General features: G+C 43.9%; 3 protein-coding genes and 2 pseudogenes across 4 annotated transcripts; 3 read left to right on the top strand and 2 right to left on the bottom strand.

The window, feature by feature from the left end:
* Positions 1-3,304: 3,304 nt before the first annotated feature.
* LOC136493093 (uncharacterized) lies at positions 3,305-10,650 on the bottom strand. Its single transcript, XM_066489137.1, has 7 exons — positions 10,371-10,650; positions 9,094-9,233; positions 6,811-6,854; positions 6,107-6,711; positions 5,524-5,604; positions 5,020-5,083; positions 3,305-3,637 (listed from the first exon to the last, which is right to left on the bottom strand). Exons 1-7 carry the CDS (start codon positions 10,431-10,433, stop codon positions 3,480-3,482), a joined length of 1,155 nt encoding a protein of 384 aa, XP_066345234.1. The 5' UTR covers positions 10,434-10,650; the 3' UTR covers positions 3,305-3,479.
* Positions 10,651-11,262: 612 nt separating this feature from the next.
* On the top strand, positions 11,263-26,377 carry LOC136491943 (uncharacterized; annotated as a pseudogene).
* A 3,680-nt stretch (positions 26,378-30,057) lies between these two features.
* LOC136491944 (uncharacterized) lies at positions 30,058-34,217 on the top strand. The gene is made up of 6 exons (XM_066488135.1): positions 30,058-30,153; positions 31,694-32,323; positions 32,488-32,746; positions 32,837-33,010; positions 33,097-33,687; positions 33,787-34,217. Exons 1-6 carry the CDS (start codon positions 30,058-30,060, stop codon positions 34,215-34,217), a joined length of 2,181 nt encoding a protein of 726 aa, XP_066344232.1.
* A 7,690-nt stretch (positions 34,218-41,907) lies between these two features.
* On the top strand, positions 41,908-50,591 carry LOC136493094 (CRM-domain containing factor CFM2, chloroplastic-like). 2 transcript variants are annotated; one of them, XM_066489138.1, is made up of 12 exons: positions 41,912-42,661; positions 46,116-46,866; positions 46,955-47,085; positions 47,433-47,732; positions 47,814-47,967; positions 48,683-48,975; positions 49,059-49,190; positions 49,284-49,400; positions 49,506-49,610; positions 49,678-49,876; positions 49,956-50,086; positions 50,168-50,591. In XM_066489138.1, exons 1-12 carry the CDS (start codon positions 42,038-42,040, stop codon positions 50,357-50,359), a joined length of 3,129 nt encoding a protein of 1,042 aa, XP_066345235.1. In that variant the 5' UTR covers positions 41,912-42,037; the 3' UTR covers positions 50,360-50,591. The 2 variants fall into 2 exon arrangements, 1 of the variants encoding a protein (XP_066345235.1); XR_010768300.1 differs by lacking the exon at positions 50,168-50,591 and having other exon boundaries at positions 41,908-42,661; positions 49,730-49,876.
* A 16,871-nt stretch (positions 50,592-67,462) lies between these two features.
* LOC136491946 (uncharacterized) lies at positions 67,463-71,261 on the bottom strand (annotated as a pseudogene).
* Between the last annotated feature and the right edge of the window lie 578 nt (positions 71,262-71,839).

Consider the following 71,839-nt stretch of genomic DNA (forward strand, 5'->3'; position numbering starts at 1 on the left):
TGTGTGGCTGTAACATACACAATTGAGACAAAATATGGTTTTATCATATTTGGAAAATGCCTTGACCCTAAGGAATGCACGGGGCTGCTACTTCTTTTTGCGTTAAATCTTACCATTAAAGTTCTTTAAATGGCATTATTATATGACATCGAACTTGTTATGATTATGAAAATTCAATGTACTTCAGATGATAGAGCATCGCTATGATGCTAATGATAGGGCTGGATATCGAGCCAGCTCGGGTCGGCTTGGTCTAGCTCGAGCCAGCTCGTTAGGCTAACGAGTCAGCTCGGCTCGGCTCGTTAATATTACGAGCTAGAGGAGTAGCTCGGCTCGGCTCGGCTCGTTACCGAGCTCGAGCTGGCTCGTTTAGCTCATGAGCTACTATGAAAAAAATAGGATACACATGTTTATAATGTTTATGCTATATTAATTCTAGAAGGTGATGTCCACCATTATGCAACCATACATGATTAATACATATTAGGTTCATCAAAAGTATCAATCATGCAACATAGGTGGTCCATCCATAATTATATAGTTACATCATACTAACTAGTTGCTTGCCAAACTAGTTACTTGCTACCATAAACTTAGAAAAGTCCACATATTCAATGACAACATCGTCATCTTCTCCCTAGAAAATAATTCATAAAATCAACATTTAAGTACCATAATAATTATAAAATTAAAATTCATATGAAATAGCTCAAAATAAGAATTACATACCAATAGAATATGTGTACACTTCTAGGTCAGCATCATCATCTTCTGGATTCATGGTCGTGGGCTAATAGTCCTCAGCTCGTTTTAGCTCGTGAGCAGCTCGCAAGCTGGCTCGAGCTGGCTCGTTAAAATAGCGAACTAGACTTCTAGCTCAACTCGTGAAAAGGTTAAAACGAGCCGAGTCGAGCCGAGATGAGCCGACCACGAGTTGAGCGAGTTGGCAAGCCGCGAGTATTTTGTCTAGCCCTAGCTAATGATGATTCCTCCATAAGAGTTTATTATACACATAGACCTGAAGTAATGTAAGAATTAATCTAGAATATATATAGTAAGTTGCGAAAATCGCAAAACGCAATATAGAGGATACTTGGGAACAACATAATTGTATTCTCAAGTGAACATAAAGTCCTAGATATAAAATTGTGGCTAATCATAGTTGGCATTTGGGCAAAATTATTGTCTTATGTTGTTTATATCACTCCGTGAGAGCTAGCCATATAGTGCATCGACTTATATCCTCTGAGATGATACACATATCTTGTGATCTAGATGTACATGGTGCTTTATTTAAATAAAACATCATAATTAAATTTATCAGAATAGGAGATGCTCTCTTATGAGGAGCATCGAGTATTGATATGAATCCATAGAACGACAAATTTAACTCTACATCTATTGATCATGTTAGATAATGGTGACCATCAAAAGCGAGAGATCAAACTCTTTTCTGGCTATTATTCCATCAAGGTTCAAACCATAGATTTTCTGATTTTACGCTAAGGATAAATTTAAAATTGCTATGGTGATGTTGTATTAATTAATGCAAAATAAATTTGAAAACAAGATGAGTCTTGTAGTGTTAATAGTGTGAACCTCATATTTATGCTAACACTTTGGAGGTAGTCATCATAAAGATGTAGACCTCTAATAATATGGACATCATTTATATGTAAGTAGATGCCAAATAGTGTATGCAATTTTGTGTAAACACATTTTAAGGTAATCATCAAAAAGTTGATGTGATCTTAGTTAATCCGCAAACGAATTGGGTAAGCACGTTGAGATAGTCACTAAGTTATGGACTTAGTGTAGATCCCACAGTAGTAACTTGGTACTATCTTGTGTATGGCTAATAGAAATACGAATTAATGTTAGTGATCTTTGTGAAAAGATATAGACCATATGTTTTAATTTATGATATTGGGTACGCACGTTGAGAATAGTCACTGAGTTAGAACTCAGTCCTATAGTAGCAACTAATGTACCACCTTGTGGCCAACATCAAGGGTGTTCGTGCATTTCTGCACAAACTTATCCAATGCACGAACGGCTTTCCCGTCGGTCGCGTCTCTTGCCTCCGGGCATGCTGCTTGGGGCCACGGGAGCCCCCGGTGCTGTCTCGCCGGCTGTGGGCGGGCCCATCGGCCGCGGATCCCGTCTCCTGGCCCAGCGAGGAGCCGTCGCGGGGCCGAGCATAGGGGCCACGCGGGGCCGTCTGCCGCGGCAGGGTCCGGCCGCCGGACTAGGCAGCAGGGCTGCAGGCGCCTGGCCGCGCGGGAGCCGGCCGCGCGCGCAGAGGCCATCGCGGCGTGCGGGCTCGGAGCCGCGCGAGACCGCCAGTCACCGACTGTTGGCGCGGAGGACGCGCGGGGCCGTGGCGCAGGAGGCAGCGCGGGCTGCCTGCCTCGAGAGCGGGTGCAGAGGTCCGAGTCGCGTAGTTCGTGGCCGCGCGGCGCCTCCAGATTTACCATAGGCATGCGCCGGCGGGCGGGAGGCCAAGGGCTATCGCCGTTGCCGCTTCTCAGGTTCAGCCCGGACGCATCCACCACCAGGTGCGCTGAGCACTGGAGCCGGCTACAAACGCCGCCAGCGCGCAAGCACCGCCGTTGTCGCCAGGCAAACGCAGGCACGACCGCCGCCGCCGGGGCGCCAGACACTGGAGCCAGCCACCGTCTCCGACGTGAAGGGGCCCGGATTGGGTCCGTACAGACGCTAGCCACGCTGAAAAAATGTTGCACGGCTTGAATTCTCGGCGTGCGCCAGTCGGATCTGCGCCTCGTCGCACAGCACGCTCCTCTCCTCAAAGCACATTCTGGCCTCATTCGTTTTGCTAAAAAAAACAAACCGGAACACTGTTCCGATTAATTTATTATGAGAGAAAAATATTTTTCTAACTGAAAATAAACAAGCTAAAAAAGACGAATTATCTCTCTGCCGTCTGCCAGTCGTTATCTTCTCGCCACGTAGTACGTGCCTTTTGAAAAGTATCGGCGCCTTGTGACACAAAAAAAGAATTGAACGGAGCCTCCATTCCCAAACCAATCGTCAGTGAGTAAACCACGCGTACGGCGAATCCACCCATTTCGAAACCATAATAACAGTGGGCAGGCAGACCGTGAATGATTGAACCTGGGATTAACAGCTGACCGAGGTAGTGTTTAGTTCCCAAAATTTTGCAAATTTTTTTAAGATTTCCCGTCACATCGAATCTTATCTTTGGACGCATGCATTAAACATTAAATATAAATAAAAAAATAAAACTAATTACACAGTTTAGACAAAATTCACAAGACAAATCTTTTAAGCCTAATTAGACTATGATTGAACACTAATTATCAAATAACAACGAAAGTGCTACAATACCTTTTTCCAAAAAAAATCTCCACCTAAACAAGGCCAGAATAGACTTTACACGTGTCAACTACGGCACGAAACAACGCCATCGGCAACAAAAGGGTGGATTAAGACAGCCACTATGGATAATAATTGGATATACAATATCTGCTATCTAGCGTTCTTACACCAATATTTTCAGTTGCCAACAAATGTTCGTAGTCCCACACCATGTTGCTCATCTTTGCCGTTGTTTCGACTGAGGGCCAACCGCAAGGAGAATCTTCTTCCTCGGGCCCTGAGTAAAACAAAAAAAAAAGCATCCTTTACAATCATGTTCAAATATATGAAAGGTAATACAAACAATTCGCTCAGCAAAAAGGATTTTTTGAGAAATTGTTGAATGTCTAGAGGTAAGGTTAGAAAAGAATCAACTGGAGATGCACAAGGCACACTAGCATAGAAAACAGAAACACTATACAAAACATTGTTTTTTCATTGTATAAAACAGTGGTCTGTGTCAAACACGTTTGCACCTGAAGAATGTTGGTGCTTGCTGAATCATGTTTCCTGCTTTAAGGCAAGAAAACCAATCAACTGGAGAATAGTGGTGACTAGGACACAAAGGCCTGCTGATAGATTCATTACTGAGATGCACTTGGTAGATGTACACAACAAGAACAAGGACCTATTTTACTTTGGGAAGATACGATGCAGCTTGAGTTAATAACATCATGGGTGACAATTTTCAGAAAAAAAATTCTAATGCAGCCACTCTTCCCGACAGTAGTTGGAACAGTGGCTAAAAGTATAGACCCAGGTTGCATCTTTTTTTCCAATCTAGAGAGTTGAGACTTACTCCCTCCATTCCAAATTATGACGTTTTGGCTTTTCTATACATACATAGCTTTTGCTATGCACTTAGATATACACTATGTGTGGATATATAGTTAAAGTAATGTATCTACAAAGAACAAAACGTCTTATAATTTGGAACTGAGAGGGAGTATTAACCTAGGTTGTGCTTCAACACATTAATGTTTATTATTAGATGAACTTGCTAGAAGAGGTATTAAGGCCTCTTGTTTAGGAAGAGACTTAAGAATAGTTGTCTTCTGCCTACATTTTTAGCCATATATATTCTCGTGATGGATGTATATGACAGGCGTATGCTTGGAACAACAAAAGCATGCAACATAGTAACCCGTATTTAAGATGAGTTCTGAGCTCCATTTCTACTGAAAGCAAAAGAAAAAAAAAGAGCTAATGATTTACTTTGCTAATAGAAATATTATGATTCAACTTTTTGACAAAAACATGAACAAAGTGGCCTGTCAAATTCATGCGTCAGGTGAACTTCAGCTAGAATCTCTTACTCATAATATTTAATTCAATTTAATTACTAGCAGAAATAGTACTGGGTAGCCCAAAAACCACATAAACTCTAAAGTTTTCTGCACATATGGTCACATCTTTGCACACAATTTGGCAAGTCCACATTCTAATACGTTCATCATCTACGAATCTGTTGACTTGAGAAATTTAGCAGATGCACAAGTGTCCTTTTGAAAAAAAGAGGGGCGAGGGGACTATCATCCTAAGATTGTATTTGTTTTTTCCGCAGGGATGCTAATATGCTACCATAGTGTTAAACAAAAATTCAGTAAACTTCCAACCTACCATTGGTACCCCCCATGTCTTTGAGGTCGCTCTCCCCCATTTGCCTCAATGCAGCCATATCCACCTGCAAACAAGTAAATAGTATGAAAAAAAAGGTACTATTGTCATAATAATCACTCCATAAGTTATTCCTTATTGCTTTAAACATGAATGAATATATAATCTCATAAATTCAAATATATGCTTGAATGGGCTGAGAATGTCTGGATCTGGCATAAACTTTACAAAATCATTGGTAAGTCTTAGAATATCCCATATGAATATAGCAGAAAACATGAAGCCAAATCAGTGAATAGATACCATGCAAGAATAATTGTAGAAGGCAAAGAAAAAATCGCAAAGCGCCAACAAATTAACAAGCTTTCAGAAAACAATGATCTCTTCTAGGGAACACAAGTTCATAATTCCATGCAAAGGTACAAGAAAGAAAATGTAATGCATGATATTTACAAAGAAAAAATATTTAAACAGAATGAAACAAATAAAGAAGTAGTGAAAGATTACCTCCTCAGCCTGAAAGAGGACAAGATACTTCTCAAGACCCAACGAATTCAGCAATCCAGTAACTGTAAGCGGGGCTTCAGCCTGCAAAGTTGCAGAGCAATGTCATTAAGCTTCAAGTATGATTGTATGAACATCAGTATGGGAATGCATAACCATATCTAACTAGTAAAATTCCAAGACTACAGAAGTTGTTATTAATAATTCGGATGTGGAACCTAGATGCCTAGATAACCATGAGCAAACTTAACAAATGTTAAAAGGTTGCATCCTCTTCAAAGTGTTTCAATAAGTTATATCAGATGTATCAACGAATATTCATGCCTGAACAATGTTAACTTCAGAAAGTTGATGGTGTTCTAAATTCTAAGAAGTTTGTTCATACTACCAGCAAATAACCACACAAATGAGCAAATATACACCTGGGACCAACCCAAATAATAGCATTAAAAACAGGCAGATGTGATTTCAGAAAGAATTTGAAAATGCTGTGCACAAAAGAAAGGAATTTTGCTCCAAAATTCCCTTATGTTTCCTCAGAAGCATCAGTGAATTAGGGTCTATGAGAGGAAGTACAGATACAAACCATAACAGGGGCCTTAGGCAGAGCTGCACTAGATGGAGTGATTCCATTAGTTCTCTGTACTGTATCAACAGAAATGGTGGATTTGCCAGCATATGGTTGACTCCTTGACGTGTCAGGAGCATCTCTTGTAATGAAACTTTGAGGTCTTGAGGAACCGGCAGATCTAAGGGGTGGCATGGGCCTAATCTGATCATAAGCTATCGGTGGAGACACATCACTCCGAACACTTAAAATCCTTTCAGGTGATCTGTGCCTCAAACCATCGTCTGTCCATTTTGGGTAAGATTTTCTTGAAGAGTCCAACTTTAACAAATCATCCACACTTCTTGCATAAGGAACTCGACTTACAACAGAAGAGTGCCTTGACCCTAGGACATCCTCCCTCGAAGAATATCTGGACCTTAACTCTGGGGGCTCATCTCTCATCTCATAACTAGCCCTTGATTCTGCAGCATGGCCTCTAGAATCATATCTTGGTAACTTATGATTTCGGGAAAGCTTTTCACGGAGATCCATTCCATTCTGCTCTGCACCACCATTGCTCCTCTGTAACAAGCCTTTCCTCATGAGTTTCAGTCTCAGATCATCCTTGCCAACCAGACGATCTTCAAATATTTTGCACACCAATGCAACAGAGTAAGTAGTGCCAGATATCTTCAATTCAAGCCCTAGTGAATTGACAAGAAGTTAAGGTTTATCATCACCTGAACCATCATCTCCATGTGAGCTACTACTTTCTGTCGCTCGCCTGCAAAGTGAGAGTGGAACCACAGGGAAACCAATTACATTTTACAGAAGAAAAAGGCAAGGAGTGACCTGTTTGTAGTGACAGAATGTAACAAAATGAACACAGTAAATGGAACCACACATCCTATGATCTCAAAGGCAAGTGCTTCACAAATATATAAGATAAACTAAAATCAGGGAGCATGCAGTGCAGCACACAATTGAATAGAAGGACAACATTGGTGTGCATGTCCATATATATAGATACAACAACAAAGCCTTTAAGTCCCAAACAAGTTGGGGTAGGCTAGAGTTGAAACCCATCAGAAGCAATCAAGGTTCAGGCACGTGAATAGCTGTCTTCCAAGCACTCCTATCTAAGGCTAAGTCTTTGGGTATATTCCATCCTTTCAAGTCTCCTTTTATTGCCTCTACCCAAGTCAACTTCGGTCTTCCTCTGCCTCTCTTCACGTTACTATCCTGACTTAGGATTCCACTACGCACCGGTGCATCTGGAGGTCTCCGTTGCACATGTCCAAACCATCTCAACCGGTGTTGGACAAGCTTTTCTTCAATTGGCGCTACCCCTAATCTCTCACGTATATCATCGTTCCGAACTCGATCCCTTCTTGTATGACCGCAAATCCAACGCAACATACGCATTTCCGCGACACTTAGCTGTTGAACATGTCGTCTTTTCGTAGGCCAACATTCTGCACCATACAACATAGCAGGTCTAATCGCCGTCCTATAAAACTTGCCTTTTAGCTTCTGTGGTACCCTTTTGTCACATAGGACACCAGACGCTTGCCGCCACTTCATCCACCCTGCTTTGATTCTATGACTAACATCTTCATCAATATCCCCGTCCCTCTATAGCATTGATCCTAAATATCGAAAGGTATCCTTCCTAGGCACTACTTGACCTTCCAAACTAACATCTTCCTCCTCCCGAGTAGTATTGCCGAAGTCACATCTCATATACTCAGTTTTAGTTCTACTGAGTCTAAAACCTTTGGACTCCAAAGTCTCCCGCCATAACTCCAGTTTCTGATTCACTCCTGTCCGGCTTTCATCAACTAGCACTACATCGTCCGCGAAAAGCATACACCAAGGGATGTCCCCTTGTATGTCCCTTGTGACCTCATCCATCACTAAAGCAAACAAATAAGGGCTCAAAGCTGACCCTTGATGTAGTCCTATCCTAATCGAAAAGTCATCCGTGTCTCCATCACTTGTTCGAACTCTAGTCACAACATTGTTGTACATGTCCTTAATGAGTCCGACGTACTTCGTTGGGACTTTATGTTTGTCCAAAGCCCACCACATAACATTCCTTGGTATTTTATCATAAGCCTTCTCCAAGTCAATAAAAACCATGTGTAGGTCCTTCTTCTTCTCCCTATACCGCTCCATAACTTGTCTTACTAAGAAAATGGCTTCCATGGTTGACCTTCCGGGCATGAAACCAAATTGGTTCATAGAGACCCGCGTTATTGCTCTCAAGCGATGCTCGATAACTCTCTCCCATAGCTTCATAGTATAGCTCATCAACTTAATTCCCCGGTAATTCGTACAACTTTGAATATCCCCTTTATTCCATATATATAGATAAGCTAAGAATTTGCTAAGTTATAAACAAGAGAAGTAAAGATGATACCATAAATTAATACACATCTGCTTAAGGTTATCACAAATATGTGCATCAGAAATCAATTGTAAAATAGTTATTGTTAGTAATAGTGCCATAGAGGTAACCCTAATACATAGGCTACATGGCAGAGTGATGGAGTTGACACTAATGTATAAACTATGAAAAGCATTTAGTTTGGCGTGATTGAAACATTGTAATGAAGCTGAAGCCATGGCTCACAACTGGGAGCGAATTACCACGAAGGAACAAACTCTGTCCCTAATGATGTGGAAAGAATCCTTTGTATATTAGATCCTTTGTACTCCCTCCGTCCCAAAATAAGTGTCATTCTCGCTTTTCAAGGAGTCAAATGCTTTTAACTTTCACCAAATATATACAAAAAAATATTAATATTTACAGTACATAATTAGTATCATTAGATAGATCATTGAATCTATTTTCATAATAAACTTATTTGAAGATACAAATATTGCTAATATTTTTTACAAACTGAGTAGCACGAATACCATAGCAACACTTATTTTGGGACGGAGGGAGTATATTACAATGTAGTTCAAAACTTTGAAGCCTATACAAAGGATGGAAATAGCAGAACCAAGAAAGATACCTTTTGTTTCTCTGCTGGCTTTCATAAAAATCAGAATCAGACACATTACTTCCTAACCTATCCCTCACAGATCGCTTTTTCCCTGACGATGGCACTTCATCGTCGTCAATATAATCAGACATAGCCCTCCTTTTGACAACCTAAGGAGAATAAAATTAAAGTAATCTTGTAAAGAAGGTGATATCAGAATTCATCAAGGTTTGGGAAAGATTAAGATGCAAAAAACATGTATCCTTAAAACCTTAAAACCAATCTTGTATACTTTATCAAGTCCAAGATAGTTTCCAAACAAATCACTATAGAGAAAATTGAAGAAAAAACATGCATAATAAGCGTGAGTGGCTTCACTGCTAATAATTAAATCATACTAATAAGTACTGATATGGTGTGCATATATGTTCTTTAGACATTACAAATAACAGCATAAAAGATCTGAATGAAGAATGTGCAATTGTGCATACAAATGATTGGTAATCTTCGATATGACCAGCAGGTACAAGTAAACACTACTACAAAGGGTGTGCCCTAAACAAAACTTGCAAGAGAACATTCACTGTACAAGCTTCTATTGTTTCTCCCAATGTCACAAAAATTCTACTTTACAGTAATTCAAGTGCTACTTATCTCGTATACACATATTTAGCAACATAAAAGAATAAACCTAATCTGCATCAACAGATTCTGCCCCTCCACATTTAACTTTGCCATGCCCTCGTTACAATTCACAACCATTTCCAGTCCCTCTTATGTATCTTGAGTAGAAAAACAAATAATATCACTGCAGGAGATCCAGAGATTTCTCTACTATATACCACAACATTGGAACACCCATACAGGTACTTTTCGTGTTAGCTCGACCCCCCACCCCAACCACACTAGGTAGAAACTCAAAGCTACCAAGTGGGCAGACACACATAGATTAAGCCACCTTCACAAAATCACACCATCATCCCTTGATTTGAGGTACACAGCAAGATTGTACCCCCTGCAGTCAACAACCAAATCCAACTCCATGCAACCAACTTTTGACACGCCAAATCGTATAGGATCCCACCATATAGTACCTGATACCCCGCACTCTAGACCCAAACTAAGGTTAACCAATGCTATAAAGACCTCTACCAGATCATCGGCCCTGATCTCCCTTGCGGGAGAATCTGCTCTGATGCTAATCAATCAACATTCAAACCCTGAACGATGCCGTAGGCAAATCCGCAACGGAGAATGAGAACACGCTGGCCTTATAAGCACGGTTTGACCGAGGCAGGACGGCTCACCTGACCGCTGCGGCCGAGGGTGATGGTGACCTGGTGCCTCGAAGACGCCGATGAGGAGGCCATCTCCAGCGCCGCCGACGCACAGAGGACGGCTTCCGCCGGAACCTTAGAGAGGAGAGGGGAGCGGCGCGACCGGGACAGGGCCAAGGAACGGCTAGGGTTTCGGGGGAATTAAGATTGGGGGCGTGCGCTGAGACAGAGTTTACCGGCGCGGCGCTCGGGAGTCGGGACCGGGGAAGGGAGGGGCCGTGGGACTCGCTTTGGTGACGCTGCCCAGTGCCCGCCCACACAGACGCAGGCGCGTGCGGGCCTTTTTGCGCTTTCCACATTTCCAGATTTCGACCGCGTCTTTAATTTTTTTAATATATATATATATATATATATATATATATATATATATATATATATATATACTACCTGCAGCCGGCTATAATATAACTTATTATGTAACCACTTTGCGTTACGATAATTACTATGTTAATTTACGAGATTATAGTAACTCCTTACTAAATAGTTTACTATAACGTTATATTAAATATCCTCATATGTTATAATAACCCAACTATCGTAAATATATATTGACATTATCGTAAATTAGTATATAAAATTATCGTAAATGAAGGTGGCTACAGAATAACTTATTTTGTAACTGGCTACTGAATATACTCTCCCTATATAAACATTCATAACTATTTCATCCATAGTGCGACACCAAAGCCGCTCGCTCGCATGCATCCCCAGGTGCGACACCAACCTCGCTCCCTTGATTTCAAAAGGAAGGGAACAAACCGTGCGTCCCTCACGCTCTCTTCCCCTCCTGCTCCCCCGCGCAACATGCAAGGAAATCCATGGACAGCAAGACAAGTCCAATCATCAATCACGTAACAACCGGATGAGCGGTTCCACGGGAAAAAAATCAATCACCCTAAAAACGGAGGAGCAGTTCCACGGCATTAGCCCCACGATCACCGCGCGCCGCCAGTTACGCGATCGCGCCTTGACCCACGCCCTCGACGCCCTCGGTCCCTCGTCCATCGCCAGTCGCAGCTCTACCACAGTCCCTCATCATCTTGCCGTGCTGACCGCCTGCGCCACCACATCCTTGTTCCCAACGTGTCATGACTTGTGAATTGGCATCGAACCCCGCCGTCCAACCTAGCGCGTTTTCATTCCTCCGTGCATCGCCGGCATCGATTTGGCGGGAACGCTCGCAACGGCCACCATTCATCGGCGTTGGGCGGCCTCTGCTCCAAGGAGGGCGTCGTGGAGTCACCGTCTGCCGCCCCACACCCCGTGGCGTACCTGCAGAAGGCGTCAAGCTAGTCCCTCAAGCAGCTCATCACGCTCACCGCCAAGGAGGCGCACCTGCAGAAGGCGTCAAGCTAGTCCCTCAAGCAGCTCATCACGCTCACCACCAAGGAGGAGGACGTTGTCGTCGTGCATGCCGTCATCTCCCGGATGGAGTCCAACGCCAAGGCCAACGGCGGCAGCGTCGCGCCCGCTCTGGCCAAAGAGGTCGTGGAGAAGACTGTGCCTCCCGTGGTGGTCATCACGTCCCTCAACAAGTCCTACAGCCCCGCCGGGGCGCCATGGTGGACATCGGCGAGAACAACAGCAGCGCGGCCGCGGACTGTGGCGGCGGCGCGCAGGCACAGCAGGTGATCTCCAGCGTGCCGCAGGGGTTCTCCGGCGAGCACATCATCGTCGGATGGCCCTCCTGGCTGACGTCTGTCACTAAAGAGATCGCGAGGGTGGCTATCCCGCTGTGCCGACACGTTCGAGTGGCTTGACAAGATCGGGTAGGGCACGTACAACAACATGTACAAGGCGTGGGACCTGTAGAGCGGTAAGATCGTGGCACTGAAGTGGGTGTGCTTCGTCGACATGGACCCGGAGAGCGTGCGGTTCATGGCGCGGGACTACGGGAGATCCACATCCTCCGATGGCTTGGCCACCCCAACGTGATAAGCTGGAAGGCATCGTCACCTTGCGCCTCTCGCGTAGCCTCTTGTTAGTCATATAGGATCATTATGAGCATAGATCTAGCTGGTAGAATGGTTCTATTTGGGATAAAAGATGTAGTGCATCCTAGTACATGTAGAACTAGAGAGACAGAGAGGGAAGGGAGAGAGGTGAGACGTCACCGGTCATCAGAGGGTTTGGTGGTGGAGCTGGAGCCGTCCATAGCGATGTCGGTGATGCTGTGAAGTCCAAAATGGTGAAGGTGGTGCTATCTCGGCGATAATGAGGCAGTGGGTCTTCCTGTCGCTGGCAGCACCGCTCCCTCTAGATTGGGTTAGGGTTTCTCTGTAGGCGGGTCGCGGAGGCTCAGGTTAACCTCGTACCTTGTGCCCCGGCCCCCACCTTCTTTTTTATGGTGTTGTGTGACGGAGGGCCACTAACCATGGAGCGATTGGGCACCCCCGATCAAGGCATGGATCCAAGAGCCCAATTGATTAAGATCAAACTAACATTCTCCCCCTTGACCTTATCTTATTCCTTAAACTTAACTTACTTACTTTATCTTGTTCCCATTCTATCACAGATCAGTGCATAGAGCGTGCCTCATCATCATGGTCTGTTGCCATTAGATTAAACAGCTACAACGCACATCTCTGTTTTGAAACAGATACTCAACTAGGCCCTTAGTATTCAGAAATCATAGGCTTTCCCATAAACCCATGTCGACTACATGTTCTCTGAACGCATTGGGTGGTTAGCCTTTGGTAAGCGGATCCACAAGTACTTACTTGGTACTTATGTGCTCAATGCTTTCAAAATGATTCTAGATTTTCTCTACAATATATAACTTAGTGTCAATGTGTTAGGCAGCACACTTGACCTGTTGTCTTAGGAGTTAACTTACTTTAAATGGTTATTGCTGTTGTCTACCATTGTTAAATCCGGGTATAAATTTCCTTAACCTCCTTTTGCCTGTTCCTTAAGCCTCATGTCAAGCTATACTATAGTATGCATCACTGATAACACCACAATTGTTTCTTTGGAGTTTTTTTATAATAATACTCCAACTGCGAGTGTTAGCAACTGCTGTGGATTTCACTACACATCTCGCCAAGACTTAACTTTTGTACCCTCAACTATTTAAGAGTACTTGTTCTTTCTTACTCAGCATGAGGCCTATGATACTTTGCATAATTGCAAAGACATTCTTAACTCCATTCCAGTGATCTATATCTGGACTGGACCTGTGCCAAAATATCTCGGATACATAAACTATGTCAGGGTAAGTTATTACTTGTACTTGTACACTCATCAAGCTTCCAACAGCTGAAGCATATAGAACTATGTTCATTTGATTGATCTCATATTGGTTCCTAGAACACTGAAAATTTCCTTATCTATTACCCTTGACTATAGGAGCAGGCGTAGGTTTACTCGCATGCATACTTTACTTATTTAGAATCTTTTCTAAGTATGCCTTTGCGATAGTCCTAATACCCTATTTTCTTCTATCTCGGTGAATTTCAATTCCTAGAACCAATAATGCTTCACCAAGATCATTCACATTGAAACTTGAGGACAAAACTTCTTCTCCAATGATAGATTAACATCACTACTAGTGAGTAGAATGTCATCTTCACAGGATGTGGAAAATGAATTTTCCATTCTTGAACTTTGGATAAACGCTATTGTCCTTCTTATTTTCTTTGAAGCCCAAACTTTCTTATTGTTTTCATCAACTTCAAATACTACTGTCTAGAGACTTATATTTAACCCATAAATGGATTTCTATAGGCGACGTCTCATATATTCTTTTCTTTCACGACAAAACCTTTTGGGTTGTGCCATGTAATCATTTTTATATAAATCCCCATTGAGGAATGTCGTCTTTACATCCATCTGATGTAACTCTAAATCGTAATAAGCCATTAACACCATTATGATTCTAAAAGAACCCTTACATAAGACTAGAGAAAAAACTCTCATTGTAATCTATTTATTCTCTTTGCTTAAAGCATATTGCCACAAGTCGTGTTTTATATCTTTCTACATTCCTTTTGGAGTCATATTTTATTTTATAGACCCATTAACAGCCTACTATTTTGACTCCATTAGGAATTACTTCTAAGTCCCAAACATCATTGGTACTCATCGAATTCATTTCAACTTTATATCTTTCTACATTTTTTTTGGAGTCATATTTTGTCTTGTAGACTCATTAACAACCTACTGTTTTGGCTCTATTGGGAATTACTTCTAAGTCCCAAACATCGTTGGTATTTACCTAATTTATTTCAACTTTTATAGCTTCTTGCCATTTAAACGAATAAATGCTTCTCATGGCTTTTTTAAATGAGATGGAATCATCCTTTATTTGAATTTCTTTACTAACATAGGCTTCATAGTCATTGGAAAAACTGATTTACTAATTTTTTAAGACCTTCTGGGGCCTCATCTACAGACACTTTCATATGGGGCTGTTGTTGCTCTTCATTGCCAAGACGCAATTGATTCTATAGCCTCCTGTATGACAAGATTCTTGTTTGCATTATTCATCTTCTTCAAAAAGCTAACAACAGGTGCTGTATAAGTCATACAACATCAACAGGTATTGAAAGATTCGTTGTTTTTGAATGACTGAAGTGGGCATGTAGTCCCGCTTCTCTTTAAGTCTTAGATCTCTACAAACCTCTACATACCATGCTCCCCCAGATCTTCCTATCTTTTCTAAAAATAGTGTATCTTTAAATATCTTATTTTGGGTTTAATCCATTAAACTCTCAAATGGCGCTTTAAGCACCACCTTAACATCTTTGAGACTGACTACGCTATTTTTCTATCGGGACTTTAAAAGCTCTAGGAATTTAGCTATTTCTCTGCTTAGGGGTATCATTGTTGTAACCATTGTACTCCTCCAACGGTCTTTATCTCATTCTTAATGAAGAGTATCTTTCTTAATTGATCTTTATCTCACTCTTAACGAAGAGTATTTTCTTAATTGATCTTAATATTCTCTCCCTCAAAATATGGCATGAACTTTACTGCCATAATTTCGATAACTATTCAGAAAGCTTGTAAACGAGAAGACACTTATGACTTACTTCATTCACATGATTGTGTCATGTAAACAAAGTTATTTCTTGATCTGTTTAGGAGTACACTTTCTTTAATTCACTTTAAGAACTCAACAAGGTCTTTCATTAGCAATACTTTTACAAGTCACGCTTGTATCTTTTTCTTATCCTTTGGTTAGTATTGACCATGATGATGTATTTTTATTGTGCCATGGTCGATACTAGGATAGCATAAGAGCTACCCAAAATTCTCTCGCTATGCGGGATACAAAAATATATGAGTCATCATAAAACTTCTTCCGCTATGCTGGATAGATTAGCATAATTACTATGTCAAAATTTCTTCCCATGCGGGATACATCTATACGAAAACTTAGTCATGACGACTAAAACATTCATTTATACTTCATTTTCTAATTAAATTTTCTCGTTGGTTCCAATTTAATCAGAAAATTAGCAAACTAACAAAAAATGTTCTGAACTGGCTTGACTCAAGCCTTTTCATTCACATACCCTAGCACTGCATCCCATTGGCATATAGCCGAGTGATCTTGTCGATTAAAATAAAACATACAATATGCTTCTACATCAATTCTATATCACCGTTGGGCAAAAAATAGAATTAATACATAAAACTCATAAATTAACTTGAAATCCATATAACTACTCTTCAAAATTAAATTCTTCCAATGGTTCAAATTTAATTAGAAGATAATCAACATCATTGCAGCGGAAACTTAATAATGAAATATATTCTTTTAGTTCAGGAGCATTTCTTGGTCATTATCAACTCTCTGAAAAATTCACCACGTTGGTGTAAATTTCCCCGGAGATTTAAACTTCAAACTTAAATTCGTTATAATATTATCATCATCAACGTTGGTCAGAAAATGACAATACCATAATCTTACTTAAACAAAAAATGGACTACTCCTCTAATTAATTTTTTCCGTTGGTTCCAATTTAATTAGAGGATCAACATAATCATAATTTACTAAATATAACTGCTCTTCAAATTAAATTCTCCTATTGGTTCGAATTTAAAGAAACATGAAAAATTCTTTATTTACTTTTCAGAAGTATTTTACTTTACTCATCTACTTTCTGAAAAAATTATCCTGTTGGTTCAAATTTTGACAGAGATTCAAAACTTGACAAAATTCATCAAAATTTGCTTCTAAAAATTGTCAAAATTGCTTCTGAAAATAAATAAAAACTTAAAACATTAGCAACTGTTCATTTGGCCCAGCCTATGGAAAAACAGCACGTGGTCCAGCCTAACCGTAGCAGCGCGCGGCCCACTCAGCGAAATTGGCCCACGCTGATCGTGCACGCCGCCCTCCCCCGCGCCTAGGCCGCAACCTGGGTCTGGGACGAGAATTCGGCCCACAGCACGTGCCTCGCACCGCTCCGCTTGGGCCAGCTGCCGGCCAAGCGAGCGCTGGTCGTTGATCTCGAATCTGACGGTGGGGCGTTGATCTCAGCGGAACAAAACCCCACGGCGTCGGCCTCTCCCCGAACCCTAATATCATTTCCTCCCTCCCCTTCTCTCTCCTCAACGCCACAGTGACAGAAAAGACGATGGCGCGATGGCAGCGCGTGGCGGCCGGAGAGAAGAAAGATGACAGCACGGCTGCGGGGCCCCTTGCCGGCATGCACACTCGCCCTTGGCTGAGTGTGCCACTGTCGAGTGGCCTTGTGGTTGCGCCTTGGATCCTGAGCTCGCACGTTGGAGACTGCACGGCGGCACGGCGAGATCTCAGTGAACATCTCGCGCGGTGGCGGTGGTGATAGCGGCGAGGTCCAGGTAGGTCCCTCTCTTCACGCCGTCCTCTTGTCGGTTAGGGTTAGGGTTACGTATTCATGGGGATTCCTAGGGTTCATCCGAATCACCTCCTTCTAAAAGCTTCTTGCTTTCTACCTCAAAGACTAGATCTATACTTAGACCGGCTCTGATACCATTGTTAGTCATATAGGATCATTTAGAGCATAGATCTAGCCGGTAGAATAGTTCTATTCAGGATAAAAGATGTAGTGCATCCTAGTACATGTAGAACTAGAGAGACAGAGAGGGAAGGGAGAGAGGTGAGACGTCATCGGTCATCAGAGGGTTTGGCTATGGAGCTAGAGCCGTCCATAGCGATGTCGGTGATGCTGCGAAGTCCGAAATGTTGAAGGTGGTGGTGCAGAGGCGGTGCTATCTCGGCGACGACGAGGCAGTGGGTCTTCTCATCGCTGGTAGCACCGCTTCCTCTAGATCGGGTTAGGGTTTCTCTGTAGGCGGGTCACGGCGGCTCAGATCAACCTCGTACCTTATGCCCCGGCCCCACCTCCCTTTTATGGTGTTGTGCGATGGGAGCCCACCAACCATGGAGCGGTTGGACGCCTCCGATCAGGGCACAGATCTAAGGGCCCAATTGGTCGTTGGGCCAATTGGTGAAGATTAAACTAACACCTCTACCTTGTCTTCGAGTACATGGAGCATGACCTCGTCGGCCTCGCCGCTCTATCCGGGCAGCGCTTCACGAAGCCACAGGTCAAGTGCTTCATGCACTAGATCCTCAAGGGCCTACACCACTGCCACACGCATGGAGTCCTGCACCGGGACATCAAGGGCTCAAACCTCCTCAAGTCCTCATTGGCGACAACGGCGTGCTCCAGATTGCCGACTTTGGGCTCACCAGTCGCCACCTTCTTCAACCCCGGCAAGACGCAACCCATGACCAGCCATGTCGTCACGCTCTGGTATAGCCCGCTGGAGCTCCTCCTCGGCCCCACCGAGTACCGCATCGCCGTGGACCTAAGGAACACCAGCTGCATCCTTGCCGAATTGCTCGTGGGCAAGTCGATCATGCCCGGCTAGACCGAGATCGAGCAACTACACAGGATCTTCAAGCTTTGTGGCTCGCTGTCCGAGGACTACTAGGCGAAGGTGAATCTACCCGACGTGACGCTCTTCAAGCCGCAGCAAGATCGCGGAGATGTTCAAGGACTTTCCCCCCCCCCCCCCACTGCCCTAGCGCTCCTGGACACGCTGCTTGCCATCGAGCCATCGGCACGGGGCACGATGGCCTAGACAGCGAGGACCAAGCCATTGGCATGTGATCAGGCGAGCCTGCCCAAGTACCCGCCCTACAAGGAATATGACACCAAGCTCCGAGGCTAGGAGGCCAGCAGGCAAAACACAGCGGCATCGGAAGCAAGGGCTCTATATCCGTTAATCTAGGAAGAGATGACTCTAAGGGCGCCGCGCTAGCTCAGGACCTCGCCATTGCGCACCAACCAGAAGAGCACCAACCACCACTATAGCTCACTGGAAGACAGCGTGCTGGGCTTCCGCATTGAGCCACCCGGCGACGCTGCACACCGGCGGCGGCTTCGAGCCGATGTGGTACAATAGGAGCGACCAGCGGGTGGTCCCATGCGCGTCTAGCCCCATTAGGGCATCCGCGTCGCACCTCACCTCGCAGCGGTCCTACGCACAGTCCTAGGGCATCGACCTGCATCCGAGAGCTCGTCGGCCACCACCAACGCCAACTCCAGGTACAACCGGCTGGACGTTGGGGAGCCGGCCAACACCGTCGGCCACCCTGGCTCTCCCACCACCACAAGGACCTTGGCATGAGGGCCCACCATCCGACACGAACGCTGAGAAGGCCCTCGTGGCACACATCGTCACACATGCGACGTTAACATCGCTGTTTGCACCCGTGTCGTCGTCCTCGCCCCACGGTCGCCCACGCCGCCGCCTCTCCCTCCCTGCTATAAAGCCGAGTTAAAATGTTTTCAGTGTTTCTTTTGATCTTCTGATTCTGTTTGGTTTGAGTAGAGGTTTCTTTTAATCTTCTAATCTTTTTTGTTTTTAGTGGATGACTCGCTGAAGCTGGAGTGGGTGACGAAGGTCCACAAACCAACATTCAGGCCATCAAGGTATAATCAGTAAACCTATCCTCGCATCTCCATTTTCTGTGTAGCCAAAAAAAATATCAAGCTTCTACAAACTGGTTTCTCAGAATGACACTGACAGACACTTGAGAGCACCTGACCAAGGAAAAATGATACGTTGATCATTAGGGTGTACGTCTTAGTGTTAGCTCTGCAGCGTTCCTTCTTCATTCTTTGATACAATTCAACTGCATTTTCGAAACATCTTGCTTTTAGTACACCATCCAGGCATGCGTTATATATAGTTGCAGCTGCAAGAGAGTTCTTGGTATGATTTTTTTTGTTCCTTTCATTGTTGTGTAAACATGAGGAGAAAAGAAACCAGTACTCACATTGCTGTGTACTTTGCTTGATGCACTACTGGAAACAGAGACTTTGCCGAGTGCAAAATTCTTTACCGAGTATCAAAAATCGGGCACTCGGCAAAAAAATACACTCGACAAAGGACTTTTTTGCCGAGTGCTAGACTCTCGGCAAAAGCGCGGCACTCGACATAGGATGACTCGCGTAACGGTGTTCGGCCACGTCCTTCTTTACCGAGTGCTGGCTGTTAGGCACTCGGCAAATATTTTATTTTATTTTTAAATTTCTTTGCCGAGTGTCTCAGATTTGGTACTCGGCAAAGATTTAATTTTTTTAAAAAATTTCTTTGCCGAGTGTCCCAGATCTGGCACTCGGCAATTTTTTTTTTTTGAAAAATACTTTGCCGAGTGCCCCTGGCACAGCACTCGGCAAAGATTTTTTTTTTGAAAAATACTTTGCCGAGTGCCCCTGGCACGGCACTCGGCAAAGATTTAATTTTTTTAAATGTCTTTGCCGAGTGCCCCACTCGGCAAAGACAAATTTTTTTAAAAAAATTCAAAACTCTCTTTGCCGAGTGCCTTATTCGTGGCACTCGGCAAAGACCCCCTTTGTCGAGTGCTATGTCCCGACACTCGGTAAAGCTTTTTTTTTTATTTTTGGCCTCCAAATTTTTTGTGCAGCCCTTTTAAAGTAATAGGAACTCCTAGTTAGAATTTGAGGATTTTTTATGGCTTTTTGATATATTTAGTTACTTTATTTCATTTACTTGAATTTTTTCAAAAAAATATAATTTTGAATTGCACATGGTACGAATAATGGAATTTAATGATTCAAAAAATGATAGTCATGTTACTGAGTGTAGTGTGAGGCCGTATCCAGGAACGGACCCGAAATTTCAGACATCTTATTCACGAAACATGACCGCGAACTTGCGTGCGAAGTATTTTTAAATTCTTTAAAAAGCAAACGAAGTCCGAAAATCATGAAACTTGTTGAGATGTCGTGATATCATATGTGGAGGCTACGATAAAATTTTTAGAAGATTTCGTGCATGTTGTCATGTACGATGCTTACAAACCAGGACATCTCCGCCCGCGCGCCCGCGCGCCAGCGCCGCCCCCGCTGCCCGCGCCCTGCCCCCAGCCGCCCCAGGCCGGCCCTACCCCCAGGCCTGCCCTACCCCCGGCCTTGTTCCCGACTCCGACGACCCCAACTCCAACCCCGACGCCGCCCGACCCCGACGCCACCCGCCCCTACCCCTGGCATTCGTCAGGTATGCCTTCTCTCTTGTTGTTGTCGTGGTAGTGATAGTTGTAGTAGTATTAGTTGTACTAGTAGTGCTAGTGGCAGTAGTAGTATTAGAAGTAGTGGTAGTAGTAGTACAACTAGTGGCAGTAGTAGTAGTAGAATTAGTGGTAGTAGTAGTAGAAGTAGTGGTAGTAGTAGTAGTAGAACTAGTGCTAGTAGTTATAGCAATAGTGGTGGTAGTAGTAGTAGAACTAGTGGTAGTAGTAGTAGCAATAGTGGAAGTAGTAGTAGAAGTAGTGGTACTACTTGAATATATTCTTCTGTATGGATTGATATCCAAATTACATGGCTTCTCTTAAGACATATGTGCTTGTCGGCCATCGTGCCGCTGTTTTTTGCAGGTTTTGGAAACCTCACCGTGCAGGGGAGGTTCTGCCGATTTTTTTTAAATGATAGTATTTTGTTCCATTTTTGTAGAGAAGAGCCCGTCGGAGCCGAGTTGGAGTTCCCGTCGCCGTGCTGGTCTGCCTGCACCGCGCCGCCTCGCCACTGCACTGACCCGCCATGGCCCCGCTAGCCTAACTCCGCCGCCACCCTAGGTATAACCCCTCTTTCCGTATCATGGTCGTAGATCACGTAACCTAGTTAGGCGTCTCCTGTTCAAAAGAGATACGGTTGGAGGTATGCAAATCTTTGCATATCTATGACCGTATCTGTTTAGGATTGTCCACATTTTTTGGACAGTCCGCGGATGCGTAGATGGGTTAGTTTCCATGGTCTGCTCCTGTCCGAGACAGAGTTTCGGCATCACCTTCCTGTTGTTCTCCGGATACGCACTCTTCTTTGGCAGGACGTGTATCTGGAGAACAGCGGGGAGGTGCTGCCGAAATTCTGTCTCGGATAGGAGTAGAGCATGGAAACTAACCTCATCTACGTATCCGCGGGTGGGATTAGGACCTATCCTCACCTATTAGATAGTAGGAACACCCATGTAGATGCAATTGATGGTTACATTACTCGCTGATACATATGTTAGAGGATGGATGACCGTCAGTGGATGTACACGGGCTGGAGAAGTCAGAGTGATTACACCACGGAATGGATGAACAAGACTGATGCTTTGTTGAACAGTGCATTTGGCAAGGCTGCTAAAGGACATTGCCTAGTTTTGTATCCCTGCAGCAAATATAGAAACAGGAGGAGGGTAAACAAGGTGGAAATGGGCAAACATCTTGTGAAGAATGGATTTACGCCGGACTACACCCGGTGGGTCCACCATGGTGAAGCCCATCGTATGAGAGAGGAGGTGGTGAGACCACAGGTGGAGGCTTTTGATGCTGATGCCGGGGTACCAGACATGTTAGATGACTTTCACCAAGAACAGTTCGATGAGGGACGTGAGAAGGAGGAGATGGAGGCAGCCGCACAGGCGTTCTACGACATGATGGACTCGACACAGAAACCCCTTCACGATCGGTCAACGGTGTCTCAACTGGATGCCATTGGACGCTTAATGGGGTTGAAGTTCGAGTTAAACTTGAGTCGACTTGGCTTCGATAAGATGTTGGCCGTGATTGGCACCCTGCTTCCGGAGGGCCACATTCTGCCAAAGAGCATGTACGAGCCACAGAAACTCCTTCGAGCACTTAAGATGCTGTATGAGCAGATACATGCTTATCCGAAGGGGTGCATCCTGTTTAGGAAAGAACACGAGCATGCAAAGTTCTGTCCAAAGTGTAAATCCTCTAGGTACCTGGAGGTAGACTCTAATGATGGCTAGAAGAGGCAACTTATAATCCCCGTAAAAATCCTACGGTACCTTTCGTTCCTACCGAGGATCCAACGGCTATATATGACCGAGGAATCCACGAAACAGATGACATGGCATAAAAATGGCAAATGATACAATCCTGACAAGATGGTACATCCATCTGATGGTGAAGCGTGGATCTGCTTTAATGACAAACATCATGACAAAGCAGACGAGGCTCGTAATGTACGTGCCGTGCTGGCAACAGATGGGTTCAATCCTTATGGAATGATGGCTGCCCCATACACATGTTGGCCCATCTTTGTTATCCCCCTTAATCTCCCCCTGGTGTCTTCTTTCAACGACATAACATATTCTTGTCGTTGATAATTCTTGGACACCCAGGGAGTAATATGGGTGTGTTCATGGAGCCCGTGTTTAATGAATTGGTCCGTGCTTGGGACAAAGGGGTATGGACATACAATCGAGCTACAAAGACAACCTTCAAATGCACGTTTGGTACCACTACTCCCTGCATAACTTCCTGGCGTATGGGATATTCTGTGCCTGGTGTGTTCACGAGAAGTTCCCATGCCCAATATGCAAGGAAGGTGTGAGGTTCATTTGGTTGTAGAAGGGTAGCAAGTATTCGTCGTTCGACAGACATCGTCAATTCCTACCTCTTGACCATCCATTCAGACAAGACATCAAGAACTTTACAAAAGGTGTCAAAGTGACAAACCCTGCACCGCGGATGATGACTGGTGTCGAGGTTCATGCTCAGATAGATGCTCTCGTGCCTAATGAAGGTGGTTTTGTGGGATATGGTGAGCAACATATGTGGACTTATATCTCGGGCATGACGAGGCTCCCCTATTTCGATGACCTTCTTCTGCCACATAACATTGATGTAATGCACACTGAAAAGAATGTCGTCGAGGAACTTTGGCAACACTCATGGACACTGAAAAGTCTAAGGACAACCCTAAGGCTAGAGTGGACCTGGGAACATTATGCGATAGACCAAATCAAGAGATGCAGCCTCCTAGTCGTGGTAAGACCTAGAGAAGGCCTAAGGCCGATTTCGTCTTGAAAAAGGACCAAAGGAGGGAAGTACTTGAATGGATCAAGACGCTAATGTTCCCTGATGGGTATGCAGCGAATCTAAAGAGGGGAGTGAACTTAGGCACTCTATGAGTAAACGGGATGAAGAGTCATGACTACCACATATGAATTGAGCGGCTTCTTCCAGCGATGGTTCAAGGCTATGTCTCGGAGCATGTCTGGCAAGTGCTGACAGAGTTGAGCTACTTATTCTGCCAACTTTGTGCCAAGGAGATCTCTCGGACCGTCATTGATGACTTGGAAAAAGCGGCACCCATGTTGCTTTGTAAGTTAGAGAAGATCTTTCCACCTGGCTTCTTCTTGCTGATGTAGCATTTGATTATGCACCTCCCATATGAGGCACGGATAGGGGGGGGCGTGCAGAACCGTTGGTGCTATCCAATCGAGAGATGTCTGAAGACTCTTCACAAAAAATATAGAAATAAAGCCAAAATTGAGGCTTCCATTGCAGAGGCATACATTCTAGAGGAGGTGTCAAACTTCACAGAGAAATACTACACTGAGAAACTTCCTAGCGTTTATAATCTACCCCCTCGTTACAATGCTGGCAAAAATGAATCGAACCTTAGCCTTTTCCAAGGGCAACTCGGAAGCGCAAGTGCATCGACCACTAAGCAATTGAAAAATGAAGAGTGGCGTAGTATCATGCTATATGTGTTGACCAACCTTGTCGAGGTGCAACCGTTCATTGGGTAAGTTCTGAACGAACTTGTTTTATTTTGCCGTATGTCCTTGTTTCTTCGTCCAACCCCCTTGTTTCTCATTGATACAGGGAATTTCTTCGTCAATCCTGGCATGGATCAAGGCAACCTACCCCGCAAGAAAATGATACCCTTCTTTCATGGGGTGCGGGACCAGGGAGCACCGATTTCATTTGTTGGTTCAAACAGAAAGCCCAAACTGATGCGTCTATAAGTGGTGAGCTGAGACAGGTTGCAAACGGCTATGTCGTTAGGGTCAAGTCATTTACCGGTTATGACGTGAATGGATATCGTTTTCACACAGTAAGCTATGAGCAGAGTCGGTCTAATCAAAAAACCACAAACAACGGAGTTGTTATGTCCGACACTGATGGACTCGACTATTATGGAAGAATTGAAGAAATCTATGAACTATCATTCTATGGTTCCAAACCTCTTACTCTTGTCATATTCAAATGCCACTGGTTTTTCCTAGAGTAACGAGACAGACCCCTAAGCTTGGGCTAGTCAAGATTCGATAGGATTCTGTCTATCCAGGAAAAGATGTCTACATTGTGGCTCAATAGGCCATCCAGGTTTATTATACGTCATACGCGTGCAAATACGCCGAGCATCTTAAGGGTTGGTCTATTGTGCACAAGGTATTGCCACACGGTAAACTACCTATCCCAAACGATGAAGATTATAACTTCAACCCAAACACATATGATGGAGAGTTCTATCAAGAAGAGGGACTACAAGGAAGGTTTGACATAGACTTAACCGAAGAGATAGGAATGAAAGTAGACAATGAAAGGGATGATGACGAGGACACTGGAGACGAGGTGCAAAATCTGAGGGACATACAAATGCTTGAGCGATTACGTTTAGGCAATGACAATGAAGACAACATTCCTCCTTCGGATAGTGTTGATGAGTTGGACAATGTTGATAGTGATGACGAGACCTATGATCCAGCTAATCTCAATCATGAAGATTATTTCTAATACATGTGATACTATGCTTTTTGTAATTATGTTTTGTTCATTTTTGCAAATATTTCTAATACATGTATTACTATGTTTTTTGTAATTATGTTTTGTTCATTTTTTCACCTATTTCTAATTACGTCTTGTTTTTCTTTTTTGTTGCAGGTGATTGAACAAAGATGGGGGGCGACCGTCATAGGTCTGTGAACTCGATATACCAAAGACCACGCTGGCTGTAGGAGGAGGTGGAGGGGGCGGCGAAGGGATCGGACAGGAGGAGGAGGAGGACTGCCAGACATAGTAGGGGGCCGTCTCCTCCCACGCCATGTGAGGAGAAGCCGGAGGAGGAGGTGGCGCTCGTGGATGAGTCGGACGATGAGCTAGTTCGGCAGATGGACGAGGAGGAGGGGCCACACGAGGACAATGAGTTGGAGGCGGCAGGCATGGGTTCTGCCTCCTCCGACTCCTCTTCGAGTGTCTACTTGCGAGGTCCCGTGAGCCTTCCACATGTTCTGTTTCCTCACCAACGCCCAGTGATTCACCCCGAAGGGCAAAAGTAAGTAACTTTATATGTTATCACCACTACTTCATATGATATGATGAAAAAAACTAATAATTTTTCTTAATCACTTATGTAGGAACTGGGTGGTTGTGTCAGGTGGTAACGCACAGCTAGTCAACGGCATCCTGGGTCTTCTATGCAGGCAACACTTCCCCGGCATTGTCACGTATGCATCGAAGACGAAGCTGGCCTACTCATTTGACCACTACGCCATCGCCACCGATGTGGAGTACCCCAACAAGGCGGTGCAGGTGAAGGCAGAGCTTTGGGTAAGTCTCCCTCGCACAACATTGCAGACTTTTCTTGAAATAATGAATGGATATATCACTTTTTTATGCAAACTTATTACAGGTGCGAGGAGAGATTTGAGGCCAGGGTAGAGCAGGTGACTACCAAAGCCTGTAAAAAACTCGTCTCCGACATGCATCACGAGGTGCACATCCAGGCCATCGTAACCTACTACGGGTCGAAGCTTGGAGAGAGGAAAACCAAGAAAGACACAAGAGAGATGCAGCTGACCCAGGAGCAGTACCTTGAGGTAAATGAAGAACATCAATATTGATTTGTTTTGAGATTAAGTTGGTTTAATTTGATCTTCTTATATGTCCAATACTTGATGATGTGTAGATGATTCCCTAGTGGTGCCAAGCGTATCCCGAGTGCTGGGCGATGATGGTGGACAGGTGGTTCACGGAGGAGTACCTCAAGATGCACAGGGATGCCTAGGACCGTCGTTTGCAGATGCAAGGTCCAGCACACCATCAAGGCAGTCGTAGCCTCGCTGGATACAAACAAGCATGGCTACGCGAATTCATTTATCTATTGTGATGCTCAGTTCTGCCTGATTTCTAATCATCGTGCTATCTTTCTCCCAGTCGACGTCACATAGTGGCCAGGCTTGCTTGGACTTCTAGGCATGGTGTATGGCCCACAAGGGCAAGGCGACGTCCAATGTCTCCTTTAACCTGGAGGACCCGCCTGAGGCATACATGAACCTAAGCGTCCACTCCCGCATCAGTAAGTACACTGAGGTGGCGAGGTCGCTCCATGGGTCAGACCATGATCCGAGCATATAGGACTTCGATGGAGAGGCCGTCATGAGGGCAGGGCAAGGCAAGAAGTATGGGCGGTTCTGGCTTAGCGATGGTGTCATCGACACGGCCTCTACTCCCTCTCTCTCCTAGATCCGAGCACGGACCACGAGCGAGAGCCTGGCCATTCGCACACGGTCGACCGCTGCACAGCACCGGGTCGACGCACTCGAGGTTATTCCTATTTTACTCGTCATACATTGATCTTTACACACCTTAATTAGCTTTGCATTACTAAAACATTGGAGTGAAATATTGTAGGCCCAGCTGGAATAAGAAATGAGGCAACGTCAGGAGCTGGAGGCCGGGCAGCAGAGGATGGCGGCCCAGCTGGAGGCTGAGCGGGCCGAGCGGCAGGCCTAGGCGCAGAGGCTGACAGACATTATGGAGTTCCTACAAGGACTTGGGCAACGTGTGGGCTTCTCTCTACCACCTGGGCTGTTGGTTCCACCTCTGCCTCCACGTCCTGCAGCTATAGCTACTCCTGTGAGTATGAAAGTTTTTTACTTTCGCTTGTGCTTTGCTTGTATGGCATCTACCTTTCTAGATTAGCTATCCAAATAATCTTATCTCACATGCAATCTTTTCTCCTTTGTGTAGTCTCCATCTGATGGTGGTTTGAATAATCCACCTCATGCACCTCCGAATGATGGAGTTGGGCCTTCACCATAGTCGCCTTGGCCGAGATGAGTGCACGTTGTATTTTTTTATTTGTTGTTCACTTTGTGATGCACTTGTGGACTTTGATGGACTTGTGTATTTATTTAGATGGACTTGAGCACTTATTATTATATATATGATATATATTGTGATGGATGTGATATGTGCGGATGGATGTGTGAATGGATGAGATATATATGTGATGGATGAGATATATATGTGATGAATGAGATATATATGTGATGGATAAGATATATATGTGATGAATGAGATATATATGTGATATATGTTTGTATGAATTTATTTGTCATGATGGAATGTAAAAAAAATAAAAATTGCAGTTTTGGGTCACTTTGCCGAGTGTTGCACTCGGCAAAGGACCCCTTTGCCGAGTGCAATGGTCACAACACTTGGCAAAGCTGGAAAAATTGGTGTATAAAAGACCATTTTTTCAGCTTTGCCGAGTGTTATGACCATGGCACTCGGCAAAGATTTTTTTTAAAAAATCAAACTTTGCCGAGTGCCGGACGAAGGGCACTCGGCAAAGAATTTTTTTAAAAAAAAAATTCAAACTTTGCCGAGTGCCGGACAGAGGGCACTCGGCAAAGATTTTTTTAAAAAAAATTCAAACTTTGCCGAGTGCCGGACAGAGGACACTCGGCAAAGGAATGTTTTAAAAAAAAATCAAACTTTGCCGAGTGCCGGACAGAGGGCACTCGGCAAAGAAATTAAAAAAAATCAAACTTTGCCAAGTGTCGGGCAGAGGGCACTCGGCAAAGAAATTAAAAAAAATCAAACTTTGCCGAGTGCCGGACAGGGGGCACTCGGCAAAGAAATTAAAAAAAAAATAAAAAATATTTGCCGAGTGCCTGAAGGTTGGCACTCGGCAAAGAAATTTTGTAAAAAATAAAAACTCTTTGCCGAGTGCCTGAAGGGTTGGCACTCGGCAAAGAAATTTTTTTTAAAAAAAATAAAAAATCTTTGCCGAGTGCCTGCCGGGTTGGCACTCGGCAAAGTGACCGTCAATAGGACCGGGGCCGTGATGGTTGCTTTTCTTTACCGAGTGTCCCCGAGGCACTCGGCAAAGAGGGCTTTGCCGATCAATTTTTTGTCGTGTGTTCTTTGCCGAGTGTCGCACTCGGCAAAGGCTTTGCCGAGTGCAGTCTGGCCTTTGCCGAGTGTCTTAGGCACTCAGCAAAGAACCTGAATCCAATAGTGATGCTTGGAAGAAGTTGTTTACTGGTTTATCTATGGTATACATTCATGTGTTATTCTGCTAGATGCATGGAAGAAACTGTCATGAAAATTTGTGGTATTGTGTTTGAATGATATGAGCTTTCCATGCCACATTTGATTCTCTCACTTAAAGGAGTGCCCTAACTGAGCTGATCTCTACGCTTTTATACTGTAGATCATTAGTTTGTCAATTGTTGATGTTTTCTCTGTTCTGTCATTCTCATGAGTATGGGTATACTGATAGCCCAGCTGAAAAGAATTGTAGTTTCCTTTGTCCTAAAACTGGTGCGCAACATGAGGGCAAAGAGTGACCCGTGGTTTGCGGAATACTTGTTGCGCGTCGATGGAGGATCTAAGGAGGCGACTGTTGATGATGAAATCTATCTTCCTCATGATATATGCATACCATACAGCGGGGAAGATAATGATCTTGATACTCTAATTGACTGCATATTCCCTAACCTCAATGTGAATATGTCAAGCAAAGATTATATCACCTCTCGAGTGATCTTATCTACGCAGAACGACTGGGTTGATATGATTAATATGAAAATGATAGGTCGTTTCTAGAAAAAAAGCTGGTGTACCATAGTTTTGACTGTGCGGTAGATGATCCGCACAACTACTACCCTGAGGAATTCCTTAACACTTTGACACCCAATAGTCTACCTCCACATGTGTTGAAGCTAAAGATTGGTTGTTCTATCATATTGCTTAGGAACATTGACCCTACAAACGGACTTTGTAATGGTACCAGGCTTATCATACGGGGGTTTCAAAAGAATATCATAGACATGGAAATTGTGTTGGAACAACACGCTGGAAAAGCGGGTTTTTCTGCCTCATATACCCTTATGCCTGTCGGACGATGAGATGTTCCCTTTCCAATTTAAGTGAAAGCAGTTCCCTATCCGGCTTAGCTTTGCGATGACCGTTAACAAGTCGCAAGGGTAGACTATCCCTAACGTTGGGGTATACTTACCAGAACCAGTGTTCTCGCACGGCCAATTGTATGTGGCGCTATCAAGTGCTACAGCAAGATCGAACATTAGGATCCTAGCCATGCCGACTGTTGAGAAGGACGTGAACAAGGGGAAAGGAAAAGGGAAAGGGAAGGGGAAGAAGAAAGCGACAAAGGATATGTTCACAAAGAATATCGTATATAAATAGGTTCTAACTCCATAAAAGAGGTAATGCATCACACGTCGATACATAATTTTTGAAGATATCAAATGGTACTTTAACTTTAAAAATTAATAAACAACTTATATGCATGATACTTCTAACTACAACTTCAACCATCTGCATGCTTCAGCTGCAAGAAGTCAGACGCTGCATCTTGGACTAGAAATCTTCTGGATCATCATTGATTGGTGACCAACTGCAGCTTGGTATTCATGCAAAGCACGTTCTCTTAGTCGAACTATTGAGAGATTAGATTCTTAATTGTAGAATAGATTCTAAAACATATATTATGAAACACAAACTTGTTATAATTATCTTTCCATAGCACTTGATTCCTAAAGAAGTGCAAGCTTATCTTTCGTGTATCGTAGGCATGAAGTGATGCGACAATTGAAGTTGATGTTTTACTTTTTCATTCAAATTTAGAGTTATATTTTAACTATCTATCTTTCGTGAAGACTTATGTAATATTGATTGGAACATTATGATTGCGGTATCTATTTTAGATAATAGTATAATGGCAAATTTTGCTATTGGACATGCCAAATGACGCGTCTTTGCTGGCGGACACTGCGTTTTCCATCTTTTGCCGTGAGACACTCTGGTTTTGGAAATACTGCCAGTGGGCACCGCAACCTAGTTGCACCCGGTTTTGGAGAGAGAAAACTTTGTTTTGGACATCGGGTGCCCCTGAACCAGACTTGGCGCCGTCCCAACCTAGTCTGGTTCAACCCAGTTGTAACGGCCGACCCGCACCCGACTCCGTCGTTAGGGTTCTAGGCTCACCATTTCCCCAATCCCGCTGCCGCCGCTCACTCCCAATCGCGCTGCCACCCACTCGTCTCCACTGCTCGTCATGCCGCCGTCCACCCAGTGCCCACCGCCGCTGACAGATCGAGCCTCGACCGTCATCCGCCATGGGGGGTTGAGGATCTAGAGTTCCCCCGTGCCCCGAAGATGAAGTCCCCCAGCTCGAAGAATGGGCAGTGCCCTAGGTCTTTGCCTAGGGTTCCACAATTCAAATGGCTAGTGAAAGGGTGAGTCTTTTGAATCCCTACTATTTGCAGATGAATGCCTGCGGATGTGGTAGAATGCTTATGGTTTTGAAATCGTTTAGTTTGGTTGTTATCCTTTGTGTTGATTTAGGATGGATCCGACTTCCGCGTGTAGACTAGCGATTAGCGTACCTGCATATGTAGAGCAAAGACCAGATGGGCTCGATGATTATCATGTAATTGCTAATTACATGCGTGTGGTAGACAAGGATAAATTCTCTTAGATGGGGTTTCTTGGGTGCCTTGGTGAGGAGATAGTCCATGGGGTCGACCAAGAACTGTAGGTCACCTTCTTTGACAAAACCAAGGATGAGATAGTGCGCATAGATTCTGATTCTGCTCTGTTATATGCATTTGATGTGTATTGGGACAGTAAGAAGGCGCCACTAACTGTACATGTTGTTGACACTGGTCCTCATTTGCTAAAGTCTAAGTGTTGTAATGCCAATGCCTCTCAGTCTTCTCAGTCTATTATTATCACTCAGGAGAGTCAGGTTAATTGTCAGCCAATAGCTATGATCTTCTGTGATAAACTTGTACTGCCTAATCTAGTAGCTGATGACAATGGTGAAGTTGTTGATCTTAATGATGATGGTAATTGTGAGGCTGATGCTAATGGTGATGAGGGTCTTAATCTTGATAATGATGGTGAAGATGATGATGCTATTGCTGAAGAAGAAGAAGATATTGCTGAAGATGACTGGGGAGAGGCTGATGAAGTGGAGTATGTAGGAGTAGATGATGAGAATGAGAAGTACAAGGATGGGGTCAATGATGATGGTGATGCTGACCCTGCTTACTGTCCTGACAGTGACCCAGAAGATGATGACCCATTAGTTGTGGATGATGGGAGGGACTGTGATGGTGTTGTTCATGTCACTGACATAGATAACCCTAAGATAGGTCTTGGTGTTACTTTTGAAGATGGTTTCTGCTTTAAGAGATGTATTAGACAATATGCTGTGCTTAATGAAGTTGAACTTGTAGTTCCATATAGTGCATCACGGCGGTACCGAGCATATTGTAAGGCCAAGAGATGTCGGTGGAGGATTCATGCATCTCAGTTACCTGATGGCATGACATGGCATGTATGTGAGCTTTGTAATGCTTCATTTAGTTTAATTTAGTTATCAATTGTTGTGTGCTAACCGTTGGTTGATGGCTGCAGATTAAGAAGCTACCACACAAGCATAATTGTGCCAGTACAAGCAAATTCTAGAACAACTGTATGGCTAACAATCACTGGGTGAAGGACAGAGTTATAAACTGGCTTAGGGAAGATCCAACTGTTGGAGCTAAAGATTTGAAGCAGAAGTTGGAGGAGAATTTTTGTGTACAACTGAGCTACTACGTGGTTTGGGACGGCAAGCAAATGGCCTTAGATGAGATCATGGGTGGCTGGAAAGATAGCTTTGTACATGTGTTTTCTTGGATAAGGGAGATTGAGAAGAGGAGTCCTAGCAGTGTTGTAGAGATTAAGTGGGAGATTGTAGATGAGAAGAGAAGATCCAGTAGGATGTTTGTAGCACTGAAGCCATGCATAGATGGCTTCCTGTAAGGTTGTAGACCTTATTTAGGAATTGATTCCACAATTTTGATAGCAAAGTGGAAGGGACAGTTAGCATCAGCTGTAGGGATAGATGACCACAACTGGATGTTCCCAGTGGCCTATAGAGTATTTGGCAGTGAGACCAAGGAGAATTGGGAATGGTTCATGAAGATACTGCACAAGGCTATTGGTTCCCCAAATGGTCTTGTTATTTCAACTGATGCAGGTATATTGCATTTATTGTGCTCTTGTTTTTCAATTGAGTGTTGTATGTTCCCTACCTGACATTGTTTCCATGCTTACTAACTATAGGCAAAGGAATAGATAAGGCTGTTACCAAAGTTTTCAGTAATGGGGTGGAGCACAGAGAATGCATGAGGCATTTAGTCAAGAATTTCCAGAAGTGGTTTAGGGGAGAAGTGTTTGAGAGGAACTTATGGCCTGCATTAAGATGCTATAGACAGACAACCCATGACAGGCACTGGAATGAGATGCACAAGGCATGCCCCAAGACAACTAGGTGGCTACAGGACAATCACAAGCAGCTATGGGCAAGGTGTAAGTTTAGCACAGCAAGCAAATGTGACTATGTCACAAACAACATAGCAAAGACTTTCAACAGTTGGATTAGGGAAGAGAAGTCATTACCTATTGTAGAGCTAATGGACAAGATAAGGCAGTTGATCATAGAGAGATTTTGCACCAGGATGCAACTGCTGTCCAAGTTTTCTGCCTTCAAGATTCTGCCAGCTGTCATGAAGGAGCTACACAACAAAAGCAGAAATCTAAAGTCCAACATTCACAAGAGTAGCCCAATGGTTGGTGAAGTTGGAGGAGTCAACAAGGACCTGATCCCTTGGAGGTTCATTGTTGATCTAGACAAGAGAGAGTGCACCTGTAGAGGTTGGTAGTTAACTGGTTTGCCATGTGTTCATGCCCTAGCTTTCATTGGCACCAGAAGGGTAGACTTAGAGGACTATGTTGACCACTACTATTCTGTAGACATGTTCAAAGCAGCCTATGCAACTCCAGTGCCTCCAATGCCAAGCAAGGATGAATGGGAAAAGCTGAACCTTGGCTTCAACCTCCTTCCTCCTAAATGCAACAGAGCAGCAGGAAGGCCAAGGAAGAGAAGGATAGTTGGAGTTGAAGAAGGTGGGTCCAGCAGCAAGGGCAGGAGAAGGTGTAAAAGGTGTGGTGGATTTGGACACCTACAGAAAACCTACAATGAAATTGTTGCAGACCCTGATGCACCACCACCTGCACCTCCAAAGAAGAAGAGAAAGACTTATAAGCCAAAGGTTGTTGAGATCATAGAAACAACAAAAGAGCCAGCCAAGAAGAAGAGAAAGGCCTCCACCAAGGGGAAACAAACCAGCAAGAAGAAGAAGACAACTCCAACTGAGCCTACACCTCCTAAGCAATCAGTGTAGTAAGTGATCCATTTCTTGCCAACACTGTTCTTAATCTAAAGCCAAGTGTAGTTGATAACATGGTCACATCTGCCATCTTACAGGGTTCCAAGATCCCCAGTCGCTAGGAGGCAGGCCAAACAACAAGCTGGAGGTAGCCTAGGGGCACAAACTAGGAGTCACAGCCCAAGTGCCTGCACTAGGAGCAAGAGGGGAGGGCCCTGATGCCTGCACTGGGAACATCAAGACAGAAGCAACCTTTTGAGCCACCTGTGCTTTTGGTGTGCTTTTGTGTGGTTATATGAACTTGCTATTGTAATCTGTGTGCTTTTGAGCCTAGATATTGTTGGTGTGAACCTGGTATTGTAATCTGGTAATGTAGTGAACCTGGCTATTGTTGGTGTGAACTTGATATTGCCATCTAGTATGATGTTCCATAATTAATGATCTGGTATGCCTGTGTTTGTCATGCTAAAATTAAGTCAGCTGTTAAGTTGAAGGTAGTGATGATGCAATTTTAACTTTACAACTAAAAAAGGGAACAAATCAAGTTGAAGTTACTCCATTCAAACTGCATTTCATTCATATTTCACAAACATTACAAAGCATACTTCATGCTTGCTTGTACAATACCATGCACAAAGCAAGAAAGCAAACAACACCTACAAACACACTGGCCCCAACCATCATCCTAACAACTATTTGCTCTCCAGCTATTCTAGCCACAACAGTGCTATGAGCAACTACAACATTGTTCAAGTTCAACAGAGAATTCTCCAGAGCCTTCAACGCAGCCATCACTGCTGCACCATCCGTGCCATCTCCAGCGCTCTCTGGCTTCCACATGAAGAAGTTGCAGGTACCATTGCCCTATTTCACAGCGAAAGCCAAATCAATAGGATGAACCCTACATCTGATTTCAAAATGCCCAAATGTAGCAAGAACAAAATCAAGAAAACTCACCCAGTCACGATTCCTGCAAGTGTAGAACGGCTTGTCTGGATTTTTTGTGGTTCTCGACGTTCGCTCCACGACCGTCGTCATGTGGTAGAAAGGGCACAGCGCCTGCCCCTCTCTCGCTCCACGTGACCCAGTCGACGAAGAAGAGCCAGATCCTATAGCCATCTTCGAGCCGGGGGACTTCATCTTCGGGGCACGGGGGAACTCTAGATCCTCAACCCCCATGACAAATGATGGCCGAGGCTCGATTTGTCAGCGGCGGCGGGCACTGGGTGGACGGTGGCGCGACGAGCAGTGGAGACGAGTGGGTGGTGGTGCGATTGGGAGTGAGCGGCGGCAGCGGGATTGGGGAAATGGCGAGCCTAGAACCCTAACGACGGAGTCAGGTGCGGGCCGGCCGTTACAACTGGGTCAAACCAGACTAGGTTGGGACGGCGCCAAGTCTGGTTCAGGGGCACCCAATGTCCAAAATGAAGTTTTCTCTCTCCAAAACTGGGTGCAACTGGGTTGCGGTGCCCACTGGTAGTATTTCCAAAAACTAGAGTGTCTCACAGCAAAAGATGGAAAACACAGTGTCCGCCAGCAAAGATGCGTCATTTGGCATGTCCAATAGCAAAATTTGCCTAGTATAACACACGCTCATACATATGTTATCATGTTATTATGTATTCCAGTTGCAACGCACGAGCATTTACCTAGTGTATATATATAGAGTTAAATGCATCGTTGGTCCATTAACTTTTACCCATGTTTCACTTAGGTCCATCAACTACGAAAGTGTTTTTTCAGATCCATAAACTTTTGAAGTGATGCATCTCTAGTCCATACCCCTTTGTTTATCTTTTTAATCTGATGTGGCAGTCTACGGTGTCGATGATATGTCTTCTGGAGGTAGTCCATGGTCAGCACGGGTGGTAGTGCCGTGTCCAACTACTCTGTGGGGGCAGGGTTTATGACCACGAACCGCTTCACATAGCGGAGGACGAGGCAGACGTACGTGAACGCCAGCCGCTGAGCGTGTTTGCTGAATGCAGAAGTGGACACCTAGCTGCTGAAGTAGATAGGAGGTCATGTCTAGGCACCGCGACAGTGCATGGGGCTGCGACGAGCGGAACAACAGCGCAAGTTAGCAGTGAGGGTGCATGCGCAAGGAGCGGTGATGGTACGCAAGGACACGGGGATGCGACGGAGGACACAGGGAGACGACATGCTCGGCGGTAGCACGTGACGTGGGTAGCGTGCGTTGCATCGGGGAAGCAGCGGACAGCGGTCTCGGGCTAGCGTGCGCATAAGCTTCATCAGGAGAAGGCGGTGAGAGCTAAAGGAGTCAGCCAGGGCAGTGGTGATTCTGGTCGGATCCGGCCAGGAAACTGTGCAAGGAGGGGTGGAGGGGGAAGAAGAAGCTGTTGTGCTGCTTAGTCTGGCTCGGGACGGTCGGGACCAGGCGTGGTGGTGGCGGATTTGCGTCGGTGGTGCGTCTCGGCCTGGAGCAGAGCACGCTCGGTAAAAGAGGTGGTCGCCGGCTAGCGTGGGATCCGTCGGCCAGCGCGGCGGCAGGAGGGGGCCGTGGCCATGGAGCGAGGTGGGTCACCGATAGGTGGTGAGTGCTGAGCAGAGCCTACAATGGATTGTGGCACAGCGCATGCAGTGACGAGCGGGGGCCTCGTCGTACGCCGACACGCCAGGAGAGTACCGGAGCCCGAGCTCTCGCCAGTTGCTTCTTCGGTAGCCTCATGCTTCAACGCCACCGCTTCGTGCCCTGGGCCATGCGGATGTCATGCGCGGCGTCGTAGGTGAGCGCAGCGGCCTCGGCGGAGGGGAAGGTGCCGAGGCAGACACAGACGCCCTTGATGGGGTCATGGATCTCGGCCGGCCTACTTGCCCTTGCCCCATGGGCGGCTTTGGACGGCCCTACGCCTACGCGGGCATCCGGCGCCGAGGACGAGGCACGGAAGACGAAGGCGGGCGTGCTATCCACCTCCTCCTCCCCTGCCTCCATCATCTCCACGTCCTCCTCGGAGACTCCCGGAACGTGGCCTCGAAGTCGTCGGTCTTCCACCGCTTGCCATTGCCGACGGGCCACGCGGCGCTCCGGCGTGCTCGAGATAACCTAGGCTGACGACTACTGGGCCATAGACGGCCACAACCCAGTCCAGTCGAAGCCCACGACACGGTCGCCCTATCTGTTGCGCTCCTTGCTGGCTCGCTGCGTGAGCGCAGGGCGTCCGTCGTCTTCACCACCGCGTACGACGTGGGGCTGGCCGAACCCGGCGACCTTGACGTTGAGGTGCACGTCGGCGTGCTGTGTCCTGACAAGTACTTTGGATGGATTCTGGTACGCCACTGAGGTGAGTAGCGCGGCCTCGGCGCCCATGACGTCGGCGCCAACGAGGTGCTTCACCGCAGCGGCCAGGTATTGCCGCCGCCCCTGTGGAGCAGCCGGACGCGGCGCTGCTGCCTGTGCTGACCGTGGACTACCTCCAGAAGACAGATTAGCGACATCGTGGACTGCCACATCAAAATAAAAAGATAAACGAAGGGGTATGGAGTAGAGATGCATCACTTCAAAAGTTTATAGACCTAAAAAATCACTTTCATAGTTGATGGACCTAAGTGAAACATAGATAAAAGTTAATGGACCAACGATGTATATATATATATATATATATATATATATATATATATATATACACGCGCTAGTGCGTTGCACTGAAGTCACTATTTTTTATTCACGCTTACAACTATGCAAGAAATCTACAAAAATCTAATTACGTAGAAAATACAAAGCTTCTTTTATGATCTTTATCACCTATATCATGTATTTTAAGCTGAATTGATCTTTTTTAGAAAATAATAAAAAGCTAATAAACAGTTTTGCATTATAAAACCTAAACTATTTCTAAATCCATTCGGGCTTTCTCTATTTTTCCTGTTAGTTATTTACGAACTAATTCCTCAAAGGAACTATAGTATGTTAAAAAAAATGAATACGCTAGAAGTTGATATCATTAGTAGTATTATATGTATACTGTTTATATATATTTTTGTAAAATCATTTAGTTTTGCGGTTCATTTTTTTACTGTTTGCTTATTACTCTATGCTGCGCATTGGGATGACGTACTGCCAACCCTCCACTGTGGCGTACTGTCCCAACTTCCACATCAATATTTGGCAGTCACATCATATCACTTGCAGAGGTAGTCTCGCAGGGTGTCAGGTGCACTTGCAGAGGTAGCGATCGGCCTGTGCTTGTTTGAATTGATTGGTGCTGATGTACTGTGAGAGAAAAATATTATTGACCGATTAATTTGGACTGACTGAAACTAACAAATAAACAGCCGGATATTCTCGTCTGACAAAAGGGCTCCACCGTGATGCATGTCTATCGCAAGACCACACTCAGACAAGGCAAGGAGCCAAGCAATAGCGCCCACGTAGCAGCATGTGACAGCAAGAAAGAGAGAGTAAAGAGGTGGACAGCAGTAGGGGACCATAGGCCTTGTTTAGATGGTAAATTTTTTCACTCTTTTTCATCACATTAAATTTGTAGACACATACATAGAGTATTAAATGTAGATAAAAAAATAAATAATTACATAGTTTGATCGTAAATTACGAGACGAATTTTTGAGCCTAGTTAGGCCATGATTGGACAATAATTATCAAATACAAACGAAAGTGATACAGTGCCAAATACTGATTCCTAACTTCAATCTAACCAAGGCCATAATGTATGCCTGCGTTGCCAGAATTATAGCCTTAAATGCTCTTCTACCTATATGCAGTTTATTCGCTGGTTGATTTCTGGGCTGGTTTGGGCTGGCCGGTGCTGGTTGTTGTGAGAGAAAAATACTGTTGGCTGGCTAGTTTGGGCTGGTTAAAACCAATAAATGAACAGTCCGATGGATGTTAGCTTTTAGATGAGGCTACCTAGGACCGCTGCCCGCGTTGGTGAAAACCTCATGGGCTTCGTTTCATGGCGAACAAGGTTCGCGGCAGATGGCTAATGTGGGGCGCCATCATCTTGATCATGAGAATGAGCTGAGTAGGAAAGCTTTTTATAGGTCCGATTAGGTATCAACTATGTTAAAAAAAGATATCTTAGCTAATTTTATCTCTTCATATTTCAATGTTCCATTTCTACAAACACATACACATGTATGCTATATCAAAGTATTGCCATTTTTTCACCATCATAGTTCTTTTCTCTCTACGTGCTGGTGCCCTAGGGCTAGTTATGGGACATAGACCAACCTACAGTATTTTTGGCTTAAGCCCATTAGTTCCTTGGGAAATTGATTGATGTATTCGGTTGATTGTCTATTCGGTTTTATGTGTGTCGCTGTAAGTTGCTTAAGTCACTCATCGCCCATCTCTTTGTCTTCGTGTCTAGCTAGGCTTCCGCGCTCCAAGCCCCTGCCAAGTGCCAACCACCAATGACAACTGTGCGCCCATCAAGGAAGCAACAATCACTACCAACAGAGGTGCACATAAATCTCCTCCTCATGGGATTGTAAATGTTTCCAATTTCTCTCTCCCTTAAATGGATATGCCCTAAATAAAAAAGGAATGATAGTTGGTCAGCTATACGAGAAGGGGCGCAAGACACAGGTGCTAGCGTGGTTTGTCTAAACCATATCCACATTTGGCAATTCAACACAAAAACACAAAGTGCAAAGGCAGGGTATAAACGTGTAGAACTTTTATAGGATTTATTTCATTCTAATTTTAGGATTCTAGTTTAGTGATTGAATGTAAATTGACATAATTATATCTGAGTGATGTAAGTACTTTGTGTATCGGCATGTTACTTTTACGGTGGTAAAAAAATCATGGTATATTGGGTCACCCTAGTCTAAAATCATAACTATGCTACGTTCAACTAGTGCTAGCGGTAGCTGCACCAACAAAAACTAAAGTAGCGTGGACCTGTGGGGTGCGTTTGGTTATTTATTATCTTAGTCTAAAAAAAGATGCAATTCTCGTTTTTTATATGTGATTCACTTTTAAGTTTGACTAAATTTATACAAAATTACATAACATTTATGATACTGAATAAGTATTATTAAATTAATTATTGAGTATATTTTCATATTACATCTATTTAGATTCGTAAATTTTTTTTTGTAAATTAATAATGTTTGACTTAATCAAACTCTAGATTTTAGAATGTATTTGTTGGGAATAGTGTCTCTATACATCCATGACCAGGGCGACCATCCTGGCATTTTTTTTTATAAAAGGCCAATATATATTAACAACATGATGCTGCAATGAGGGTGAAACAATCACCCATTACAGAGTTCAGAGCTACCAAAGTAGGGCAGCTGTTTACATGAGTTGGATTAGTACAGGAAGTCTGGAAATGGACAGAAGAACTATCGCCTAGGCAACTATCTACCATTGGTACAACGATAGACATGCTCTAACTGGCTGCCCAAGTTAAGCGTAGTACCAAGTTCTGGCCAATTATGTTTCCCATTCCCCTTGCCTTCTCTCTTCTAACCTTTTCGTTTTCACTTCATTCTTGTTCTCCTTCTAGTATCTGATATGGTCAATTTTGCACAGTGCACTTGCTGATCGGTCGCATGGTGGCCTCCTTGACTCCTCATGCTCGTTGCTACGAGAGTGTGAGCACCATTATACCCACGCTTGTGGGATGTTTGAATTGAACTTTGGGACAAACAACTGGACAGATTTGATCCCCGTCAATCAAATTCTAATACGGTATCTGAGAATGCTTTGCCTACCTGGGAGGTTTGCCTCGTGTCAAGCCAAATAGATCCTTGGTGCGGCACAACCTCGGGTGGCGTTTGGATAGCTAGAAGGTTTGGGATAGGAAAATATGCTAGGTTATGGTAAGCTGGGTTTGGGTTAGGCACACGAGATTCCAAGCCCAATTCATTGTTTGGTTGTAGCCGCCTAGCCGGGTATGGGTATGGGTTAGGTGGGTCCCACAAGATTTTAAAAAAATAAGCAGCCAGACGTCCTTATCCTCATCCACTCGGTCGTGGAGACTCATTCTCATCCCCTTCCCTTTGGTCCCAATCGGCCGATACAAGCACATCTCTTCTCCTCGTTCCGGCTCGTCGGAGCAGCAACTAAAGTGTACCTCCGCCGCCCTAGTTGCCAGACCAACTAGATAGAAGCCAGCAAACCAACGGCCTCGCATACGTCTTGGTCCTCATCCACGACCCCAGTACCAAGCGCGGCTTCGCAGCAGCCCGTGCGAGGCGAGCGGCCGCTGGTTGGCGTGCGGGGCGAGCGGCGGATGGACGGCGCCACGGGTATCTCTTCCTGCCGTCGCTCTTCTCAGCCATCAGCACCACCGCTTGGTCGCCGTCATTTCCCTGCCTAACCCACCCTTCTCGTCACGAAGAGATAACCTCCCTATTTCCTTTTCCCAGTGTTCCCAGTGGTACAGTATATCCCTTTCCCACTACCCAAACATTGGTTAAGGTTTAATTGTCTCCTCATATCCCGTACCTACCCCTTATTTCCCACTGGCACTTCCCAAACGCCACCTCGATGTTAATGTTTACCAGGTACGGTGTTTGACTAGACTGCAGAGGAGGGAGGTCGATGATGCTGTGCAACTTTTCTCGTGCGAGTAAGAGAGGCAATATTCATGAATCATCATAATTCAATATTCATTGATTCTCTCAGTAAATCTTGTAGCACGGGCGTCTTATCATGGGTTTAACAAAATAAGATAACATCCAACACGACTGCACGAAAAGCACGAATCTCGAGGCACAACTCATCCCCTTCCTCCGTCTCCCACCTCTCGACGCCTTATCCTCCTCCCCTCCGTCGAGCCTGGCAGGGCTCAGTTAAACCCGCCTTCTCCCTCCACTCCCGCCCCACCTTCCCCACGCAAATGCTCCTCTCGTTCTCCCCGCACCCTTCACCTTTCCTCCTCTCCTTACCCTCGACTTCCGCCTGCAAACCCCACGCCCGCCTCCGTCCCGTCCACGCCTCCGCCTCGGCGTCCTCCTCGCCGGAGCTGCTCGGCAAGTCCGCGCTCCGCCGCATCTCCGAGAAGCTCCGCAGCCTCGGCTACCTCGAGACCGGCTCCGAGACCCCCACTCCGGCCCCGAACAAGAGCGGGGACGCCCCCTCCCCCGGCGAGATATTCGTGCCCACCCCGGCCCAGCTCCCGCGCCACCGCGTCGGCTCCACCCTCGACCCGAGCTGGGCCACGGGCGACGGCGAGGCCGGCTCCGCGGCGCGGCAGCGGCGGAGGGGCCGCGGGCGGGATGCGTCGGGGTCAGCAGCTTCGGCGCCGCCGTCCGCGGCGGAGCTGGCGCTGCCGCGGGACGAGCTGCGGCGGCTGCAGGGGATCGGGATCAGGGTGAGGAAGCGGCTTAAGGTGGGGAAGGCGGGCATCACCGAGGGGATCGTAAATGGGATACACGAGCGGTGGCGGAACGCGGAAGTCGTGAAGCTCAGGTGCGAGGACGTCTGGGCCATGAACATGAGGCGCACGCACGAGATTCTCGAGGTGAGTGCTCCACTGCTCCCTGTTATGTTTCTTCTTTCTGGCTGTACATGTCACACAAAAACATTGGTTCTCTTGTTGTCGGCCGTGCACTGGTTTATAACTAAACCTGCGGGAATTTTGCAACTTATTTGAGTGTGAAATGATGAAATCATAAAAATAATAGTTACATGGCACCTGATATTGGCTTCTCATGTGACCAAGAACATATGTACATCTAGCTTCTTTGGACCATGAAATAGACCTGAGTTACACATGGTGACGGAACCTTGCTGTTGTTGATTGTGCCACCAGCGAGCCTCTACTTGATGCAGTTCCTATCTCATATACTCTCTACCTTCCCTGTCATGTAACTCCCGTGAAAGGACCATGCTGCCCCGGTCCTTAATCTCCTGACGTATCCCATTATCAGAATGCACACATCGGCTTTGTTCACACCGTCGCAACGCTCACCGCCACGCCCACAGAGAGGAGGACAGATAGGTGGGTCCAGTGCGTGTGCTGCCGACCCCGGCCAACACGCCCGCAGAGAGGAGGACGCACAGGTGGTCCAGTGCATGCGCTGCCAGGGAGCCAATAACCTGGCCCAGCTCACTGCAAAATTACCTGAAATCTGGAGCACCAATTACTCGAAGGAGGTAACCATGCCATACCTTTATGGAGCTGTTGTCAGCAATCAGGCGTGAATATTTGGTGGCTTGAATGCGAATTGTTTTGGTCGTCGGCGCCGCGTCGGAGTGGAGATCAATGTCGGGCAGCGCCTGAGGATCAAGCAGTGGCCTCACGTCCCTGCACCATGGTGGCGGGCCTCACGTCCCTGCATGGTGGTCATTTAAATTCGATGAGGACGGAGACTCGTTTTTCTTTTGTTAATTGACTGTTGGCTGGCCTTGTTGATCTCGATCCATGAGAATGATGGAGTCATGGAGACTCCTGGTTTTTCCTACATTGATTGCTGTTGATTACTGGAGAAGTGGAGCCGTGACTGGCAAGTGGAGCAGCGGGACAAATATGCAACTGAACCTGTATAGAATAATTAATGTGGGGGAGAAGCAAAGAGGCATGCTGTGGTTTCGTATTCATGGAGGGAGGGAAGCATACAGGTTCAGCTGTAGCGTGTGAAACTGATCTTCAGATTGGGGAGGCGAAGTAGGACGCAGTTGAAGGCTCTGCTGACGTGGTTTCACGAAATCGCAGAGAAATCTTCTGGTGGGGATCTCCTATTTAGGTATAATAATAGATAGATAATAGATTTGCACATACAAGCCTCCTTCAGTCAAGTGGAGAACGTGCATGTAGTGCAGTGGTAGGGATGCAAGAAGCGCAACCCACCAAAAAAAAGGCCACTCCTTGGGCTATTTTCAGCGAAATACGTTGTTATGACGGGCGTGCACTACGGCCGGAGAAGGCCCGCTCGTGGCTAGGGCCGCTGGAAGGGCCTCAAGCCCACGACGTCGTGTCGTATTAGCTATTATTAGAATTATTGGAATTACTATAATTTATTTCCTATTATTAGATGAGAGGAGTTATAAATATCTTGTAAGACTATTTTGAGAATTAAGCAGAAACAATCTAATTGTTTCCGGTTTCCCCTGGAAGCCGGGAGTTCCTGCCCTAGCTATCTTCTCGCGTCCTCGCTGCAGCCACGGCGCCGCCGCGCCGTCTTCCTCGTGTGCTTCGACCTCGCTCTCCAATCTCTCACACATACAATCTACGATCCCTCCCTAGCAGGACCCGAGTTCCTAGCATACGTGGTCCACTAATGATTGCAGCGTGATACGTGGCCATAAGCGCGTACTCGCCGTTAGTGGCACATCCTGATTAGCCGGGGTTCGGGGCCTTTTCTCGACCCTGCAGAAGAGAATATTCTACCTTTCCGTCAATGCCTCGGGGAAGGTCTTACCCCCAGGGTCGAGTTTTTTTTTTCCTTCGGTCAAGTGGCACACCAGCATTGGTACATATTGATCTAAAATGAGCTAATGTCTTCGGCATTTTAATCCATCAGTTAGTGAAAACAAGAGAAACGATTTCACATATGAATTTTTTAGGAAGGAAAGGCAGCATATTTTATCCTCTGTATACATTGGTTTTAAAATGCAAGGTACAAGTAGATATTTGATCTGTAGTATAAAACTAAATGGAAACCTGTTGTTCACCCAATGGTTTCTACGTAGGCAGTGAGAAAAACTAACAAAAATAAATAAATAGATGAAGCGGCAGAGAGATGAGTATGCTGGCCAGGAAGGTCTAGCCAGGGAAGGGAGGACTAACTCTTCCACTATTTATCACATCATCATACTATGCAATGTGTCGTGTGTTGCTTCAGTAGCTGAAAAAATTTCAATGCAATAAGAGGACTTAGATGAGAATGCAAAAACATGGTGTTTTGATCATGTGGAGTACTGACCCAGCGTGTGAAAATGAACATGAGGCGCACTTACAAGATTTTCGAGGCGAGTGCTCCCTGTTATGTTTCTTCTTCTGGCTGTACATGTCCAACCACAACATTGGTTCTCTTATGGTTGGCCATGCGGTTTTTTCCTCAAACATGCAGGAGAACTGCGTATCATTATATTAAGAAGAAAAAATGGGATAAGAACCCATACAAGACACACCCACTCACACCACTGGGTTCAAAACAAACATACGCGCCCTTTGCACACAAAGTAGGCGACCTCAACCTGAAATTAACTCCCATTCAGCCCCAGGGCAAGGAGGTTATTGATACATCGTGCCCCTGCCAAGCTCCAATAAAGAAGTTCCTCACTAGCGAGCAACAGAGATCTAGCTAGGTTAGGAGATTCAGCATCAAACACACACTGATTACGAATATTCCACAAAGTCCATGCTCCCAGAATGATGATGGAGTTGAGGCCCTTTCTTAAGTGAACAGCCACTGCATTTGAACTTCTATCCCACCAATCATCAAAGGAAGCCGTGCACTGGTTTATGCAATTATGCACTGGCCATGATGCATTGACATTAGCTGCCATGTCCTTGTCTTTTCCTAGGTAACGCGCTCAGGAAATTAGAGTGTTGCTGGGTATAACAGTGCTTGCCTGCTTGGTTATGTCGAATCCCACTATAAAATTCGCTTCATGATTTTATAGAATAATAGGTTTTTAGTACATGATTACAAACTATTGTTATGAATCTGTCACTGGGGAAAAATGACCAGAATATTCTTAATGAAATGACATGCAGTTCTCCTGCGTAAACATTCGAGAAAAAAAATGAGCAGAATCTTTGGTTAAAAATGCTGTGTTGATGACTTGGAAGTGATATGATCAAGGTGTAGTGTGTTAGCCTGCACAAAACTATTGCTTCGTTATCGTAGATTTTATTTCGAGTTCCATTTGACTAATAAGATGTAGGAGAGAAACAGAATATAATTGGAACCAACTATTTCGATTTGCATTTAACAGTTCAACATGCTCTATTTCTTTTTTTGTGACAGAGGAAAACTGGAGGCTTGGTCATTTGGAGATCTGGGAGTATCATCATATTGTACAGAGGAACGGACTATAAGTATCCTTACTTCCATTACAGCGAAAGGGTGGATAGTTTTCTTGACAAAGAATCATCAGAGCTGAGCAGTTCTGGGGACGAGGATGAGGAGGATGAGACTAGTTCACAACGTGATAGCAGTCAAGAGGAGAGTAGTGAGAATCCTGTTGTAGCATCCGCAGAACAGATTAATGCTGGAGAGGGGAAGAGTCAGACTATAGGATATTTGAATCAGAGCTTAATCAGAGAGAAAGATACAACTCACCCGATATCATCAACCAAACGGCTTGTTTTTGATACAAATGAGAGAAATTTAGACATTAGAACTGGAGCTCCAAACGAACAGCATGCGAGATTGCAGGATAACACTCATGCTCATCATCCTAGTAAATTTGGTCCTAGAGATCGCTCATCCTTAGTGGCTGGTGTTGGATCTCCAAATAAGTTTCGATTACAGTTGCCTGGGGAGGTCAAACTTGCAGAGGAAGCGGATAAATTACTGGATGGGTTGGGCCCAAGGTTTTCTGGTTGGTGGGGGTATGATCCCCTTCCGGTGGATGCTGATTTGTTGCCAGCTATTGTGCCAGGATACCGTAGGCCTTTTCGCCTACTTCCTTCAGGTGTGCTGCCTAAGCTAACAGACAGGGAAATGACTATCCTTAGGAGACTAGCTCATCCTTTGCCCTTCCACTACGCACTCGGTACTGTTTGATACTTTGCTCTTTTAGATTGTCTCTTACGTTATTGATAAGGATCGCTGTTATTAATTTTGCGGTGTCTACATTCCAGGAAGAAGCAGCAACCTTCAAGGATTGGCTGCATCCATGATCAAGCTATGGGAAAGATGTGAGGTAGCAAAGATTGCACTCAAGAGAGATGCACACAATACTGACAGTGAGCTCATAACTGAAGAAGTAAAGGTAGGTAGGTGCTAATCCATCCATTGCCCATTGCCCAATGCACAGTGTCACAAAATACATTTTTTGTGTGCCCCTGCAATGTTCTGGTAAAAGAGGCATAGAGTTTAACTTGTGTGACATGTGTTACATGTCATCATGTAAAGTGCAGTGTATTCTTCTTCCTTGTTTTTTTTTGTGCATTTGTTGATCACCTCCATATATGATCAGAAATCAGGGAAATATATGTTAGTATCTGGTGCAATCCAAATCTACCCAGAACTTTCATCTCACTGTTCTTTTAATGTACTTGGACTATCAATTCCCAAAACCAGAATGGTAAGTCCAGCAGTTATGTTTAAATGTTGCAGGACTTGACAGGTGGAACCCTATTATCAAGGGATAAGGAGTCGATTGTATTCTACAGAGGGAAAGATTTCCTCCCCCCAGCTGTTTCTCTGGCAATAGAAAAACGCAGAAAGCTGGGCAGTTCTACAATCTACAAGCTGAAACCTGATATTGAAGAAAACATGCCTACTCAAGATGACTCTGTACTGAAGGTATCAAGTGATGTCTCGGTACACATTCGTGAAGAGGGAATTTCTGTCACAGAGAATAGATCAAAATCTCTTAATACTGTTGCGAAGGATGTTGAGGCCAGATTATCTCAGGTATGCTTTCAGCTGTCATATTTGTTCTTTTATACACAATTTGCTGTCTGGCTAAATAAATATATATATCCAATTTGTCAGGCCATAGCAGAGAAAGAGAAAGCTGAAAAACTTCTTGAAGAACTAGAAAAGGCATCTCCGCTTTCAAAGGCTGAAGTTAGAGAGACTATATCAGAAGATGAAAGGTACATGTTGAGGAAAGTTGGATTGAAGATGAAACAATTTCTGCTGCTAGGTGGGTATTCTCAACCTTGCTCTGCATGCTTTTGTTCCAAACATAACCATTTTGTTTTAGAAAATGGAAACTTGTTCCTGCCTCTGTGTACCTAACAATTAAATTGTCTTTTTCTTAGCTTTAACTAGATTATCAGATTGAAATGCCATGTAAGATCTTTTTTCTGGAACTGTTTTAAGTTAAGTGACGCTAAACAATATTTCAATCATTTCTGATTATTTTCCCAGTTCTGACATGGAGAGGGTGATCCCTATATGGTTTTATGTTGCTTGAAGAGAATAAATTTGAATAATTCTTTCATCCTATGAATTTTCTGGGAAACTTCTTCTTTCATGCCATTCTATATCGCAATGTGTCTGTTACTACTTTACCTGCAGTAATAACTCACTCCTCTCCTGTCCAAACTCCAAACATGGCAAGAGGGAGGGACACAACCTGTTGAAAGGATAATAGCATGATCCCTGCCAAGGCACCTAACAAGCTGCGGCACACTAGTTTAGAAACATGTCTAACATCTTGGTTACACTTAGACAAATGTTAAGTCTGGGCATCTATTACAGAGATCATCTTTAGGGAAAGTTTAAATTGCGTAGCTAGGGCAATTGAAAGATCTTTGTAGTAGTTTCTCCACAAAGTGTCTTTGCCACTCACCTGTGCTTTACATTCATCTCCATTTTTTGTCCTTCAACCCCCTTGGTAATTGATTGGTTTGCAGGGAGGAGGGGAGTTTTTGATGGAACTATTGAAAATATGCATCTTCATTGGAAGTATCGAGAACTTGTCAAGATTATATGTAAAGAACACCGCCTTGAAGATGTGGAATATGCTGCTCAAACTCTAGAGGCAGAGAGTGGTGGTATCTTGGTGGCAGTGGAAAAAGTGGGCAAAGGGCATGCTATAATAGTATATAGAGGAAAGAACTACCAGAGGCCATCAAAACTGAGGCCAAAAACTTTGTTGAGTAAAAAGGATGCTTTGAAGCGTTCCGTGGAAAACCAACGGTGTAAGGTGTGGCTTATATCCTTGGATTGTTATGATCCTTTTGTGGAGATACTCTTTGAGATTCTGAGTAATTTCTCTTGTCATTTTAGTCCCTTAAGGTTCATGTGCTTAAGCTGTCAAAGAACATTGACTACTTGAAGGATCAGATGAACTCCAGCTACTATCACAAGGTCATGCATGACCCTAGTGTAAACTCTGGAACACTGCAGCAGCAAGATGAAGTAAACATATTCTAACTTGAATGTAGTTCCATCACCACTTAGTTTAATCCATGAATACCTGATTATTTGTTTATTTCAATATAAATGATCAAGGAAGTGCCTGAAGTTGCTCCCATGAGTTCAGAGCCTGAGGTTGAGGAGTGCACTTCAGTTGAGATGGATAAAGCCTTAAATTTAACAAAGTCTGGAGTCCCTGTGGAAGATATGCAGGTTACTAGTCCTCCCTTATGGAATCTTTATGTTGTAGGTTGGTCCTTTTTCATTTCAATCACTATATTGTGAACTAATGCAGCTACTGCACACTGTATTTGACAGAGCAAAATCTGTTTCAACAAGCTAGAAGATGATTCTTTTGCGACTGCAGGCCCATGTCTGACTGGGAGTTCAACTGCAGCTTCATTCAATAATCTGATCAGACATGTGAGTTTGTCTGCTTTCCCACCATATGCCTTTGTTCACTGCTGCTGCTGATGAACTGTTGTTGCAGCAAAACCAACATAGCTCTACTGTGACATTCAGTCCTGATACTCACTGTGAAGGTGATTCAAAAGATGTGGATGGGCTAAAATTGGATGTGGAATCTGCTTCTGTATTGCCTTTGAGAGCTACACCGCTCTCAAATCAAGAAAGACTTGTGCTAAGGAAGCAAGCCCTTAAAATGAAGAAACGACCGGTACTTTCCATAGGTATCTTCGTTGATCCTATCCCAGTTATTGTTTGCACTCACTTTAAATTGCTTCGCTAAGCATCTGGTTAATGTCGTAGGGAGGAATAATGTCATCACTGGAGTTGCAAAAACAATAAAAACACACTTCAAGAAGCATCCTCTTGCTATTGTGAACATTAAGAACAGAGCGGATGGTACTCCAATTCAGCAACTGATATCAGAACTAGAGGTTTGTAACTTGTAACAGAGAATAATTTGATCCTAGATGCACCGCATTCATCTGAGTTTCTTTGATGTCCAATGGAAACAGGAGGCGACAGGATCGGTTCTAGTGTCACGAGAAACAAACAAAGTGATTTTGTACAGAGGTTGGGGTGCAGAAGTGGCCCACGAAAGCTCAAAGGAGAGTAGTACAGATGAAGGCGAAAAGGAGGTCATGTCACCTCAGCTCCTTGAAGCTATCAGGTTAGAGTGTGGATTGCTCCCTGGTGAGTCAGGATAGCTGATCTGGGTAATCTCCCCATAGACCCTGTGTTTCAAAAGGATCGTACAATCATTGCCCGCGGATAAATGGACCATACTCGTAATAGAGGGCATGTATATGCAGTGAAGAACTGAAGCTGCATAAACGCAAGGTGTGGAACCCTGCTCACTGCCTCACTGGCATAGTTGTAACTTGTAAGACTATCTTCAACAACACCACCTAAAATATAAGACTCATTCAACATTTGGTAGTGCTATAGTCAAAGAGTAGTACTCATTCGAAATCATTTCCAACAACGGAATCTAAAAGAGAATTATTTTTGCAAATGAATTTCTAGGAGAGAGGACACTCATATTTAGGTTGCGTCTCTCACACAACTCAAAATAGGTCTTTTATATAGGTATTTTTTTAGAGATTGATTTTGAATCTTCTACTATCTATTTTGAGTTTAAATGCTTATATAGGTCACTTATTGGAGACGGTCTAAGAAAGCAGAAATGAGCTTGCTTTAGCTTTGTCGGTGTCCCCTGGTAGATCACTCCCGAACGGCCTGAGTTGAATTTTGCCGTCCGGCCGTCCGGCCGTGTTTAGTTATAGGTCACGTCCGTGTTACATGGGATATGGGTGTCGTATGGAGTGTTTGGATATTAATAAAAAGATAAATTATAGAATCTGTCATTGAACCCCGAGATGAATTTATTAAGTCTAATTAATCTGTTATTGGCACATGTATCTACTGTAGCACTTTATTGTTAAAGCATGATTAATTAGACATAAAAGATTTGTCTAGTAAAGTAATCGTAATCTGTGTAATTAGTTATTTTTTAGTTTATATTTAATACTATATATATATATATATATATATATATATATATATATATATATATATATATATATATATAGGGAGAGGCTATTCAGCAGCCGGCTACAAAATAAGTTATTCTGTAGCCACCTCTATTTACCATAATTTTATATACTAATTTACCATAATGTCAATACATATTTACGATAGTTGGGTTACTATAACACATGGGGATATTTACCATAACGTTATATTAAATCACTTAGTAAGGAGTTACTATAATCTCGTAAAATAACATAGTAATTATCGTAACTCAAAGTGGCTACAGAATAAGTTATTCTGTAGCCAGCTACAGGATAGTAGTTCTATATATATATATATATATATATATATATATATATATATATATATATATATATATGTGTGTGTGTGTCAAACGTTCGATGAAATAGGGCGTAAACGTTTGGAACTACAAATAAGGCGGCGCAGCAGGTGATATCCGGCAAAAGGTAGGCTGTGTTTAGTTAGGTGAAATTTTGGAATTTGGCTAAAGTAACACTTTTGTTTTTATTTAGCAATTAATATTCAATCATAGACTAATTAGGTTTAAAACGTTCGTCTCGCGATTTCTAATCAAACTGTGCAATTAGTTTTTTTTCATCTACATTTAATGCTTTATGCACGTATCGTAAGATTTGATGTGATGGCTACTTTAGTATTTTTTGGAAAAACTTTTTGAACTAAACCAGGCCGTAGCGCCGTCTGCTGGAATCTGGCAAAAGACCTGCCAGGGCAGCAAGGTAGTACAGTGTAATGCAGGAATCCGGCTGGGCTGCTGCCCCTGCCTCTTGCTTGCATCATGCATCCATCCAGTTGCCCTGCCCTTTGGCCTTTGCAGCATGCTGACGGGTAAAAACAGTGGGTGCTACAGAAAACTCTGGAACAGCTTGTTTGTTGGTTTCAGTCAGCCTAAACCAGTCAGCCAACAGTATTTTTCTCTCACAACAAATCAGCACCAGTCAGCCCAAACCAGCCAAGAAACCAACCGGCGAACATGTCGAAAGTCTGGATTTGTTTGCCGACACCAAAGTTGTTTATGTGCTGTTACTGTTACTGTCAGATTTTCTTCTGGTTAAGCCCTCTATCTGCACTCTGTAGTTGTAAACCCGGCTAACGAATGTGTTGGGCACTGACTTTCAGAAAACAATGTGTTGGGCACTTTGGTGCGCTTATAAGTCATACTTTTTTAGTTAATAAATAATAATTTTTTTAAATCAGCCAACAGTCCTTTTTTATGGCTTATTAGCCAAGCCAACAGGATATTGGCTTCTCTGAAACCACTCGCTTCGTTTTGTAGAGTAATTAGAGGAAGCTGTTTATCCTCGCAAACTGCCATTGCTTGGGGCTGCGCGGCTTGCACTTTGTTGCAGCTGCCCTGAACTGGGCTCTCAGTATAATAGTAGTATTATCTGTCGTACGCTAAAGAAGCAGCAGCCTTGACGCCTTGTGAATATACTAGTGCAGTAGTACGTACTAGATGCGGCTGTTCTGGTGCAGTACGTGTATAAAGCCGTATCTTGCTGCTGCCTTGTGAATGAATGAAAAGAAGAAAGACGTGGAGCACAGCTTTCGCATTTTTTTTTTTATAAAACCTGACTGCTGCTTTGCCTCTGCAAGAGGACAAAGGGACGCCTTTTGGCTTTCAGCCTGGTGCGGGCGCAAGTTGTTGTACTAAATCGCTTTGCCTGCCTGGGACATGCAGACCGAGACCGGGCCGCCCGAATTTTTTATTTTTCGGTCTTTTAAAAAAAATATTTATAAATAGACTTCTGGTTGTTTGATTTTTGTTTATGGATCCTGACCTTGGCACCATGACTTTTGACACCGAGAAAAGACGTCCCGGCGCTATGGCCAATGGCGCTGAGGTCTTGGCGAGGCATCGGACGTGACGGTGACCTGACGCCGACGTGGATAATGCCTCAGCGTCATAGATCTTGACGCCGAGCTGTTACCCTATAGCTCTTGGCGTTTGAAATAAAACAAGTATAATTATTCCGAGTAACATGCAACAACGCTATTGCGGTTCAGCTGGTTACTTAGCTTAAATGCCTAGGTTCGAACTCCGGCGCTGAATATTTTTTTGCTACATTTTTGTTAAGACTCATACCGTATGTTTGATGCTTTTTTTTACCTGCAATGACACTGAATAGTTGCCTCCGGATATGTTTTTTATCTGTGTTTTATTGATACATAGTAAAGTCAGGTTTCCTTTTTTTTTGCTTGCATCTCTTTTGTAATTCTGACTTTCATATTCTTGTGAACCATAATGACGTGTATAAGGATCTGTTTCAGCTCACGTATGCCCCTTAAATATTATGTTAATCATTGTTACAAGTCAGCACACAATGAGAAAAAGTGTTGTTCTATGAGCATTCTTGATTGTATGCAAGACATAGCCCCTTTCTTTTTTAAGATCTGACAAAGTCCGTTGTCTTGCACTCTGCAAAGCCTTTGCCAAGTGTCCGACGCTCGACAAAGTTGGAACCGAAAAAAACCCAAAAAATGGGAAAAAATGAGAAAAAAATGGAAATTTTTTTAATCGGTGGAGGCTCCCACCGGCCAGCGCCCGCCCATCTCTGGCATTTTTCATGTAAATTTCGCAGCATCGCGGCCGACGGGATTCGAACCCACGACCTCCCCCGGCGCGCGAACCTCCTCTACCACTACACAACACTATCACTTGTGGTTAGATTCCGTTTTAGTTCCTAACATATTATATTAAACCGAGTGTAAATTGCTTGTTTGAGGCCCTAAACGAATTCAAATAAAAAAGTTGTAAACTACAAAGTTTCATAACTTTTCGAGATCTACACTTTTAGTTTAGGAAGTTTTTCCATCCGAGGTTGTTTACAAAATTTGAATTTCAAAATTTTGAAATTCAAACGCAGTTTTGCATGACAAGATGATTTTAAATCAAAAAGTTGCCAACTACAATGTTTCATAACTTTTCGAGATCTACAGAGTTTATTTTGGTTGTTTTTCCATCCGAGGTCGTTTGAAAAGTTCGAATTTTAAAATTTTGAAATTCAAACACAATTTTGCTTGACAAAAGGATTTCAAATAAAAAAGTTGCCAACTACAATGTTTCATAACTTTTCGAGATCTACAGAGTTTATTTTGGTTGTTTTTCCATCCGAGGTCGTTTGAAAAGTTCGAATTTTAAAATTTTGAAATCCAAACACAGTTTTGCATGACAAGATGATTTCAAATAAAAAAGTTACCAATTACAAAGTTTCATAACTTTTCGAGATATACAAAGTTTATTTTGGTTGTTTAGTCATTTGTTCATCCGACATAGTCGTTCTAACATTGTTCACAAATCTTATATATCTCTCTTGTAGTTTCATAAACTATATGTTAGATTTGTGAACAAATTTACTTTCACTTTGTCATATAAAGAAAAGACCAAAACAAACATTGTACATCTTGATGAGTTATACAACTTTGTAGTTGAAAACTTTTTCATTTGAATTAATTTACTGCTTCAAAATGTGCTTTGAAGCTTCTTTGCCGAATGTAAAAAAAAACACTCGGCAAAGAGCTTCTTTGCCGAGTGTCAAAAAAAAAAAAACACTCGGCAAAGGCGTCTTTGCCGAGTGCCCGAAAAACAATACTCGGCAAACCACTTGGCACTCGGCAAAGAGCCGGTCTCCGGTAGTGTCAGCATTAAGCTTCTGGTTTGCTCCTTTGATTAGTCGATTCCATCTGTATCCTTGTATTGTTTCAAACATTTCCTAAATCTAATGTCCTGCTCTTGCACTTCCCATCTGCCTGCATTAGCTACATAGCATTTAACATTTCTAGCTTTCATCAAGGGTCAAATATTGTGCAGTTAGCAGGTAATATTGGACCAAAAGAAACGTAGGCTGATGGTGCGAGCGTTTTTTTTTGGATCAATAGAGATAAAGACCACAACTATTTTGTTTGCATTTCCAAGCATCAAAAGCAAATAAGTTTAGATGGAACATCTGGACCTGCTCCAACTCTTGTAGGCCATATTCACCTGAGGTATAATGATATATTATGTATTGGTTCAAGTATGATATATTGTATATCCCTCGCTATTCTTGCATAAACTGTTTCTGAAAAAAGCAATGCATGTATTTCTTGTAGGGACATTTTGAAAGGATAGACATTAGTACTCAATACATTTTCCAAAAATGGCAAAAAGTAGAGAGATATGCAAAGAAAAAAGGAATCGTTATCACCTGTTAAAAAATTGCTTTCACCCCTTGATACTTTTTATTAATTTTCTAATGTAATCTGGTGAGTCTTCATCTACAGGATTTGTTTAGAAATCCCTCTGGCAGTACCAGCTTTGTCAATAGAGGGAGTTGTTCTCATAAGGGTTCACAAGTCACAATTGACAACCTACTTCAAACTTTTAATGCACACCACATGTATAGCTAAATGAAATTTGTCGCTTGTGTAAATGAACATGTAATCAACTTAGAAAGACATGCTCCTGACGAAAAATAATTTAATTTCAGGTTGCCTTGAATTCTGGAGCCATCTCATTTTCTTAACAGAATAATCAAAACCTCATTGCATTTGTTAGATTACAACTCATAAGAAAGAAGGGGCATCCACATCTATATACAGGCTGACACACTGGTCTTTCTATTTGCATTGCTATGTTTTTACCATTGTCTTTATAGCTGAAGAAACAGCAAAGAAACAAATTCAGTTCCCCCACTTTACCTATTTGTACTAATTCTTATTTGCACGGGAAGAACTTATAAACTCACAGGCACATTATATTACATAAATTCACTTACCGTATATCCATTAGAGGCATCCAAGCTTTTTTTTTCTTTGCCATCCGTGCAGTTCTATTGGAGTCTGAGGAGATCCAAGTGTTTTGACAAAAGGGATCTGCAGTCTGCACTGCTGAATTTTCATGTTCTCGATGCTTTTTCATTCAGTAACACCACAATACTAATATATTATATACATATTATTAGGTAACTGCCTATTCAAATTTGGAAGCAAGCAGCGTCTTGTATATCCAGCTTATTCAAATTTTGCAACTATAGTGTGGCACTGCACAAAACAACTTAGTAGTAAATAATAAATGGATTTATTTAGGCATGCTCCTCATATCCTTGTCATCCTCAAAATTCTGTAACTACGATAAGTCATCCTCAAAGCACAGTTAAGATCAAGAAGCTGTAAATTGCCAGAGTCTCAAACTCCTCTTCTCGTGTGTTCTCAAAGCCCAAGGACCATTGCCAAAAAGGTACGATGCACTTCTTATGGTATTCATATTCTCAGGTAACTGAATACAAGGTTATCTTCACACTACTACAGATATTATTTGTAGGGGCGGCTCAAGACCATTTATAGAGACGGTTTGGCCAGCCGCCCCTACCAAACCGTCTCTACAAATCATGTATTTGTAGGGGCGGTTCCCAGACCGTCCCTACAAATCGATTTGTAGGGACGGCTGGTGTTATCTGCCGCCCCTACAAATCGATTTGTAGGGGCGGCTGTAGTACCAGCCGCACCTATAATACCTATTTGTAGGGGTGGTTTAGTCTAGAACCGCCCCTACAATACATTTTCCGTAAAAAAAAATTCAAATTTACAATTCAATTTCGATCAGAACACTGTTTGTTTCCACATATTCCATCAAGCGTTCGTGTTGCCGAACGCCCCGCCGAACGCTCCGCGACCAACGTTCCGAACCGCATTCGCTCAAGAGTATTATATAAACTACAAGGACAAGAGTATTATATAAACTACAATTACAAGTCTAATTCACAAGAATATATACAATCCATCATTAAATAGACATAATTCACAAGATAAAACCAATGTCAAATTCCATACACATTGTTATCAACGTCCTAGAGCTAGCCTTTCAGTCTCACGATGGTGTTGGTATTGAGGATTTCTACCTAAGTCAGACTCTCGGTCATGGTAGGTGCCTTTGACGTGTACAATATGGTCCAATATGAAGTTGCAAAGGTCGCCGACGAGCTCTAAGAGTTGGTCATTCTTGTATGGGTCTCTTTTTATTTATTTCTCTTCTTTCCACTACAAGGGAACAAGTTTTGGTTTAGTATTTCATACCATGTACGGAGTTTTTATACTACGGGTGAAGAAGTTCAAACTTACCCTTAAGGGGTGTCTCCTGTAGGCACCGGTGTTACTTATCATAGAACATATATAGTATCCACAATGTACACTCCCAGGCTTCTGCTTGGGGCACTGTGTGTTTTGCATATGAAAATGTTAAGTAATGCTTTTGACAGCCATGTAATGGAGTACTAAAGAAGTAAGTTACACTTATCGCACATAGTGTTTTTATAGCCAACTTTTCCTTCCTTGTTGGATCATGCCTTCCGTGATGTTTAGTGACATAGAACATAAATGCCCTGTTTGAATTATTTTAGTAAATACAACTTGTTAGTATCCAAAAGTGAACGTTACAAGTATGTATACAAACATATAGGCTAATGAGGATTGCCGATATGTATACGTCTTGAGAATCGATATGAAGTCTTTGTATGTCATCGGGTCCCTATCTATTGAATCAAAGACCCATGCCATGCTCCTCCCGACATCGACGCCTATACAAATCCAGTGGTTGCTGCATGAATTTAATCATAGAACTAGATAAGCTCTTTTGCATCGAATAAAATATATCGAACAAAGCTTTAAGTATAGAGTTGAACTTACTCGAAGTTGTATGGTAGCCATATAGTAGAGTGCTGTTGGAGAATTTTGAAAGCCAGGGCAATGTGTGCCGCAACCTTAAGGGACTCTTCCCTTAGTGTCGCCGTACGGATGTGCTCTTTCTCCCGAAGAGTCTTTCCAGCAGCTAGCTCTTTTGCATCCAGTAGCCACTGTGTAGGGTAATTAAAATTTATTTGTGCTATAGCTTGAGGGTCTATATACCCGGCTTTCATACTTGGCATTTATTTGACAATGTGCACTTGCATTCTACAAATCACGGCATGGGTTAGTTACAACAAAATTCAAAGATTATATTCATATCATATCGGGAGGACAAGGACTTATAGGCACCACGTACGAATTAGATTCATCTCCATTGCTCCGAGGTGAAAGCATGTCTGCATGTCATTGAAGTCAAAGACAATTTTCCCGGCTGGGCTTCCAAATGTGCCGGTGGGGGAGCATGCTTGTATGAGGTCTATGCTCTTTGGGAGAACACGCAAGTACCAATCATGGAACCTTCTCATTTCAAGTGGTAGGCGCTGGATGTCTTGGTTTGGTAGAAAGGGCTTGCCTCTTTCATATGTTTTTGGGAAATTCTTTGACCATTTAGTGGCATCAATATTTGGATATTGCTTTGCTGTTTGGTGGAGTTTGCTAGTGACGGCCTCCTCAGAACCCCGTGATGTAACTTTTTTAACTTGGTTCTCAGGCTTGAACTGGTCATGGGAATACCACTTGGACACCGACAAGACGTCTTTCATCGGAACATAAATTGGTCTTATGGTGATTGGATGCTTCTTTCGAAGTTCTCATTTAGGCACGTCCTCATCTTCTTATCAATCACCTTCTTCAGGAGGCACTCATTGTTCATGTATCGGCTATGCTTGTTTAGAAGACTGTGGCATCTCATCATGCACTTGCTCGGTATGAGCTGGAGAAGGCACATGCTCGCTAGGAGGTGGGGAAGAATGTGGCATCTTAGGAATGTGGTGGTTGTGAAACGGTGAAAATATCTCCCCGACCTCAACAACTCGCTCCAAATTTGGGAGTGGGGGAGGCGGCGAAGAAGCAGTCAATATAATGTTCCGTTTGTGCCAGAGGATGAACTGCCCGATTATGTCTCTGAGTAACACTAGCCCCTCAGGAGTTGCGTAGTCTATCCTCCACTGCATGAACTCGGGCTTCATGGTATGCACCTCGACCCTAGTGTAGTCCGACGATATCTTATTATTGTGGTGTAAGCCACCGGGAGGATGTGCCACACCTGTTGCCACCTCCATCACAATATTTTGCCGGCCGCTGAGAAACACCAAGGTGCAACTAGTTGGTTCCCATATGCGATCGACGGGGGTTGTGGCTACAGTGGAACCTTGGTTGCTAGGAACTTTCGGAGGGCTGCCAACTAATGCTAGTTCTCACGGTGACGTCATTAATGTCTGTGGCTCCGTAGACAGTCCTTGCTCCTCCAATGCCTTCGCAACTAGAGCCTTTACTTGGAGCTCAAGATTAGTCTCCCGGTCTCTACCATGTTTCTTGTACATGTGCCTATCCTCTTCGAATCCTTGCTTCCAGGTTGTCCTTTTCTCTAGCCCCCTGGTGCGGCTTGTGTGCTCCTTGTTTCCCAAGCCAAAGCTAAGCTCGTCCCTCTTTCTAGAAGGATTGAATGAGCCCTTCTCCTTGTCTTCAGCATATTTCAGTATCCTTGATACTGCCTCTTAGGTCTCCGGCTTATCAAACTTAAGATTACCACCAGATGATTCTGTACTCCTCGCATATATCCAATTCCTTGAGCGTACCTTCAAATTCGTCACATCGATATTTCCAGCAGCCGCGACCTCTTCGTTCATCTTCCTAAACTGCTCTTCCTTGGCATAGTAGCCACCGGGGCCTAGATGATGGTGGTGTTTGTTCCTCTTCGCTAGCTCGGTGTTACAGGCACTGAGCTCCAATACCTCCGGTGAAGTCTTCTGAGCCACGAGCTCCTCCCATTGTCTAGGAGTTATTTTGTCGAACTCGTTGAAGAGAGTTAACCCCTTTTGGATATACTTCTTATTGAGCTTCGACCTCCAACATCGAAATGACTCTCCCATCATCCTGAAAGCATTTTTTTACCAGTTCGTGCTTATCCTCCGGAAATCTAAAATTAAGCTTCAGCTGCCTATCCCATAGTTCATCCTTTTTCTTCTCTGGTACCTCTTTCCAATTAGGGATTGTTGGGTTCAATTTATTTCTCACTAGGGCCCCGATCGCATTATGAAATTGTCCTCTTAATTCCTTCAGCTCAAGGATCTCCCCTACTGGCCCGACCTCTGTTATCACATAGCATGCCTTATCTGGATATAGATTTGCTTTTCTATCCCCTCGTTTCCTCTCAGGCTTGGTAGTCGTGGTTGTGTCTTGAGGTTGTGGAGCAGAGGCCTCAATGTCCTTCTCTATGGCTGTTGTCTCTGCTCTCCTTTCCTCTACTCCATCTTGTCCAGCGAGATGTCGCGGACATCGACATTGTCTTTTCCGAGTTTTAGGATGGACCTGTATATACGATATGTCAAAGTGTTAGCAGAGGCAACACAACCAAAGCTTTAGCATAATTTACAAGCTAAGGCTTTATCCCTATCTCCTCGTTTGGGTCAAAATCCTTATCCAAATCTTCCTTCGTTGGCCTCCTTCTGGCTTCACGTGGGAAAGGATTCTCGGGACTTACATAACCCTCTTCTGAGTCATCATCATCATCCTCTTTTTCTTCGCCTTCAGCAGCCTCTCCTGCTCTTCCTTCTGCTCCCCCTTCCTCCTCATCACACTGCTCCTGAGTAAGCTGGTCCTCTAGTGCTTGCTCCTCATAGGTTGGCTGCTCATTATGCTCGGGGCATCGGGCTGCACTATCTGGTGTCCACGACATTATTTCGCGTTTTGTTCTAATAGATGCAAGAAAGTGTGCTTTAGGTACGCGAGAAGGTATAAGAAATCAAAAAGGTCTATAAACCAAAGTAATCATATAAAACAACAATATATCAAAAAAATGAGTAGTAGCAGTAGTAGAGGCCTCAGAAACATGTCAATCATCATTTGATCATGAACTTGGAGCATCAAGGCATCATAACAGAGAAGAGAGGAGAAGGTAATGTAGGGGCGGCTGCTAATGATACCAAGTTCCTCACAAGTTCTTGATCATCAGCTCATATTCCATATAATGTATGGACTTAGATAATTTCATCATCGTCAAAACAAAGGAGAGGAGAGGAGAGGGGAGATTTAACAAAAAAAGCAACAGCTGCTTAACAAACATAGAGAGAAAAAGGTGTAAAAAAGCAGTTGCTGCTTCCCAAACATAGAGGATAGGAAAAGTGGCAAAAATAGAGCCGAGGAGGGTAGCACAGGGGAGGAGCCGAGGAGGGTTGCCCGAAGCATAGAAGAGTAGCCAAAAAGAGCAGTTCAGTCGAGCCAGAAAAGAGTGAGATAGAGACATAGCAGAGTAGTAAATATAGGAAAGCAGAGTAGTAGTAGTTAGGTAGTAGTAGCTGCACAACAAAGCAAGCAAAAGAGAGAAATGAAGAATAGTACAGAGTAGTAGCAGTAGTAAGAGAGCAGTAGCATGGGTAAGAGAGCAACAACAACATAGTAAACTGACCATAACTGAAGATTTACAAATCCAAATGACATGCAACAAGACAATTTGGAAAGCTTATGAAATTGGCTAAAATTCATTTTCAGACCTCAAGGCATGATTCCAAAGTTTACCAGGTCAAAATCACTTAACAACAGAAATCTGTCTTCACAAGATAGAGAGCAGCCAAAACTGGACTCAAACTAAGAACAACCATATCTCCTAAACTACTTGGCCAAATACCACCAAATTTTAACACAAGCTAGTTTAGTAAGTTAACTACAACTTTGGTATTCACATGATTCCCAGCAAACACCATTATCAAAGCCTAATTCACCAAGTGCTAGAAACTGTCCAGAATTATAAAAATGCTAAAATTAAATATTTACTTATGTGTCAAACATGATTTCTGACCAAACCAAGTGCATCACAAGTTCACACATGATATAAGATCACCAGAAAGTAAGGTGTTCACCACCAATTCATTTCTTTTAATGCCTTTCTTAATTTATTTAGTTATTTAAGTGGAATAATGAACATATATGAAAACTACATAGTTTAATCTACAAAAATTACAGTTCATACTACATGCTCCAAATAGGCCACTGTAAAAATTTTACCCAAAGTTACCAATAGAAACATGCTACACAAAAATAACAAGACAGCAAGGCTGATTTTGGCCTAACTTAGAAACCCTATTGAAAAGTGTTAAACAACAGAAGCAATATTTTTCCTAGCTAGTGTCATGGAAGAATGGAAATGAAAACCATAAACTGTATACATTTGAAGATGGAAATGAAAAAGGTCAGTGATGAGATTAAGGGCAAGCAGCAGCAGATAGCACATTTAGAAAGGCAGATTAAGGGGAAGCTTGACCAGTTAGAACATACACCGGTATATTATCTACAGTCAATTAGTTTTCAATTACTTTGTCTCTAAATTAGTACATATTAAACTATTACAATGATTTTCCAGTCTCACACTAAGCTACTGGAGCAGGTCAATGAGAAAGCATTTGAACTTGAGGTACCTAGAGTAGAGAACTACGTGTTACGACAAGTTACAAGTTACGACGACTTCCACAGTGGATCGTCCCGGGCGTGCACTCCATCGGCAGCGTCACTACGTGTCAGTTTGCTAGGGCCTGGGTGTCGTTTTGGTTTGGTGGCAGCGATTGAGCGTGTTTTTGGCGTGTAAATGCGAGTGATGTGGCCGCTCTCGCTCTGGATCCTTTTGGGGTACGTGAAAGTGGAGGGGCTCCAACTCTTGGGATGATCCACTATGGAAGTCGTCGTAACTTGTAACTTGTCGGCAAACGACGCTGCCATCCGACTGTCCAAGTTGGTGATGTTTCAACATCAGAGCTACTGTAATATCAGCATAAGAAGTGCTTAAGGTAATAACCTAAGAATAGACAACCTAGTACAATGTATGCTCAAATCATCTGCAACATTGATGAGAGAGTTATATGAATGTTGTGTCAGCCTAAAGAACATATATGGATCTGCGTACCTACAATCACTATTGCTCTAAGAAAAATATTATGCGGACACTACAGATAGAACAATCTAGCAATAAGCATCTAAGACAAGCCCATGCAAGTAAAAAGATCAATCATCATCAACACATATCCATGGGGCTGGCAGCTAAATTTTCTGAGCAGCAATCTTTGGTCAACAGCACAACAAAGAATTTAGCAATACAACAACAGAGAGCAGAGAGGGAGGGATCCGACTGGACCTAGAAAAGAAATTGCCCTTCTCGAGATGGTGTTGAGATCTTGAAGAAGATAGCACCTCATGACCTTTAGCTACCACCTTCTCTCTCGATGCCGGCAGAAGCCAATGCCACTGCCTCTGCGGTATGATCAAACCCTAACAAGGGAAATGGGCTAAGGAGAAGGGGATGAGACCGAGGAGGAGATGGAGGACATACTTGTATCAAGCGCGAGCGGTGGCGATGCCCTCGCCGGTAGACCTGGCGATGAATCGGGAGCAGCGGCGGAGTCACAGGTCACGAGGCTCATGACTCGCAAGTCGCCAGAATGAAGCGATGCGATTTCCTGGCCTTGGGTGAGGACAACAGGATTGTGAGCTCTCGCGGAAACCCTAGCCGTCGTGACGGCCGGCCTAGGAAAGGCGGTGTTTGGGGGAGGAAGCGTGGCGGGCGACGAAGGCTATCACAGGAGGACTGTAGAGGTGAGAGGAAGCGGCATGAATAGAGCGGTGGCTAGGGCACAGAGACGATGGCAGCAACGAGACACAGTTGGGTAGCCTGACGACGTTAGGAGGAAGAAGAGAGCGCCCAACACCTGTTCACCCAAGCGCCAAGGATTTATACCCAGGACGATTTGTAGGGGCGGTTCCTGTCCAGCCGCCCCTACAAATGCATTTCTAGGGGCGGGTCCTGATCCAGCCACCCCTACAAATACATTTGTTGGGGCGGTTCCTGATCTAACCGCCCCTATAAATATTTTCTATTTTATTAAATTATTAAATATATATTTTTTAAATCACAAAACACAAAGTAAATGTATATAATATTTTGTATTATTCTATATATGCACAAATATATATAAAACAATTGTTGGTCTTCAAATCAATCAATTGAAGAATGGTACTTTTGTGAGTCAAGGCAAGTATATTAAGGACATGATCAAGAAGTTTGGCATGAGTGATAGCAAAGTCATTAGCACACCAATGGGAACAAATGGTAACTTGGATAGTGATGCAAGTGGCAACATGATGGATCAAAAATTGTATCGGTCTATGATTGGAAGCCTACTCTATGTGACTGCATCAAGGCCGGATGTCATGTTTAGTGTATGCATGTGTGCAAGATTTCAAGCCTCACCAAGAGAAAGTCATTTGAAGGCTACAAAGAGAATATTGAGGTACTTGAAGCATACACCAAATGTTGGTTTGTGATATCCCAAAGGAGCAAAGTTTGAGCTAGTTGGTTACTCCGACTCAGATTATGCGGAATGCAAGGTTGAAAGGAAGAGTACCTTAGGCACATGTTAATTATTGGGAAGATCACTTGTTTCATGGTCATCAAAGAAGCAAAATAGTATTGTATTATCAACCGCCGAAGCCGAATACATATCCATCGGTAGTTGTTGTGCACAAGTATTTTGGATGAAGGCCACTTTGAGTGATTTTGGAATCAAGTTCAAGAAAGTGCCATTGCTATGTGACAATAAGAGTGCAATCAAGTTGACCAACAATCTGGTTCAACATGCAAAAACAAAGCACATAGATGTCCGCCACCATTTTATAAGAGATCACCAATAAAAAGGGGACATTTGCATTGAGAGTGTAGGCACCGAAGATCAACTTGCTGATATATTCACCAAGCTATTGGATAAGAAAAGGTTTTGCAAGCTAAGGAATGAGTTGAATATATTGGATTTCTCAAATATGTGTTGTTGCACCCCCACTCATATGACATGCCTCTCCTTCTAGCAATCCAAGGTAAAAGTTGATTGGCATGGCATACATCCTTGCTAAGGACATGTTTAGTGCATCTAAACATCTTTCACTTTTAAATAGGCTCATTCATGAAAATCAAATAAAATTTGATGATTGTATGGTACCACTATTGCTTCTATATTTATTTTGATCTAGTGGTAGCATATGACATGTTTGTGGGCTTGTAAACCTAGTGTTTATTCTAGAAAATGAGCTCTAAGTGTTTAAATCAACATGGCACAAGATAACCCTTATTTAAAGGTGTGAAGAAGCTTGTCCTTGGATCAAATCGGGTTAAATATCTTTGGCAAGTATTTTAGATTGAACTAAATTTGGGAAAATAATCCTCACCCCATTGATTGACATTGATAATCTCAACCTATCTAAAATTTAAGCCTTAGTGGTCATTGATGACAAAGGGGGAGAAATAGTGTACAAAGATAGTGAAAAGACAACAAAGGGGGAGAATTTGACATAGGGGGACAGATATGACAAAGGAAAGAAGACAACAAAGGGGGAGAATTTGACATAGGGGGAGAGATATGACAAAGAAAATGGACCAATTAACATTTTGAGCACACAAATAGGGGGAGCAAGCTCATGAACTTGTATGGTGCATTTGAATGTGCATTTCATATGTTTGCTTGCATGGCATAAGTTTTAAATTTTAGTATCCATGCTTGTGTGGTGTATGCTAGTTGTAGGTTTGAATGATGAAATGAAAATCTAGCTTGCATAAGTTTATCTAGTGATTTCATTTCCAAGCATTTCCAAGTGGTATCGAGCTAACCATAGTGCTAAGGATGGTATAATGGTGCACTCCAATTGGTATCACGCTTCAAAGGTCCATCTATTATACCTTAGCATCATTTGGTAGATATTGTCTCCTATATTTCCTATCTAAGTATATGTGCAAGCTACAATCCAAACTCTTAGCACATATGTAGGGGGAGCAATTGCTACCATATGGAGTTCATGAAACTTGTCCATATCCTTTTACACATAGTAAATATGCTTGGACAAGCAACATGGATTCGATTGAATTTCAATTCATATCTTTGTGAAAGGGTTGTTATCAATTACCAAAAAAGGGGAGATTGAAAGCACTAGTTTGGTTTTGGTGAATTGATCAAACTCTAAGTGCTAACCTAGTTTATCAAAGTGATTATGAGATAGGTGGCACTACTCCAAGTGATGAAGAAATTGTGAAGATCATGATGATGGTGATGCCATGGTGATGATCAAGCGCTTGGACTTAAAAAGAAGAAGGAGAAAAACAAAAGGCTCAAGGCAAAGGTATAAATGGTAGGAGTCATTTTGTTTAGTGATCAAGACACTTAGAGAGTGTGATCACATTTAGGATTGATAGCCGTACTATTAAGAGGGGTGAAACTCGTATCGAAATGTGGTTATCAAAGTGCCACTAGATGCTCTAACTCAATGCATATGCATTTAGGATCTAGTGGAGTGTTAACACCCTTGAAAATGTTTGTAAAAATATGCTAACACACATATGCACAAGGCGATACACTTGGTGGTTGACACATTTGAGCAAGGGTTAGGAACTTCACTGGTGGAGTGTCCACCCGTAGAGTGCGGACAGTCCGATGGTGCCACCGGCGCCCTATACAGAAAAGACGGAGGTCACTGTAAGTGACCGGACGCTGGTCTTGGAAGGACCGGCGCGTCCGATCAGGTGGAGCATCAAGACGCTAGCATTAGTCTCTGATCGGACATTGGGTCACTTAGTGACTAGACGCTGGAGGGTTGCGTCCGGTCCTACTGACGTGGCAGCGCATAGGGGAGTCGCCATGTGACCGGACACTGGGTGTGTCCGGTAGGGCATGACCGGATTTCTCGCTTCTAGATGCTTACTGGAAACGACCAGACGCTAAGGTCCAGCGTCCGGTCACTTTGTAGCAGCGCGTTCGGTCATCACTTGACCGTTGGGATCGAGCGCTCAATATTTGAAGAGAGGGGACACGTGGCGTGCATCACACCACCGGACGCTAAGGTCCAGCGTCCGGTCAATATGACCGGCACGTCTAGTCGCCCCATATTCTGTGCAGTGAGGAGCCAAATGGCTCTATTTCGTGGGGGCTTCTATTTAAGCCCCATGGCTGGCTCAAGCTCACTCTCTTGGCCATTTGCATTGACATAGCAACCTTGTGAGCTTAGCCAAAGCCCTCCCACTCATCTCCATCATTGTTCATCATCTTTGTGAGATTGAAAGAGAATCCAAGTGCATTGCTTGAGTATTTGCATCTAGAGGTACTTGGTGTTCGTGTTTCACTACGGGATTTGCTTGTTACTCTTAGTGGTTGCCGCCACCTAGACGGCTTGGAGCAGCGAGGATCATCGAGCGGAGATTGGTGATTGTCTTTGGCTCCGATCATGGTGATTGTGAGGGGTTCTTGACCTTTCCCCGGTGGAGAGCCAAAATGTACTCTAGTGGATTGCTCGTGGCTTGTGTGATCTTCATCTTGTGTTGGTTGTGCAGCACCCTATTGAGGGTTTAGCGTATGATGCCAATTAGCGTCGCCAAGACTTTGCATGTATTGAAGAATCTCCACCATCCTCCACTGCTCGGCCTCCACCCTCTCCATCTTCACCTGCATCTGCTCCCGTATCCTCCTCTCTTGTTCCAGCTGGGCCTATAATATATTCACCCCAATGTTACAATAATGCAAAGGAAAGGTATAAAAAAACCAATGAACGACGAATAAACCAGGAATAACCTCGAGTGCCTCCACCCGGTGGTATGAAGTGTCCTACCGAGGTCATATGGACGGGCTCGTGCTCGTGCTGCTTGCTCGAATCTAGGAGAGACTAGGAGTAGCGGCTGAGTAGATTGTGCCATCACCAATCTAGTACCACCCATGCTTCTTGCCTCCCACCCTCATGAAGACATCTCCATCAAGGTCCTCGGTGCTCAGATCGTACTCTGGCCCATGGACCTCCCTTGCCATCGATGTGTACTCACTAAGGCGGTTGTGGATGATCGCATTGCTGTATGCCTCGGGCCTGTCCTCCGGGTTGTAGTCGACGTTGGATGTCGCCTTGCCCTTATGGGCCATAGCAAATGCCTTGAAGATGGAGCAAGGCTGGCCACCATGTGACGCCGACTGCGAGAAAATAGCAAGATGATTAGAAATCATGCATAATTGAGCGTTAGAATAAATAAATAAATTCGCATACCCATGTTTCTGCGTATCCGCTAAGGTTGCGACTGCCTTAATGGTGTGCTACACCTTGCATCATCAAAAGCCGCTCTCGGCACAAGTTGTGCATCTCCTCCCACTCGTGTGAGCACCACTTGTCCACCATCTATACCCAGCACTGGGGATGCGCAGCGCACCAATAAGGAAGCATCTACAGGCCATCAAGTACATGACATATCAAAAGATAAAATTAAGCCTACTTAATCTCAAAAGGAATCAGTATTAATGTTCTGTATTTACCTGTAGGTACTGGTCCCGGGTCAGCGTCATGGTTCTTGCATCCCTTTTGGTGACCTTCATTCCAAGGACGGTCTCATGGTAAGTTACGACGGCTTAGATGCGCGCCTCATAATGCATGTCCACGATGAGTTTTTTGCAGCATTTGGTAGCCACCGCATCCGCCCTGGCCTCATGTCTGTCCTAGCATCTAAAGAAATCCTGCATACAAACACGATGTATACATGAAGAAATTCTCTGTACTAATGAGAAACAAGGGGGTTGGATGCAGAATAGTGACAGCATATTTAACAAGTTCGTTGAGAACTTACTACATGTACGGTGCCACTTCGTCAAGGTTGGTCAACACGTATAGCATGATATGGCGCCACTCTTCATGATTCAAGGTCTTGGGGGTCAATGCACTTGCGCTTCTGAGTTTCCCTTGGAAAAGGCTGAGGTTCGATTCATTTTCGCCAGCATTGTAACGAGGGGGTGGATTATGCACGCTAGGGAGGTTGTCACCATAGTATGTTGTTGTGAAGTTCGCCACCTCCTCCAAAATGTATGCCTCTGCAATGGAAGCCTTGATTTTGCATTTATTTCTACATTTCTTTTGAAGAACCTTTAGACATCTCTCGATTGGATAGCACCAACGGCCCTGCATGGGCCCCCATTCATGCCTCATATGAGAGGTGTAAAATCAAATGCTGCATTAGATTGAAGAAGCCGGGTGGAAAGATCTTCTCTAACTTACAGAGCAACACAGGTGCCATTCTTTCCAAGTTAGCAATTACGGTCTGATATAACTCTTTGGCACAAAGCTGGCGAAGGAAATAACTCAACTCTACCAGCACTAGCCAGACATGCTTAGGGACATAGCCTCGAACCATCACCAGAAGAAGCCACTCAATCCATATGTGGTAGTCATGACTCTTCATCCCTAAGACTCGCATAGTAGATAAGTTCACTCCCCTCCTCAGATTAGCTGCATACCTATCAGGGAACATTAACATCTGGATCCATTCTAGTACTTCCCTCCTTTGGGGCTTGCTCAAGACAAAATCAGCCTTAGGCCTTCTCCATGTCTTGCCGCGACTAGGAGGCTTCATATGTTGGTTTTCTCTATCGCATAACATTGCTAGATCCACTCTAGCCTTAACGTTGTCCTTTGACTTATCAGGAATGTCCATGATTGTTGCCCAAAGTGCCTCGGTGATATTCTTTTCAGTGTGCATTACATCAATGTTGTGTGGAAGGAGAAGGTCATCAAAATAGGGGAGCTGAGTCAAGCCCAACTTATGAGTCCACATATGTTGCTCACCATATCCCACAAAACCACCTTCTAGATTGACCACGAGACCATCTATCTATTCACGAACCGTGGCACCAGTCATTATCGGTGGTGCAGGGTCTATCACTACGACACCTTTCATAAAGTTCTTGATGTCTCGTCTGAATGCATGGTCAAGAGGGAGGAATTGCTAATGTTTGTCGAATGATGAATACTTGCCACCCTTCTACAACCAAATGAACCTCATACCTTCCTTGCATACTAGGCATGGGAACTTCCCGTGAACACACTAGGCGTAGAATATCTCATACGCCAGGAAGTCATGCAAGGAGTAGTGGTACCAAACATGTATTTTGAAGTTTTTACTTTGTAGCTCGGTCGTATGTCCATACCCCTTCCTCCCAAGCATGAACTAATTCACCAATCACAGACTCCATGAACACACCCATATGATTCCCCGGGTGTCCAGGAATTATCAACGACAAGAATACGTTATGTCGTTGAAAGCATACACCGGGGGGAGATTGAGGGGATAACGAACATGGGCCAACATGTGTATGGGGCAACCATCATTCTATAAGGATTGAACCCATCTGTTGCCAGCGCAACACATACATTACGAGCCTCTTTAGCTTTCTCATGATGAATGCCATCAAAGTGGGTCCATGCTTCATCATCGGATGCATGTACCATCCTGTTAGGATTGTATCGTTTGCCATTTTTATGCCATGTCATCTGTTTTGCGGATTCCTCGGTCATGTATAGCCATTGGATCCTCGGTATGAATGGAAGGTGCCGTAGGATTGTCATGGGAATGTGAAGCTATCTCTTCTGGCCATCACCATAATCTACCTCTAGGAACTTAGAGGATTTACACTTTGGAAAGTACTTTGCTTCCACGTATTCTTTCCTAAATAGGATGCACCCCTTCAGGCAAGCATGTATCTGCTCATATGGCATCTTAAGTGCACAAAGGAATTTCTATGACTCGTGCATGCTCTTTGGCAGAAGGTGACCCTCCGAAAGTAGGCTGCCAATAACTGTCAACATACCATCAAAGGCATCTCGACTCAGGCTATACTGGGACTTTAACGCCATTATGCGTCCAATGGCATCCAGTTGAGAAACCTTTGTCTGGCCGTAAAGAGGTTTATGTGCCACGGCAAACATGTCGTAGAACGCCTTTGTGGTTGCCTCTGGCTCCTCCTCCATACGTCCTTCATCGAATTGTGCCTTGTGATAGTCATTTAACATGTCTGCTACCCCCGCATCAGCATCATAATCCTCGGCGCGTGGTCTCACCACCTCCTCTCTCATACGATCGGCTTCACCATGGTAGACCCACCGGGTATAGTCTGCCGTAAATCCATTCTTCTAAAGATGTTCCACCATGACCTTCTTCGTTTGTCTTTTCCTATTTGCACATTTGCTGCAGGGACAGCAAATTTTACTCGCTCCTTTAGCGGCCACACCAAATGTCCATTCCAAGAAAGCATCGGTCTTGTCGATCCATTCATTGGTGACCTGACCTTGACTTGCGCGGCCCGTGTACATCCACTCACGATCCTCCATCCTCTAACATTTATAGCGGTGAGTAATATAAACATCAATTGCATCTACACGACGTTCCTACTATCTAATAGGTGAGGATAGGTCCTAATCCCACGCGAGGATCCATAGATGGGGTTAGTTTCCATGCTCTACTCCTATCCGAGATAGAATTTCGGTAGCACCTCCCCGTTGTTCTCCAAATACATGTCCTGCCAGGGAGAGTGTGTATCAGGAGAACAACAGGGAGATGATGCCAAAACTCTGTCTTGGATCGGAGCAGACCATGGAAACTAACCCCACCTACGCATCCACGGGCTGTCCAAAAACGTGGACAATCCAAAACAAATACGATTTTAGATATGGAAATATCTGCATATTTCCAACCGTATCTCTTTTGAGCGAGAGACGCCTAACTAGGTTACATGATCTACAACCATGATATGGAAAGAGGGGTTATACCTAGGGTGGCGGTGGAGTCAGGCTAGCGGGGCTATGGCGGGTCAGTGCAGTGGCGAGGCGACGCGATGCAGGCAGACCTGCAGCGGCGAGGAAGGCGATCGAGGTCGCCGAGGTACTCCGGCTCCGCTCCGATGGGCTCT

This window comes from Miscanthus floridulus, chromosome 11 (genome assembly GCF_019320115.1).
Source record: "Miscanthus floridulus cultivar M001 chromosome 11, ASM1932011v1, whole genome shotgun sequence".
Taxonomy (NCBI): domain Eukaryota; kingdom Viridiplantae; phylum Streptophyta; class Magnoliopsida; order Poales; family Poaceae; genus Miscanthus; species Miscanthus floridulus.

Excerpts from the sequence above, each read along its gene's own strand:
- LOC136493094 (XM_066489138.1), top strand. The coding sequence starts at position 42,038 with ATGCTCCTCTCGTTCTCCCCGCACCCTTCACCTTTCCTCCTCTCCTTA. Across the intron at positions 46,867-46,954 it reads GCCCTTCCACTACGCACTCG|GAAGAAGCAGCAACCTTCAA; the intron begins GTACTGTTTGAT and ends TCTACATTCCAG. Across the intron at positions 49,877-49,955 it reads ACGACCGGTACTTTCCATAG|GGAGGAATAATGTCATCACT; the intron begins GTATCTTCGTTG and ends TTAATGTCGTAG.
- LOC136491944 (XM_066488135.1), top strand. The coding sequence starts at position 30,058 with ATGCCGACTGTTGAGAAGGACGTGAACAAGGGGAAAGGAAAAGGGAAA. Across the intron at positions 32,747-32,836 it reads AGATGAGAAGAGAAGATCCA|CAAAGTGGAAGGGACAGTTA; the intron begins GTAGGATGTTTG and ends CAATTTTGATAG. Across the intron at positions 33,011-33,096 it reads TGTTATTTCAACTGATGCAG|GCAAAGGAATAGATAAGGCT; the intron begins GTATATTGCATT and ends TACTAACTATAG.
- LOC136493093 (XM_066489137.1), bottom strand. The coding sequence starts at position 10,433 with ATGGCCTCCTCATCGGCGTCTTCGAGGCACCAGGTCACCATCACCCTC. Across the intron at positions 9,234-10,370 it reads CCCTCGGCCGCAGCGGTCAG|GTTGTCAAAAGGAGGGCTAT; the intron begins GTGAGCCGTCCT and ends TATTCTCCTTAG. Across the intron at positions 5,084-5,523 it reads TCCTCTTTCAGGCTGAGGAG|GTGGATATGGCTGCATTGAG; the intron begins GTAATCTTTCAC and ends ACTTGTTTGCAG.